This window comes from Papaver somniferum, chromosome 7, assembly GCF_003573695.1.
Source record: "Papaver somniferum cultivar HN1 chromosome 7, ASM357369v1, whole genome shotgun sequence".
Taxonomy (NCBI): domain Eukaryota; kingdom Viridiplantae; phylum Streptophyta; class Magnoliopsida; order Ranunculales; family Papaveraceae; genus Papaver; species Papaver somniferum.
The window spans coordinates 25162670-25234758 of NC_039364.1; the positions used below are offsets into that span (position 1 = coordinate 25162670).

Consider the following 72089-nt stretch of genomic DNA (forward strand, 5'->3'; position numbering starts at 1 on the left):
AAATCAGATTTGTGTGAGAGAGTTAGGGTTTTTGAGAGGAAGAACAAGAAGTGAAAAAAAAACTTGGTTTTTGAGATTAGAAGTGACCAAAATGCGTGATTCAAATCAGATTCACAAGTATACTTGTAGAAGATGTTTAATTAGGTTGAATTTTAAAAATAAATGAATTTTAATTTATAAACTTTTTCGGATGTTCGGTTATAGAATTATTAACCGAATCTTGTTGGGAAGAACCGTTCGGATGATATTTCTAAAAGCGAACCTAAGTATATGAAAACATTAATTAATTGATGTTCGGCTTATTCAGACGACAATCTTTGTTGGCCGAACTTGTACTTTGTAGTTTAGTTTTTTTTAAGTTGCGACTTACAGAGTCATGTTCGGCTTATTATGATACCGTCGAACCTGGTAGTGTAAAAACACAAGTTATAGGGCTATACAACTGCATTTCTGATACAAGCCGAACCTTACAAGTTAAAGGTTCGATTTGCAGTATCGATATAGTATTAGCCGAACCTTGCCTTGATGGAACATTGTAATCTAGCTTTGCGAACTAGCCGAACATGGATTTTATCCGAAATAAACAAGGTTCGAGTGGAAATAATATCTTGATAATCAACCGAACCTAAAGGTCTTTTTCATTATCAACTGGGTTCGGCTGAAAATGTGATATTTTAATATCATCCGAACTGTTCTTCTGAAACAAAACAAAAATGAAAAATAATGATATGGGTTCGAACACACAGATCTAAATCTCTCGTGCAACGCTCTGCACGACTCATTTTATACTTTTGGTTTTAATCAAAGATTTTTACGAATCAACAATTAATCACCCAGGAAAAATAAGATCAAAACGGCTTGATAATAATTAGATTATATTAGGAATGAAAATTAATTTTTATTTTAATTAATTTAGATTTATATTTTAAAGTTAGGTAAAATATATTTAAGTATGAGGGAGGATCCATGGACACTCTTAGATGGACAAGGTCAGACAAGATTTACGTCATTTTCTCTGCAAAACCTAAACGACAATGAATTCAAGTGTAATACTTTGATGATATGTTACTCTTATAAGACTTTACATTCCTACAAAAAATGAACACAATTCGCGATGTATAAAACGACAATCTACCCCTATTAGCCGTCCAAATTTAAGGGTTGAAATTAAGATTGGTAGATGGTGAGGTTTGCTATCTCGAATGGCGTTCATTTACCCATTGTTAGGACACCCAAGTAAACCCACGGTCCCATGCTAGATAGGAAAATGATTTTATATGCCGGTTTCGATTGCTTACCTTTATCTTTCATTTTCAACCCCAAAAAAAAAAAGAAAAAAGAAATGCATCCTAAGAGCAAGTCTTATGGTGGAATCCAACCTATTCCAAGTGTGGAAAAACCATGGAATGTCATGTCTAATGGCTTCCAAGTTGGGGTTTTCCACAGAAAATCCAAGCAAGGTTCCACCGTTTCGTGGAAGGGTTCGTGGAATCCATCTGAACGCCAATAAGAATAGCGTTTTTTTTTTTGTCCGTAGAATTAGGATGAGTTGTTGAAATCTAACGGCTGAGAAAAAAACGCTATTCTTAATAGCGTTTTTTTAGCGCTATTAAGAATAGCGTTTTCACTATTCCACCACTACACTTGCATTTCCATCCACGGTTCCAAATACTGAGGTGGCGTGGAAGATGGAAGATGGAACTCTTCCACCATAAGGCTTGCTCTAAGCCTGCTGCCCAATTCATTGATTTAAAGGAAAGATTCCTCCCATAGAAATCACTTTAAAGCTTAATCCCATTTGTTTGGAAAAACGAAAAACAACCAATCATATATAGCCGCCACTAGAAAGCCGAGGCAGCTTTTACTAACATGGTACGAGTGGTAGACTCCACAAGTTGGCCTAACTGTTAAAGTATAATAACTGGCTAAAATAATCAAAATGGATCAAGATTCATGATCATGGGGACTAGCTAGAAAATCATGGCTGCTAGAGGTGTAAATTGGGATGTGCACCACAGCATCCTAAAATTTGACACAGCCCAGCCCAGCACGTGATTTAATCCAGCACGGCACAGCACGTTAATTAAATGGGACGTGTTGGGTTTGACTAATTGGCACAGTAGTCCAGCACAGCACGTGGCACGGATTAGCACGTGGCACGGCACATCACAACACGTTAAGAAAGCATGTCATAATATGTATAAGATACTATAAAATATGGCGCAATATATCACATTTTATGTCTGTTCCACAAAAAAACATTAATTCTAACCAATTATTAACATTTTACTACCGTTATGTTGACTTATTTCCATAACAACACATATAATACCTAAATATTTGGAAAATATATTTCAATATCGTTGTTATAATGTCGTTACCTATATTTTAGAACATTAATTTACATGGTAATGACCCAAATTTATATTTGATGGACTATTTCTTTTTATTGAATAAACTTGTTAATTTTATTTGAAACAATTTCAGATGATATGTTATCTACAGTAAAACCTTCTTAAAATAATACTCGTTAAAATAATAATCTCTCTAAAATAATAAAATTATTTAGTCCCAACTAGGCTTGCACATGTTAGATTTCTTCTCGCTAAAATAATAATCTCTCTTAAATAATAATTTTTCTCGGTCCCAAAACTATTATTTTAAAGAAGTTTTACTGTATTTAAATTCTCGTGATAATGTCCGACTTAATGTATATATCAAGTGATTTCAAATTGTTTATAACACGTGTGCCAGCACAGCACGGCACAACACGTTTATTTGTGTGATGTATTGTGCCTAGCTTTTGACTAGTAAAGCACAGCACGGCACAACACATTTAAATCGTTGGCATGACACAACACGTCACATGGCACGTGAAGCACGCGACTTCGTATGCCGGGATGTGCCGGAGCCGACACGTTTTACACCTCTAATGGCTGCTAACGAGAAGGCCATCGAAATCCGTATAAAACCAGTTAAAAAAATCCTCCGTCTTTATACGAATTGTGGTACCATCTCCACTCGCTCCCGAGTAATCTGGCACCAATTAGCAATTGCCGACAAAAGAGAGAACTAACTTTGCCAACTACAAATCAAAAGGTTTTGTCAATGAACTTCTTTTTCTTATGAATGAGGAGGCACACCCTTGTTCCTGTGCGGACTATGATGTTGTGGTAACATGCTCTCCATCTCAGTAAAAAGATCATCTCTTATTATTTTGCCTGGAAATGTGGCGTTAAGTTGGCAGTGTGGCCAGGTTCACAGCCGCCGTTCAATTAATTCACGAACAAAAAATTCAAAATTTCTCTCGGTTGGTGTAACCTATAACTAGCCAAAATCCATAGCAAAATGATGAAGGCAACCGGCGGACTCATGTTTCAAGGTGAGGTCACACTCTAATTTCTGGGGTGAGGTCATAGTTACACTGTCACTCACATCACTGTCTGGCACTATGATGGATGGGCAGCTGGGTACCTCAAAAGCAGAGCAAGCTTTTGAAACTAAAATTTTAGAATTTTAACGATGTTCTGTGGGTAAGGAATTTGGTATACCCACGAGCAAACTGTTACCCATTAGCATCCTTGATATTTTATTGAGTTTAAAAATATTTTGAGTTTCTTTGACTCGCGTTATTAGGGGCCATCCTAAAAGAATTAGGGGCCACACTAAAAGACAGAAAAGGTCACCCAAGCGTAATAAGTGGTCATCCCTTAATCGAGTAAGCCGTATTGGCGAAACTATCCTTCTACAATCGGAAGTTAAGGACACAAATTAACTTCCGACTGTAGTGGTTCAATCCTCGACGTGCCAAGGCTGGATGATGGTTCGGTGGTGGTTCCACGATGGTCAGTGCATATGGTTTGGAGTTTTTGGCCGATGAACATTCGGAGGTTATATCCTTAACTTATCATCCGATTGTAAAAATTCCAAAAAATACAAATTATGAGTTTTTTCGAAAATTAGAATTTTGGGCCACTCTACATTCGGAGGTTTAGCAAACCAAATATCTCCCGATTATGGTGGTTCCAAGGCTCATGATGGCTCCAGATGCCAAGGCTCGTGGTGGTTCCAAGATAGTCAGTGCATATGGTTTGGAGGTTGTGGCCAATGCTATTCGGAAGTTGGGTATTTTACCTGACTTCCGATTATAACAATTCCAAAACCACCAAACATTAGTTTTTTTCGGAAATCAGAATTTTGGGCCACTCTACATTCGGAGGTTTAGCAAACCAAATATCTCCCAATTATAGTGGTTCCAAGGCTCACGGTGACTCGAAATGTCAGGGCTCGTGGTGGTTCCAAGGTGGCCAATGCATATGGTTTGGAGTTTTTGGCCGATGAACATTCGGAGGTTTAGCAAACCAAATATCTCCCGATTATAGTGGTTCCAAGGCTCACGGTGGCTCGAAATGCCAGGGCTCGTGGTAGTTCCAAGGTGGCCAATGCATATGGTTTGGAGTTTTTGGCCGATGAACATTCAGAGGTTATATCCTTAACTTATCATCCGATTTTAAGAATTCCAAAAAATACAAATTATGTTTTTTCGAAAATCAGAATTTTGGGCCACTCTACATTCGGAGGTTTAGCAAACCAAATATCTCCCGATTATGGTGGTTCCAAGGCTCATGATGGCTCCAGATGCCAAGGCTCGTGGTGGTTCCAAGGTAGTCAGTGCATATGGTTTGGAGGTTGTGGCCAATGCATATTCGGAAGTTGGGTATTTTACCTGACTTCCGATTATAACAATTCCAAAACCACCAAACATTAGTTTTTTTCGAAAATCAGAATTTTGGGCCACTCTACATTCGGAGGTTTAGCAAACCAAATATCTCCCGATTATAGTGGTTCCAAGGCTCACGGTGGCTCTAAATGCCAGGGCTCTTGGTGGTTCCAAGGTGGCCAATGCATATGGTTTGGAGTTTTTGGCCGATGAACATTCGGAGGTTTAGCAAACCAAATATCTCCCAATTATAGTGGTTCCAAGGCTCACGGTGGCTCGAAATGCCAGGGCTCGTGGTGTTTCCAAGGTGGCCAATGCATATGGTTTGGAGTTTTTGGCCGATGAACATTCGGAGGTTATATCCTTAACTTATCATCCAATTGTAAAAATTCCTAAAAATACGAATTATGCGTTTTTTCGAAAATCAGAATTTTGGACCACTCTACATTCGGAGGTTTAGCAAACCACATATATCCCGATTATGGTGGTTCCAAGGCTCATGATGGCTCGAAATGACAAGGCTCGTGGTGGTTCCAAGGTGGCTAATGCATATGGTTTGGAATTTGTGTCCAAGGAATATTCGGGAGTAAAAGCTTTTACTTAGCTTCCGAATGTAACAATTCCAAAACAACCAATCATTAGTTTTTTTCGAAAATCAGAATTTTGGGCCATACACATTCGGAATTTTTTCAAGCCAAATATCTCCCGATTGTTATAATCGGAAGCTAAGTAAAAGCTCTTGATCCCGAATGTAAAGTGGCCACAAAATCCAAGCCATTAGGCTTTGCCTCCTTGCACCCACCTTGGAACCACCAAGAGCCTTGGAAATTCGAGTCTTGCACGCACTATAATCGGGAGTAAAAGCTTTTACTTAGCTTCCGAATGTAACAATTACAAAATCTCCAAAGATTAGTGGTTTCGAAATTCAGAATTTTGGGCCAATATACATTCGGGAGTTTGTCAAGCCAAATATCTCCCGATTGTTACACTCGGAAGATAAGTAAAAGCTCTTACTCCCGAATGTAAAGTGGCCACAAAATCAAAATCATATGCATTGACTACCATGGAACCACCAATGAACCACCGTGGAGCCTTGGCACGTCGAGGCTTGAACCACTACAATCGAAAGTTAAATTATGTCCTTAGCTCCCGAATGTTCATCGGCCAAAAACACCAACCCATATGCACTGACCACCATGGAACCACCATTGAACCACCATGGAGTCTTGGAACGTCGAGGATTGAACCACTACAATCGGAAGTTAATTTATGTCCTTAACTTCCGATTGTAGAAGGGTAGTTCCGCCAATACGGTTTACTCGGTTAAGAGATGACCACTTATTGTGCTTGGGTGACCTTTTTGTCTTTTAGTGTGGCCCCTAATTCTTTTCGAGTGGCCCCTAATGACGCGAGGTTTCTTTGCCTCGGAATACTGAGAAATTAAATAACAAGGTGGCTTGCATGACTATTATTTACTCTCTCTTTTTTTTCCCGATGCGAGACTATTATTTTATTTTATTTTTATTTTGATGCGAGACTATTATTTGAACAAAAAATGGGGTCCGTGGCAAGTAATTGGGGGCCTCCCACTAGAGGACAAAAAAGGTCACCCAATCCTAATTTGGGTTACCCCTTATCCAAATATTTTGGTAATCCCTAATCTACCCTTATCTAATTAGTGATAATCTCACTTAATTAGTGGTAATCTCATTTAATTAGTGCAAAATTTTAAAATCAAAAGTTTCAGATTTGTATGAAAATTCGTCATGAAATTTTTTAAAAATTAACGACCCTCAAGAGTCGACATTGTTTCAGTGACGACTTTAAACAGTCGTTATTGTTCCAAAAACGACCCTCAAGAGTTGTCATTGTTTTAGTGACGACTCTAAACAGTCGTTATTGCTTATAAAAGGGCGCTAATTAGGGTTTCGGCGTGTTAAACCCTAAACCGCAAGCGCTTGCCTTGCAAACGTTTCCCTTCCAAAGCGCTTCCCTTCCAAGCCGCCACACGCGTCGTTGGCACATGCCAAGCAACGCTTGCAACCTAGCATGCCAAGCCGTGCAAGCCTAGGGCCAAGCCGCCACACGCGTCATCGGCACATGCCAAGCGACGCTTGCGACCTAGCGTGCCAAGCCGTGCAAGCCTAGGGCCAAGCCGCCACACGCACCATTGGCACATACCAAGCGACGCTTGCGATCTAGGATGCCAAGCCGTACAAACCTAGGGCCAAGCTGCCACACGCTCCATTGGCACATGCCAAGCGACGCTTGCGGCCTAGCATGCCAAGCCGTGCAAACCTAGGGCCAAGCCTCCACACGCGCCATTGGCACATGCCAACCGACGCTTGCAACCTAGCATGCCAAGTCGTGCAAACCTAGTGCCAAGCCGCCACACGCGCCATTGGCACATGCCAAGCGACCCTTGCAACCTAGCATGCTAAGTCGTGCAAACCTAGTGCCAAAGCCGCTACGCGCGCCATTGGCACATGCCATGATACACTTGCATTTTGGCATTACCACTTGCACCCGATGTGCAACCTACATCCAAAGCATTCCGCACAACCATTGGCACATGCCGTGCAACCCTTGCACTTTGGCATGTCGCGCCAGCCACGATTTCTCTTAAGATGTAAAATCTCGACCGTCAAAGGTCGCCACTGAGCCGGCACATCTCTCAAGCTCAACTTATCAAACACCAGCGACATGCTACATGTTTTCCACGAAAACACTCGAGACATCAATACATGTCACAAACTGGGGGATGCTCTTTAGGGTTTTGGTTTGGCGGTTTACAGCGTGCGACATACACAAATGCCCGTTTCAAGACAGTGTATTAAGAATAAAACGGTTAGTAAATGCAGGAAGTAATGGCTCTTTCATTATGGAACATCAATTCCATCAAATTCCATCAATACCAGGCGTTACCACCTCTTCCCATTTAACTCATCCGTTTCTTTTTCTTACGAGGCCAGAGTACGTGTCACTTAGACTTGTATAAATAGGTCTTACCTATTTCCACCAAGACAACAAGTTTTTGGTCAAGAGAAATACAATACTCAGAAAGGCAACTTTGCTAGCTTTCCCAAAAGCTTTCACCTTCTGATACAAGTCAAGTAATACTCTTCCAGAACTGTTCTGGTCTCAACACTCTCTTCGCTTCCCTCCCTAAACCAGCCCTTCTCCTCCTCTTTGTGACCGAAGCAAATCCGGAAAGGCCATTTCTTGGTTTAGGCCGGAGTTGTACAGATTGATCTCTTGAATCTAAAGTATTCCTGTGCAGTACATTTGTTTAGGGTTTAGATCTGTTTCTCACTCACTTAACGGAATTACCAAAATCGTCAGAAACGATTTTCACCCATAAACAAGTGGAACACAATTTAGAATCACATATTCGTTTCAATTGTCATAATTGTGACAAAGAAAGATCATCAAGATCGAAAGCACAAAACAAAAACACTTTAATTATCATCTCATCACATCTTCTGAATTGAGTAAAAAGTACCAAGTGTGGCTTATGCATGCTTACTGACTGTTTCTTCAGCTACCACTTCTTCGGAATAGGAAAAAGACTTTCGAAGTATGCCGAGGATATAAATCTAATTCCCCTCTCGTGTCTAATTACAGGAATTGAGGAGTGGAGCTCAATGGTTTCCTCCTCCTTGGAAGTCATGCTTTTCCAGTTGTATGAATGAAGGGAGAGAAACGGAATCCTCGTCGTTCCTTGGTAATATACTCCAGGTTTTTCATAGCTTTCCATGAGAATTTCCTCCGTTCCTGGGATTGGTAGAAACTCGACCCACCGTGCAATATCCCATTGAAAAGGTAAGTTTATAGTTAGCTCAGTCCATGTCTGGATACAACTCCCAATGCCGCCAGTACCATCAAGTAACCATAGCTTGACAGTACTACGATCACGTTGTCTACATAACAGAGCTAAACGATCATTCACTTCTAATAGAACAACAGACGGATAAGACCACCAGCCCGTATGCAAATCACAGTCAAGCGTGGCGGATTTCGGGACAATGACTTTTCTGAACTTCTCATGTCCAACATCAAATGCCACTATGACTTTCTCTTCTTCACTGTTATGGCTATTCAAAAACTCCGCAGTGATCCAATATACAGAACCATTCGCATAGACAGATGCTTCTTCGACAATATGATAATTATCAGGTACCCGATCATCAATAATTCTCCAGGTGCTATTTTCACCTACAGTCAATACCTCGCCACCCACACAAGCGGAACCTTGCTTTTCTTTATTGTATAAAGTCCATATGCAAATCACTTTGTGTTCCTTAGTGGCAGGGTCGAATCCAAATTGATAGACTGGAAAACTGCGATGGTCTGTGTTTTTTTCTTTAGCGAATATGGAACTGATCAGCGGAGTTGTCTGTCGAGTGCTGATATTGTGCATTCTAATGCCAGAGAATTGAATGATGCCTAGCAAACCGTTTACAGGTTTTAAATATCGAACATAAAAACAGGGATCAAATCCCACCACCCTCGTCTGACTAAAGATCCTAGGTACGACGCTTCTTCCCTTTGTGCGATACCTGGAGCTGTCAGAATTCGGTGGTATTGGCATCGCGAAAAGGAAGCATGGGAGTGATTTTGATCATGTAAATCAATAAAGTATGAATCATGCTGAATTAAAGATAACCACTGCTTGCTTACGCACTTGAATCGCAGCAGAGTTTTCACCGGGAGTCTGCTTAGTATGTCGCATACCATCTCCACTCCGATGGAAACATGACGGTGGCGGCTCTTATTCTTCTGCTTCCTCCTCTTCACTGTCATCATCTTGAAGATGAATTGGGTGAATTTTGAAGCAAAGTTGAAGCTGTTTTAGTGTAGTTGAATCAACAGCCTCCAACTAAAACCCTAGAGAAATTTTGACGGGATTCATGTCTCAATGGCTAGCTTATTTTTTCGTTGACCTGATGTTTAAACTAGCGCTAACTTCTATGTGACTGCGAGAAGGTCGTGTAAGTTTAGCATACATGGAAAAAAAATAAAAATAAAATTGCGTATCATTTAAAAGTATTACTGATTACCGTAAAAAAAAAAAATACTCCACTTCCCTTTTGGTTTTTAAATTTTGAAAAGATCATGATAAAATTTTAAGTATTTGCCACAGAAAAGTGGTGCATCCTTATCGAGGGCATAGTTCACTGACTGAAGTTTCATTCACGCTCCACTTCGCTGCTTCACCGTGACATAAAGGCAACTTGGGCTCCGTATGCCTAGTACTAGCAGAAAAAAATGCAGGTGCTGAAGGTAATTCGTGATTCGTTGCAGAGTAGCTGTTGAGCATTAAGACAACCGTGGGCATTGAGGGTCTATCTGTAACATTTTCTTGAACACATAATAATGCAGCATGGATGCATTTCACCACTTCATTTCTGGAGCATGTGTCTTTCAAAGTTGAGTCTAATATTTCTATTGCAGATTCATTATTCCAATGTCTCCATGCCTGCACCAGTTTCTCCTCAGTTTTATTATCCATCCCGCGCGTAAACATAAGTAGAGAAGATTAGATGCAAAAAAAAAATATGTTATTTGATACTCACATAGCTTAGAAGGTCCCGTGCAATATCTGATTTATGAAAACTGCTGTTCCTCTGTCCGGAAAGTATCTCTAAAACTAAGACACCGAAACTGAAAACGTCTGATTTCACAGAGAATTCGCCATGCATTATATACTCTGGAGCCATGTAGCCACTGCAAAACCCAACACCCAAACGAAATAGGAATATAACAGTCTGTTCTGATACAGTTATGAAGGATTACATGTTCAATGATTCGAAGTTTATACTTACTATGTTCCAACTATTCTGTTTGTACTAGCTTGAGTTTGTTCCAGCACAAAAAGCCTAGCCATGCCAAAATCTGCAATTTTAGGATTCATGTCCTTATCTAATAATATATTGCTAGCTTTGAGATCCCGATGGACGATTTTAAGTCGAGACTCCTCATGGAGATAGAGAAGTCCTTTTGCTACTCCGACTATTATCTTGTATCGTGTTTCCCAATCCAGTTGTGTGCGTTTAATCGGATCTACACAAATATTAAACCGCCATTTCAATCTAGTAGAAGTTCCTCTATATCAAATTATGCTGATTGAATAAGAATAAACAGACACAGAAGAGGATACGAACCGAATAGGAATTGGTCAAGGCTTGCGTTTGGCATGAATTCATAGATGAGTAGTTTTTCTTCGCCAGCTAGACTGAAACCAACAAGCTTCACAAGATTCCTGTGTTGAAGTTTAGCTACTAAGGTAACTTCATTCTTGAATTCTAATTCACCTTGTCCGGAATTTTTCGACAGCCTCTTCACGGCTATTTCTTGCCTGTCAGGAAGTGTACCCTGAGGACATCAATCGAAAACAAAAAAGGAAGTTCCATTACAAATTATATTGTACGTTTCAATTTACAAGGAATTTGTACTAATTTTAGTACCTTATAAACAGAACCAAATCCACCTTGTCCAAGTTTATTAGCTTCAGCAAATTTGTCTGTTGCAGCACTTATAGCACTGAAGTTGAATTGCAAGGATTCTGTGCTTATTATCTCATCATCGACATCTTCATGAGGTAAACAACAATATGAAGCAGCATATATATATCCTGAAGTGTCATGTTTAAGGGATAGCTAGCTACTTACAATCAAACTTCTTTGTCTTCGTTTTCTTTCTCCAGAAAAAACAACAGCCAATGGCGGAAAGCACTGCAATAGCCAATGGAAAGGCTATACTGATAGCAAGCTTGGACGAGTTCCCTTTTGCTTTGAGAGTTCGAGCTTCGAGAAAATGAAAAGAAATTCGTTTTGTGCAAGGAATAATGTGTTTTTGAGTTCATTATTCACAAGAAGTTACACTTCTATTTCTGTTAGGCTAAAGTGATAAAACGAAGATTATCAGATAACAAGGAGTACTACTTACAGTTTGGTTTAACTGTATTTGTTGACGATGTTGGTGATACAAGAGGAGCAGGAGAAGATAACTGAGGTGGTGGAGAAGTAATGATAGCAAAAGGATACAATTCATATCTCCAATTACAACTAGGTCTAATAACTCTTCCACCTCGTTTCCCATCCCAAAAATTAAAATTTGGTATTTCAGATATAGCTCCAAAAAGACATTTATAACAACCACCTGAGGGTATATCTCCTGTACACTGTACTACTCCGTATACTCTTCGATAATCATCTAAACTTTCATCTCCAGCAGCAAAACCATGATTAGTCCTAGCTTCTTCAGCTATGCCAACCAGTAAATTAAGTCTAAACTGATCTGCATCAGTAGTAGCGTTAATAAGGTTCGATAAGTAAATTCCTGGACTGTCTTGCATAGTACCAAAGTAATATTGATTAGAATACCTTAACATACATACATCATACCAAATAATTGCTTCTTTAGAAATTGGACATCTCTCATCTGTAATAATATCTTTAGCTGCTGTTTTTTGACACACTCTTAACAATCTTCTGATGAAGTATCACCTCTGCACTGTAAAGATCCATATACGATATCCCGGTTTCGCCCAACTGTGTTGTTGTAGAATCCATAATTGATAACTGAAGTACTGGCTGAGGAAAGTGAAGGAAGAAGAAGGTTGAGATTAGTTTGAAAAGTACTGTTAGTGGTGTAATTAGCTCCCAAGCAAAAATGATAAACATACACTGGTTGTGCAGTGGTGTATTGTACGGTGATCAGTAAGCTAGAAAGAGAAAACAAGTAGATGAAGATGATAATTACTAGATTAAAACAACCCATGTTTTTGTTTCTGATGATCATGTTTTTCTATTTTATTCTCTAATAACACCTCATAAATCTTCAAGAATGCATGGGCTGTTTGGCTTTAAAGTCTATGAAGACTGGAGAAATCATTTTAATCTACTAGTTTGAAGATTACGCTCAAGTCTTGGTGGACTAGTCATATTAGTGCAAAAAACTCGTGGGTCAATTTGAAGATTATACTCCGTATTCTGTTTATCTGTTCGACTATTCTGGCCAGTTTCGTTGAACTGCTTGTGATGTTCATTTCGAATTTTTCGACCATGTTTTCCGAAAATGGTCCCCACAAACAGTGAGAATAAACTCAATTAGTCTCTGTGCGTTATCCCCACGGACGGTGATGGAAGTGTGACAGTGAGTGGTTATGTGGCACGTGAACGATCTACCGGATCGTGGGGCTAATAGCTGCATCTTGCTGAACACATAGTAAACGTATTCGGGAGCTTCTAATCACTTTACTCGGCGGATGGATGATATTTCTTAGTGTTGCATCTAACAGGAAATGGCTCTAACATACCATCCATAGGAACTCAATTATTCAGACATGGTTAGAACTGGAAACCGTTAATGCAATTGAATCTGCAATACAGTACCTGCAGAAGCGTGACAAAACTGGTTTGAGACTTTGAGTTAGTCAAATCAGAAAGCACATACCATTCTTCTGAAATTAGATATTTTAGGTTACAGTTCTATGTACATTGGTATACTCAAAATAGAATCAAGCTGAGATATCCTCAGCTATGTCCGGAAAAGTGCAACAACAAAGATAATGTGATAGGATTTGAGAATGGCAACTTCAGATGTCGTTAGCCACCGAAGACATTTTGGAATCTCCCAGTGCACCACCAGCAGTAAGCAATATTAATATACTTGACCAAAGTGGGAATGCAACATTAACTTTCTTAGCCCTGGGTTCACTGCAGCAGTGAGCCAGATTTATACTCACAGGAACACTCAATTTGCATATAATATCATCATTGAAGTTTCTCATTCTCACTGCCAAAAAATGAGATGTCACCAAGTATTAGTAGAAGAGTACATCACAAGCATTACCAAGCATCTGTAGATTGATAGGAGCATTATGAGTGGAGTTCAGCACGCATCTGATGGACAAGTATTTCCTCAATTGCATCAGCAAAGTCTGGCAAATTCTGCCTTCTTTTTACATCGAGGGAGTTCACCAAATCCTAACGAGTCAAGAATTCAGCGATAGAATTTGAGTAGAAAGGAAAAAAAGAAGACATAACATGCAAAACGGTTTCTTCTAAGAATGAGCATCAACCAATACGACCACGAACGGAGACTATTGAGTAATAACAAACTACAAACACAACTCACCTGGACCTTGCAGAGAAAGCTCAATGAAATCCCCGTGGAATGATTGTCTGAGGCCTTCAGAGATATCAGCTTCAATGGGGAATTCATTGTTGGCCAACCTTCAGGTATCCTTATGAACGCAGCAATTCCCCCAGGCACCTGAGCTACTACCGTCTCATCTTTGTCTGAGTACTCAAATGAGTATCTGCAGATTAACAGAAACCAGTACTAGTTTAGCATGGCATAGTTGGGGTTGGATATTCTAGTCAAGAAACTATAAATGATGTCATGAAGCAAGGAAGTTGAGAATCGTTTGACTGCCAAAGATCATTAGCATATAACTGTGATACCCTGATTTGGATGATGGGATCTAGAGGGATACAAGAGTCCTGACGGGAAAACGAGATGAACTATGTTATCTGATCACTTTCAGAAATCCAACAACGCAACATTAATCGAGTCTTATGTAAATAATCTAAGTTATTGAATCTACGGCCGGAAAGATCTTTGCATCACAACCAATAAACCTGTTCATTTGTAAGGTCGATGTCAACCGGGAATTACCATCTCTACAGAAGAAGATGGATATGGTGAACATCTCTGTCCAACTTCTAGTATTTCTTTATCTTTTTTATGAATGTCAACCTCTAGTATATTAGCGTGGTGTCTTAAGGAATTTCTCAGCTAATATAACAAGTTGAGCAAACCCGAGTATACCCCATTATTAATAAGAAACGTGATAATTAGGGAAGCAGTCAATCAAAAGTCTAATGAGTAATTCAAACAGAACCCCAAGTAAAAAAAGAACAAAATCATTAACTTCATTACTAAGATGACCCATCCCATCTACAGGGACTGGCAAAAGTTCTTCATTTTGGTTTTCTTAAAGCCTTATATTATATAACATCCATACCTTGATTTACTAGCTTCCTCCACTAGCAATTTCCTTAGACTGCAAAAGATGATCCGAGTCTGCACTTTTCGAATAAACCATTCCAGAGAGGACCTATTCTTTGAAACCGGCAATGAAAAAGGCATCCTGCAAAATTTGAAGTGGTTAAATAATCATGAAGCTCGAACCATGACTCTCTTTGTTTCTTGAGTTAAAGTCTACGTTTGTTTTGAAGAAGCAAAATACTGTGTAATATAATTCCATGACTAGCACAAACAATCCAAGAAGACACGCTAAGTTGAGAAACAAAATTAAAAAAAGTGGCTGGTCATGACTGGTCTCTGTTACTAATAAAAGGTAGAAGGAAGAAAGAATTTAAAATGTGTCCGGAATAGTCCCATGTGGTTAATTAGAGACTAGTGAACCCAAAACACAATTATCTGGCTCATTTTAGCTCATAGCAAGTTAGTTTTGAGTTGGATGGCCTCATGGCCACAAACTTAACACAATTGAAGCTTAATCCCCAAGACCCAAAGAAAAACTTTGCCTTGAAATATTATTCTGCATGCTGACACAGATAAGTAATAGGACTTTCAATCTAGCCTCTAATATGGCAAACATTCACTCTCTTAGTCTTTAACGTCCCACTCTGTCTCTACCTAGTAACAGAAATAAAAAGATGTAACACAAAGTAGTAACAAAATTTTAGATGAGCAGAGTGAAGTTACAATACGGATGTCTACTTTCATGTTCAAAAGTTTAAATAAAGTCTGGCAAAACCTGCCTATTTACATGGATCTACACATGATGCATTATCCCCGTTATGGCTAAGTTGAAAACCAGGATGACTGATTTCAATAACTTTACAAATAAACTGGATCCTTGGGTGAATGCCATAAATTCGTTCTAAACGCCACACTGATCAATACAATACTCTGACTTGATAAGCATTAAAACCATCTCAAAATACGACACTGGAATGGAGATGTAAAAGGAAAGATCTTGCTGCCAGGCCTAGCATTTGAAGAAAAGCATAACCATTTATGCCTAAGGTATGATAAATAGCAGCTCGACAGCAAAGGCATGACATACATGACTACGTCAATGGACCAAAAAATAAAGTCGGAATGGCTAGTAGGATCATAGACATCATCTGATCAATGAATGCCCATACCACACTAAGTCCAGTCAGGTATAGAAGCCCATTGATCATCCGTCCACTTGAATCACATAATCCATAGATATTACGTATTTTTATGACCTAGGAATTTACTTAAAGAATCGAAACTAAGTAGGAGACAACATACCTTGAACACTTTACAGCTTCAACTACTTCGCCTATGAATACATCATTTGGGGAAATCTGGGCATGTGAAAATGGGTACACAGTGACAAACGAAATGAAAAAATAAGTAAATGATAAAGGTAAGAAAATGTAAACTCAATAAATACAACAGGCATATTAACACATAAAGTAAAGTATTTTGCAGTGACAATTGGATCCTGATTAGCAATTTGGTCCAATGGAGTACTACAATTGGAAGAAAGGAACTTGGGCAAGGGATTCTTTCCTTCTGTAGGCAATATTTATGAATCACTACCTATTGTGGATATTTGAGAAGCGGAGGCTTTTCCAAATGCTAGGTAGGTGTTACAAGTACAAGAAAGCTGGGGAAAAATAGACCACCTACTGTTTACCACTTCTTAGGTTCACTTACTTGGAATTACTTTTCATTAGATAAGCAATTGCTTGGGTAAAATAATTTGGATTGACAAGAGCGAAACTCCAATTGACGAAACCCCTAGGCAGGAATTGATGGTACAAGTCAAACTGCAACCATTTTTCTAAGAGAGAGGAAGGTTGCTCATAATAATATAAGATGTTGTGTATATATCTAGGTACTGTTCACTTTCAGATATTTTCAATGTCAGACACAGGGATCGTGTGTCTGAAAATCATGGACAGTACAAAGGTACTTGCACATAATAATATTTGTGTTGTTGTGTATATATCTTTGCGACCCATAGTAATGTCTGCAAACAATATATAATTACTATCTAATGACTTGCCTGCATATGCAACAGAATTATTATTTTATTTTTGTTCATTAAGAAGAAAGGAATTGGTTTAGGTGTAAAGAACAAAGAAAAACAAGATTTTATGAGCCAGCTTAAAAAGGAAATTTTGGGAAAACAAGAAGATTCTTGAGCAAGGTTTTAAAAAGCGAAAGCATGGGGCGAAGCGCTGCGAAAGCGTAAAGCGAAAGCGATCTTTTTGAAATATATAATAATATATATAAATAAGAAGTTATCAACCTAATAAAAGAAAACTACGAAGTTCAGACATAATGAAAGGAACAATTAGACTAACTAAGCATATGTCATACTGATATTGCATATTCTACCCAAGAGCTATTTAAATATACTAGCCACGAATGTCTGCATCATTCATATCATCATGTAGATAGTCGTTGTCATCATGATCATCATGCCCTATAAATTAGGTTTATTAGTATTTAGTTAGAAAATGTGAAACAGGCCCTACTGGGCTTCAAAGGCCGACTTTTCACTTTCTAATATAAACCAATTCGTAAAGCGGCGCTCTAGAAGCGCCTAGGACCTCAAGCGCAAAAAAGCGCCTTAAAGCGCGCCCCACAAACGCCTTTTTAAACCATGTTCTTGAGAAATGAAACTAAAAAGGAGCACCCTAGTTCTAAAATACAGCAAAGACTAATGGTACATTCCAGCCTAGTCGCATTTTCTCAAAATGAATTGCAAGATGGGACTAAGGGCACGCCTAAGTATCATGGTAGGAAGAGATCATAACGATTAACATTTCTTATTCGGTGGTGATGGCTATGTAGAACAACATACCTCTGCCTTCTTTAACTCCACAGTCCCATCCATTAGTTCTATTAGCAACTCATGGTTTGTGATAGATGATTCTGTAGTGTATTCAGGGGTCTGTCTATACAAAATTCCCTCCAGGTTTGGAACGAATGTCTTCACTGACAACCTGATGCAGTTCCCTTCAAATTCAATGACTTTAAGACCAGATAGCATGTCCTCAATCTGTACAGTAGCTTCAAGCCTGAAATTCATGAAAAGTTGTAAGCTATTGAACCAAACCAAGAAGGACGTTTAAAAAGTGACACCCTAAAGATAATTACCTTTTATTTATACAATCACAATCCTGAAGAGAGCTTAATGTAGCTTTTGTCTTCTGTAACTGATTATCAAGATCCCAAACCTGAAGATGATATAACATTGGTTACAAATCCTAATTCAAAAGGAACCATAAACAAACAAAGTCAAGGTTCTACTAAACAACTACCCTTCTCTTGGACACTCAGCTTTCTCACTACTAGATGCAAAATATAGTTGGTTTACAGAACTTGTCATTATCTGTCTCACAAAACATGTCTGTTCATGCTTTCAGTAGAGAGCGGGAAATAGTTATTCAAAAGTAAAAAACAGTTCATGGCTTGGTTACTTTAGTATAGTTAAACTCTGCATGACATGTTCAACTCTATACTCTATAGTGGTTTGAGCATCATAAGACAATTGCAGTTCCAGAACTATGCAAAGGACTTCCTGATGCAAATGTAAACTTCTGGTGTAGAAGTCACAGTTTGGCGGTTTTATACGAGTTAGTTTTATCAATGTGGCTCTACAAGCAGTCAGTCAGAGTTTTATTGGAAAAAAAAGAGGTACTTCGACGAAGCAAACAGCAACATACATATTAAGATAAAAATGGACCTCAAATGAATAGTCTTCATGTGTATTCATGCGACTCCCTTGATTTTCTGTTAATATGGTATATTCGCCATGTGATTCATCAATCCCCTAAAACACATACATAATGCATCAGGTCAGAAAACCAAAATTTATTCATCAATGAAATATAGTTTGTTCTAGAATACGTTGAATGCTGACAACTACATCATTGGGTGTTGAACACGCAGATTTCTACTCTTGATCAAGTTTTAGAGAATAGACAATTGTGGCTGTGCATATTGTCTCCAAGCCTTAAACCCTACCACTGGACCAACTGGCACAGGCAGAGAAACCCTCCTTAAGCACAATGTTGCAAACTAGCAGCACAAGTCTTAATTTTCCTACAAGTCAGACGACCTATGTGGTCTAAAGAACAATCATAGGTGCATCTTGCACAACCTTCTCAACTCTAAGGGAAAAGGTTGATTTCATAACAAGAGTACCGATTTTAAAAACTTATCTCTAGTTGCTAACTTGAAAGACACAGAAATCAAACAAAAATTTTACTTTGATCTTAAAAGATTAAGAGCACTCATGACTCATCATCTCATAGGGAATAAGCTTCTGCAAATCAGCCAAGTGTTTTCTGTCGTATTCTGAGTGCTAAAATTTTATACCTCATTACAGAAGGTCGCCTTTGGCTTTACCATACACTGAGGTTCAAAAGTATTGAAACACTAACCTGTAATTCAGTACGATACAAAGAATGTTTCAACTCTTCAAGACCCGTCGCAAATTTTTCAGAATAATCTGCAGATACAAAGTAGCTAAGTTACCACTACAACACAATCTAAAATTCAACTCTAATGACAATCCATAATCTAACCTTCTCTAATCGATTGCTCGAGATCGTCGTTTTCCTCAGAAATCTTTAGGATTTCAGCATCAACCAAGTTCAGCTCCTTCTTTGCATGTTCAACATATGCATCTACATTTAAGCATTTCACTATTCTAAGCTAATAAAACCATAACATGAATCTAATGTCATGTGAAAACACCGGGAAACAATGAAATACAATTTCTTTGTTTCTTTCTTTTCAAAATTACACAGTATTAACATAAACCCTAAACCCTAAAATTACTGAAATCAAAAGAACTCAAACAAAACTCTGGAGAGAGAGAGAGAGTTAACCTAAATCTTGGAGCGCTAAAGAGGTAAAATCCAAAAACTCCAAAGTGGTTGGTTTGATTTTGCTCTGCAAAACAAATATAAGTAGTCATAAATCAATACAGATAATGAGATGAAGAATCAATGAAGTGAGAAAATAAAGAGAATGAAACTTACTTCGAATTCGAAAATGAAATCGTTTATTAGTTTCTTCTCAGACTCAGAAGTGGATTGCACTTCAGATACGTCGTTGAAACTTCTCTCAAATTCCGATAACTCGTTTATTCGACAACGAATGGACTGAAGATCTAGATGTTGGGACGACGGGACGAGCGTTTGCAGTTGATTATCATCCCCCATGTTGAAGAATAACCTTTTTTCAGCTAAAAAAATGAATTTTGAATAAAAAAAAGTGGGAAGCAATAGATCTCTCTACAACCGTTTTGACTTCTTATCGGTTTCTATTGACCGCTACAACCGTTTTGACTTCTTATCGGTTTCGCGCTGTGAAAAGGGGGAAAAAACTGTATTCTGATTGATCTAGAAGTTAGAACAGGGTAACACGGCCGTTACAACTGCTTTTTATCACATGCAAGGTGTGGGACTTGCGGTCTTGGTACCTACAACTGCAGCTATGGGTGTAAATAATACCCGAAAATACTCGGTCTACCTGTACCCGTCCGAGCCCGCCTGTACCGAAGTAGCCCAAAGCCTGTTATGGCCCGTCATGGGCCACCAGGCCTGGCCTGGATTAATTTATTGGGCGGTCTCGGGCTTTGCGATTAATTATGATGTCCGGCCTGATACCCGGCCTGGTGCCCGGCCTGAAAGCCTTCTATGTGCCATTAATCATTTAATATCCTCTTAAAAAGACTTAAAAGTTACCATTTTATAATTGTCAATTTTGTGTCAAGAAAAATAAAATATATAATTGTTTTTTTACTTATAATTAACCTTTTCAAAACATTAATGGTAATATATTTTCTTATTAGAAAGTTTATTGTACTCTAATTAATTAGTTACTATAGGCTAAAATTAAAAATTTGTCAGTGTAATTTAAATATAAAATAATACTATCACTTACGATATGCGATGTTGGAAAGGAAAGGATATCGTATTTAATACCGTTCATTTGAAAATTTAAACTTAAAAAAAAAATAATCAAAATAGTGGCCTGTCCGGCCCGATCTGGCCTGCCCGTATAAAAAGCGGGCTTTGGGCGGTCTTTGGGTAACAAATTATCTACTTGTGCCCGGCCTGTCCGGCCTGAATTTGTTTACGGGCTCACAAATATTAAGCCTGGCCTGCCCGGCCTGTCTTAGTTTTTGGGTCGGGCGGCCCGGCCTGCCCGAATTTACACCCCTGACTGCAGCCACGATTAAGCTGTTGTATAGAAAGAAAAATGTGGAAATGGCAGGTTTTCTTTTTTTCCGGAAAATGGTCTCGGTTAGGGCTAAATTTTCATCAATGAAACTGCGTAATGTTTTCTAGAAGAGTCCATTGAGCTCGCGCTTCAAACTCCTATCGTTGAGAAAATCATTTTAACGAGTCCAGGAGTAGTAACCCCCATTGCATTATTTTGAGGAAAATGAACTAATAAGCTAGGCAAAGTTCTTATCTAAATGCCTTCATTGCTTTTAGAAGTCGCATCTTTAGCAAGTCTCTCACCAACATTATTATTAGCTTCTCTATATCTTTGGGAAAACTTCAGACGTTTGAAATAGCCTTTAAAAGTGTTGGTTTCACTGACGAGACCCCAAGTATTTCAATGCGGTTAGGAAATCCCTTTGCAAAGCTGAATTGCATATTATAAATCATTCTTCACCTTCAAGTCAAGTATACCTAGGTTCATAGCCAAACGAAGCCCATTTCTAATTGTTAAATTTGTGCAATATTATTTGTGTTCTTGAAAATATATTTACCGTAAAAAGCAACAAAATCTCCTCCTCCGCTATTGATAATCCCTCCAATATCTGCAAAATCATCACCATTAGCGAATCCATTAGTATTTAGTTTGTATAAACCAGTACTAGGGACATTCCAAGCAATATGTATCTCATGTTTTTACTCTCAAGCAATATGTATTTACTTTCTTGCTTCACTCTCTTGTTTGCATGATGATACTCTCTAGCACTTTGCAGTGATTTAACAAGGACCCAGGGAGCATGAAATTTAGCATTTTCAAACAAGAACTTATTCTTGTGTATCCAAATACTCTATAGGATAAAAGGACAAACATCCTTCAATTTAATACCTCCAATTTTAACATCAATGGAACATTTTGTTTTTTTTTTTGATAAAGTCAGGAGAAAGGGGTTCAAGATCAAAGTGAAAACCAATTATGTCCTTGAGCTTTCTCCAAATGGGCCAAGTACAGGCACATCCAAAGAACAAAAACACAAGTTTCAATGTCCTTATTACACAACATCGAACTTGGATGGTTACCAACACCTTTACGATATAAAGACTCATTCACCTTGAGCGTATCATGGCATAACTGCTAAAGAAAGAACTTACATTTAAAAGGGCATCTCAGTGCCCAAAAGAATCTCCAATCTCTATTAAGAGTTTGAGAATCAGTATTACTTACATGAACATGCTTATAAACATCTTTTATAGTGACACCCTAAGGGCTACTTCAAGTCCATATAAGATTATACTGAAAATTAGAAACATCACTTATAGGAATGGTTTTACCTAAATCATTATGTTGCCGAAAAATTTGCTAGCAAGTTTGTCAGTATCCCAATCATGTCTCGCTGAATCAATGAACTCACTAACAGTTTTCCTGGAAGATAGTTTACATCTATTTGAGACATAGAAGCAATCGATCAACTAGTGACCCAAGGATCCTTCCAGAAATCGACATTAACAAAACTTCTTATATTCCACCTCAGATTATACTTTATGGCATTCCTTCCTTTGACTATACTCCTATAGCAAAGAGGGGAGCTAGACTTACCATCAGGGTCCAAGAAGTCCTAATTTCTAAAATACTTAGCCTCCGACAGCTTAGTCCTATAACAATCAGGAATAGAGAAGACTTTCCAAGCCATTTTAGCAGGGAAAGCTAGGTTATTCAACTCTAAATCTTTAATACCTATAGTTCCAAGATCCCTAGTCTTACAAACAGTTGGCCTATTGATATTATGCATGCTTCTATTTTCTTTATCACCTCCTCGAAAGAATTTTCTTATATATTTAGCAATTTTTCTAATCAGGTCGTTAGGAAGTTTAACAACAGACATGACATGATAAGTCAAATGATCAATATTAGAGCAAATTTTAGTGAATCTACCAGCAAGATTAAGATTTCTGGACTTCCATCCCTGCGTTTTATTCCTACTTTTTTAGCAATCTTACTAAAAGTTATTCCATTAATTATACCCCAGTGCAAAGGGATATTAAGGTACTTACCAGGATTCATAGAGACTTGCATCCTTAGAGCATTAGTCATGCCTCTAGTAAAGCTTTTTCCCAAGTTTGAGGAGGTAAGTAAAGTGGACTTACTGTTTTGATTTATGTCCAGTCCAAGAGCATAAGTCATCTAACAACAATCTAAGATTCACTTCATTTTTGTAAGAAGCCTTCAAAAAAATGATACAATCATCGACAAACAAATAATGAATAGCAATATTATATTTGCAGTTTGGTTTTTGACAATGAAAATCGATAAATTGATTACATGTACAATAATTGCATTGATGGTCTCACTAAGTGGCCAGCTTCACTCTTATAATTTTCAAGATTTAATGGTGATAAACAACGAGGAATATTGATTCAAAGTCATTTTCAATTTCTAAATTAAATTATCTTTAATTTATTACTTGTGTTGCAACTTGTTTTGAGTAAGTTTTTTATCTTGTGCATTTATATTGTATACACTATTGAGAAACTTGAGGTATCACTCGTGAAATTCTAAGAGCATCACAACACTATTTTCTTACTTTGGAAACAACGTTGAGGTTGAAAATTATTTTAATAAGGATGAAGAGATGAAACCAAACAAAGAGCTTTACCAACTTAAGCCAAGTCATGGTAGTAGTAACTAGACGTGGACTATACCCTATGTTATCATCAGGTGTGGTATGTGTGTCTATAAATCGATTATGGACATGTTTAATGACTAGAGTTTGTTAGATATAACATCAGTTATCAGTTATCTTATGTGTGCCTTAACAAAAACACCTTATATCTGTTGTCAAAAAAAAAAGAAAAAAAAGAGAGAGACTTATAACTTGTTGTATGTTTGTTGGCTATTACATTGAGTTGTTAATTAGCTCGGTACGATTTTTATTCAAAAATTAATAATTTATTAAGACAAAAATATCAAATTGGTTATTCTTACCCACTCAATTTGTAAAGTCAGTACGGAAGTTGTTAGCTTGGTGTTTTAACAATGTGGAATACTTGTTAAAAATTGAAGGCAAAGAGGATGTAATACACACAAAAATGATAATCATTAGACACGGACTACTTTCTCTAGTGAGCATCAGATCCCAGTAATGACGTTTGCAATATGACTACTGGATGCTCTGTGCATCCTGTCACATCTAAAATATCGTCTTGGCCACAATAATGTTGCATATAAACCATGCCAGCTGAATCGAAGGCTAACACACTACACACTAATTCTGTTTCTGCAAAAATGTTACTATAGTAGGATTAACATTTACGTAGGTGAGTTACCCCAACACTTTTTACAGTTGTTTTTGTAGAAGTTTTTCTTGGTGCTGGCATGTAATTGATTAGGTTTGGTGATGTAAGACTATTGGAACAAAATAGTCAATAGGAGCCAATGGTATGTGATGTACAATCAGCCATCTTATTCCATTTTGAAGTATTGCAAGTTTTCCCATTTTTGACTCCAAAAGAGAAGTCTTTGAATAAAATGCTAAGAACTATTATAGTCTACAAGTAGTGAGCACGTGCGATGCACGTCGGAGACATTACTTTTTCTTTTTTTCCTTCTGTTTCTTAAAAATCGGTACTTTCATTTTATTTTCAAATTTTGCTTATTATTAGGTAAAAATGAAAAGTGTAAATATCACTTTTAATGAAACTGAGGTAATCACTTGTATTCCAAACTATAATCTATAGATTCTTCTAAGTAATTTTATAGTGTATCTAGTGAAATATTTGATTTGAGTATCATATAGGTAACATATAAAAGTTACATAGGCTTTTTTATAGTGACTCCCTAAGGGGTACTTCTAGTCCATATAAGATTATACTGAAAATTAGCAACATCACTTATAGGAATGGTTTTACCCAAATCCATTATGTTGCCGAAAAATTTGCTAGCAAGTTTGTCAGTATCCCAATCATGTCTCGCTGAATCAATGAACTCACTAACAGTTTTCCTGGAAGATAGTTTACATCTATTTGAGACATAGAAGCAATCGATCAACTAGTGACCCAAGGATCCTTCCAGAAATCGACATTAACACAACTTCTTATATTCCACCTCAGACTATCCTTTATGGCATTCCTTCCTTTGACTATACTCCTATAGCAAAGAGGGGAGCTAGACTTACCATCAGTGTCCAAGAAGTCCTAATTTCTAAAATACTTAGCCTCCAACAGCTTAGTCCTATAACAATCAGGAATAGAGAAGACTTTCCAAGCCATTTTAGCAGGGAAAGCTAGGTTATTCAACTCTAAATATTTAACACCTATAGTTCCAAGATCCCTAGTCTTACAAACAGTTGGCCTCTTGATATTATGCATGCTTATATTTTCTTTATCACTTCCTCGAAAGAATTTTCTTACATATTTAGCAATTTTTCTAATCAGGTCGTTAGGGAGTTTAACAACAGACATGACATGATAAGTCAAATGATCAATATTAGAGCAAATTTTAGTGAATCTACCAGCAAGATTAAGATTTCTGGACTTCCATCCCTGCGTTTTATTCCTACTTTTTTAACAATCTTACTAAAAGTTATTCCATTAATTATACCCCACTGCAAAGGGATATTAAGGTACTTACCAGGATTCATAGAGACTTGCATCCTTAGAGCATTAGTCATGCCTCTAGTAAAGCTTTTTCCCAAGTTTGAGGAGGTAAGTAAAGTGGACTTACTGTTTTGATTTATGTCCATTCCAAGAGCATAAGTCATCTAACAACAATCTAAGATTCACTTCATTTTTGTAAAAAGCCTTTAAAAAAATGATACAATCATCGACAAACAAATAATGAATATCAATCTTACATTTGCAGTTTGGTTTTTGACAATGAAAATCGATAAATTGATAACATGTACAAATAATAGCATTGATGGTCTCACTAAGTGGCCAGCTTCACTCTTATAATTTTCAAGATTTAATGGTGATAAACAACGAGGAATATTGATTCAAAGTAATTTTCTATTTCTAAATTAAATTATCTTTAATTTATTACTTGTGTTGCTACTTGTTTTGAGTAAGGTTTTTATCTTGTGCATTTATATTGTATACACTATTGAGAAACTTGAGGTACCACTTGTGAAATTCTAAGAGCATCACAACGCTATTTTCTTACTTTGAAAACAACGTTGAAGTTGAAAATTATTTTAATAAGGATGAAGAGATGAAACCAAACAAAGAGCTTTACCAACATAAGCCAAGTCATGGTAGTGGTAACTAGACGTGGACTGTACCCTATGTTATCATCAGGTGTGGTATGTGTCTCTATAAATCGATTATGGACATGTTTAATGACTAGAGTTTATTAGATATAACATCATTTATCAGTTATGTTATGTGTGCCTTAACAAAAAAGCACCTTATATCTGTTGTCAAAAAAAACAAAAGAGAGAGAGACTTATAACTTGTTGTATGTTTGCTGGCTATTACATTGAGTTGTTAATTAACTCGGTACGATTTTTATTCAAAAATTAATTTTATTAAAACAAAAATATCAAATTGGTTATTCTTACCCACCCAATTTGTAAAGTCAGTACGGAGGTTGTTAGCTTGGTGTTTTAACAATGTGGAATACTTGTTAAAAATTGAGGGCAAAGAGGATGTAATACACACAAAAATGATAATCATTAGACGCGGAATACTTTCTCTAATGAGCATCACATCCCAGTAATGACGTGTGCAATATGACTACTGGATGCTATGTGCATCATGTCACATCTAAAATATCGTCTTGGCCACAATAATGTTGCATATGAACCATGCCAGCTGAATCAGAGGCTAACACACTACATACTAACTCTGTTTCTGCAAAAATGTTACTATATTAGGATTAACATTTACGTAGATGAGTTACCCCAACACTTTTTACAGTTGTTTTTGTAGAAGTTTTTCTTGGTGCTGGCATGTTATTGATTAGGTTTGGTGATGTAAGACTATTGGAACAAAATAGTCAATGGGATCCAATGGTATGTGTTGTATAATTAGCCATCTTATTCCATTTTGAAGTATTGCAAGTTTTCCCGTTTTTGACTCCAAAAGAGAGGTCTTTGAATAAAATGCTAAGAATTATTATAGTCTATTTTGAAGTATATGTTTAACATTAATAAGTATTTAAGGTCCGTTTGGCACACAAAATTTTGGTACTACACGTAGTTGCAACTACAAGTAATTGGATTACACGACATTGCAATCATATGTAATGGGATTTTGCTGTTTTCCACGTTTATGAGGAAGTCTAACACATCCTATCAAATCTTCATCTTCATCCTTCAGAAAAATCAAAGTAAAGCTTGATTCAACTATATCTTGTTTCCATAGATTTAATGGAAACTATATATGAAACCAAAATCTATACTCTCAAAAACCGTATCACAATTCATGTCAAATATCGAAATAAGTATGATGGATCTTGATATCCAAATCTTTCATAAACATGAAATCAATTCTTAAGGTTTCTGACTTTTGGTTTAAGGCTTTATAAATTCAAATCTATCTCTTTCTAGTGTAGCACAATATATAGCAGAAAGAACTGGGAGAGACATAGAGAGAGGTGGAGAGATCTTTGATGAAATCCTAACATGGTAGTTTCATTTAATGATGAGAATGATGTTTACGATGAAAACCCAAGTTTCATCTATCAATAATTAGATCCAGTACTGATGTTGATGATTTTCATTTTGTAACTCGTGAAAACTTGAGAAAAATTAGTTAATCTTCAGAAGAAGAAAAATGGAAGACGAAGAACATGAAAATAGGGATGAATAAAAAGATGGTCAAAATTAGTCAAAGGGCGTAGTTAAAGAGTGTAGTAGAGGGCGTTATTGAAAACCCATGTCTAGAGGCCTGCATTGAAAGTAGCCTACTGGAGGTAGTCCGACTACGAGGGTAGTTCCTATGTCGTGTATTTGGGACATGCCAAACACTGAACTTCCTAATGCAGTCTCCTATATATTACACCCATTGACTGCACTCCCTCCTCCAACTACGCCATGCCAAACGGACCCTAAGATGTTAAAGTTCTCCAAATATTATAGACATTGGATTTCCTTTGAAAAATATGAAGAAAAAAAATAAACGAGATTATTTTTAAGTTACCAACCACGAAGACACTAACATTATTATCGTTAGATATTATCATTTATCAAAAAAAATCCTATATATAATAAGAGAAAACTGATTATTTTTTAGATTAAATAACTAGGTTTTACTGTTTGATTGTCTCTTGGAACATCCAATTCAGTATCACCTTATCATTTGAATCATGACAACAAAACTACTTAGAAAAAAAAATTTAAAAAAAAAACATGTCAACAAAACTTTTTTACCATATAATTGAACTTCTCACAAGTGTGGAGTCTTAAATACACCGATAAAATCAATAAGAATGATACATTGACATAATTAGAATAATATTATTTTAATACTTTAGCGGCATTTTTCTTATAAAACTCAAACAACAATGAATTTGAAACTTATATTTTCTTTTGACATATTCCTCTTGTAAATATCTATATTCCTACTAAAAATGAGGGCATCCCGAGATATGAAACTTCACCATCCACAAAGTTCGATTTTAACCGTTATTCTTCAGCGATTGATTTTCAACGTGGTAGATGGTGATCTTCTACATCTCAGAATGTGCTCATTTTTAGTATGAATGTATATCTTTATAAGAGGAATGTTTCATTAAAATATTAGCTTCAACTTCATCGTCGTTTGATTTTTATAAGAAAAATGACGCAAAAACATCACGACAACATCATTCTAATTATGTCTTTGGATCCTTACCCATTATCTTACAAATTTATCATGTAAAATATACACCAATATAAACATCTTTTTCTAATTTTTTCTCTTATTCGTAAAAATCAAATCTTATACTATGGACTAAAAACTATTTCCTTATGTGACAACTTTTTTTTTATATTAAAAAGATTTTACCGATAAGATGGGGCTAAAGACTTTTTTTTTTAAAGGAGAAAGGTCAAAATTCATAGATCATAAAAAAAAAAAAAGAATACCATAAAAGAGCGCCTAAAAGTATCTCACGGGAAGGCCTAAGCCAACACCATAACAAGAAAAGAAACCAAGGGAGGGCTAAGGCAACTCCGAATACAAATAAAATTAGTTCTACTATGGAAAAACAAACCATCGATGAAGCATAAAAGAAAAACAAAAGCCACGGCAAGCAGTTTTTTGCGGTCTGTTCCATTTCATTGCTTCTTTTATTGGGGATTCGTCTATTCCATTTTAGCTTTGAGAGTTATTTATTCGTTTTCTTAATAAACTTATCCTCATAAGACATGAAATGATAATTTTTGACTGAATCCACATCTGAAAACTCTTCACTGTCCCCCTTACAATCTTCGATAATAACTTTTTTACGGTTTGTTGGCCAATGAAAACATCTTTGTTGACACTACCTTCCTTAAAATCACTCAACATGATAAAGGGGTTATGAGTACCTACCTTCTCAATTGTTCCGCATCTAACAGGAGAGCTCTTGCTACTTGTTCTCAAATCCCCACCGTTATCACAAACATCATTTTCTATCTTTTCTGAAATGTTCCTAGACAAATTTTTCTTTATATCTGTTAGAGCATTGCTCGGTCGACCACGCATGTGTTGCTATCTCAAGCATGTTTGTCAATGTTTGTGATCAAAACTATGAGTCTTGATTTCTAGTCTACATAGCTAAGTCTCGGACTAGGATATAAAAGTGTAGTTGAGCTCAAGGACTTCATGGCGACTCATCATACAACGACGAAGATCTACTCAAGGAACCGTGGAACTTCATCAACAAAAAGGTATGTGGAGACTTGAACTTATCTATCACTCAAAAGTCTATCTATTCTATCTCCTACTTCTTATGAGACAAAAAGTCGTATGCTATATAGACTGGATCATACACATTTGACATTTCGAGCTGAGTATTCACTACTTATCTTTTTCTCGAAATCGTGTGTTGGTAAAGCGTTTCGCTTTGATCAAGTTTATCTTCACCTAGTGACGAAAGTCATGAAAAGTTTCAATTACTTTGAGAATTGCTCTGACGTGAAACGGTCTGTGAATAACGGCTATATAACGTCCTCTGAGAATGTCTCAATGATTAGAATAAGATTTTAGATTACATAACCATGTATTCCATAATCCGAAGTTTTCAAACTTTGTTGATTGAGAGAAACCGGAGGAATTGGCTTTTCCAAGTCCGCGAACTGACGGAAGTTCTCTTGCCGAGAATTTCTGCTAGGATTTTTCAAAAACTCGTTTGCATGTTTAGTCCGCGAACTGGCGGAAGTCTCTTTGCCGAGATTTTTTGCTGAGTTTGGAAAACTCTTTTGGTTGCTTTAAGTCCGCGAACTTGTTTGTGAGCTTAAGTGGTTATGATCTAAAGATGTGCTCTGAACATGAAACTTAAATTACTAAGGAATGCTTTATACAAACCGTGGCTATAAAGTTCATGAGCCGATTCATCGAATCAAATCATCTTTGTTTCAATTGTGTCTTCTGTAGTTACATAAGATCTCATAGCAATTGAACAACTCTCTAACTAGTTCATTTGAGTCAATTGAACTAGTTATGGTGAAGAAGAACTAGGTTAATATAAATTGCTCATATGGTTAACCTTTTGGGTTACTATGTTGAACCAACATACACGTACACGTTTGGGCACGGTTTTCACAAACCCAGTAAACGTATATCTCAAGTGTGTGTGAGAAGCTAAGTTTTCGATCTAACGGTTGAGAAATATTAACTTGAATCTAAATCAGGTTTTCATCTAACAGTGAATATTGATTGCTTTGTAACTAAGGCAAAACCCTGTTTTGAAGACTATATATAAGAGACATCTAGCATTGGGAAAAAATAATCCCCACACGTTCGTGTGATACTAGTGCGCTCGCTAGAGTCGATTCTCCTTTAACCTTTGGTTTTCTTCTCTAAAACCAGGTTAACGACTTAAAGACTTCATTGGGATTGTGAAGCCAGACCGATACTACTTTTATCGTAGTTGTGTGATCTGATCTTGCATCTTCTATCGTACGAGTACAATCCTTGATTGGATTGAGATCGAGAGAGTTCTCCTATAGACAAGATAAAGAAGTCACAAACATCTTCGTCTCACTGTTTGTGATTCCTCGACAAACCGCTTGTGTAGTCAAGAAGGATTGTTGAGAGGTGATTGATTAATCTAGGTTGTTTTTCGGGAATATAAGACCGGATTATCAATTGGTTCCTGTTCACCTTGATTTTATATCTGAAGACGGAACAAAACCTAGGGTTTTTCTGTGGGAGACATATTTATCCTTTGATAGACTTTTTCGTGTGAGACAAATTTATTTATTATCAAGTCTACGATTTTGGGTTGCAGCAAATCTTGGTTGTGGGTGAGATCAACTAAGGGAATCAAGTGCGTAGTATCCTGCTGGTATTAGAGGCGTAGGAGTACAACTGTACCTTGAATTAGTGGGAGACTGATTGGGGTTCAACTATAGTCCAGTCCGAAGTTAGCTTGGAGTAGGCTAGTGTCTGTAGCGACTTAATACAGTGTGTATTCAATCTGGACTAGGTCCCGGGGTTTTTCTGCATTTGCGGTTTCCTCGTTAACAAAACTTCTGGTGTCTGTGTTTTTTCTTTTCCGCATTATATTTTTTTATATAATTGAAATAATACAGGTTGTGTGTTAAAGATCATCAATTGGAAATCCGACCTTTGGTTGTTGATTGATATTGATTGATCCTTGGACATTGGTCTTTGGTACCGTCCAAGTATTCCTTGTGTTTGATTAGGACTCGTTGATTTCTATTAGGTTGAGTAATATCAAAAACAAGAGAGAGATATTAACTCCTTGAGATACTTTTATCTAGATTGAGTCTGACTGTCTAGTTGATTCTCTAGCAAAGTATTTCGGAGTTAGTCCATACAGATTGCTAATCGAAATATTGGGTGGTGTTGTTAGACCCCCGCTTTTTCAATATCTATATAAATTGGTAAGGAAAGTCACTTACCATAGGAAAGGGTTATGCTTGTTTCTTTTCACTATGGCCTCCACCCCAACTGATCCTATCTTCTTATGACCCTCATTAGTAATCTTAATTGGACTCATTGCAGCCTTAACTGGACTCTTAGCAGGTGAACCTTGTTTCTTAAAAGGTGAAGTTTTTTGTTTGACCATGTGGCAACCTTTGTTTACATTTTTATGTAAGACAGTAAAATCAGTAGACCTCTTCACTGCTCTATTAAGATCGTGATCCATGTTAGAAGCAACCGCTCTTGTATCATAAATTCATTCATTGATCCATATGTTCACCCCCATTACTTCTTAATTCTGCTCAACTTCTCTAGTTGTGTCTTTTGTTTCAGCTGCATCGGTGATACCTATCAATTCATTAACTTCCACTGTTGAGCCTTTGTCTCCATTCATATCCCCTGTCTTCCCTTGTGAGGTGTTAAAGATTACATAGTCTTGTTCTAACCATTTTTTAACATCCCTCCATTCCATTTTAGATGATGTTTTTGGAGTTTCCACGCGAATTAAAAAATGGAGAGAGATACGAAGATTTTCCATCTACACCCTTAAGAAAAGTCTTCAAACATTAATTGCTATTAGTGCATTAAAAAGAAAAACTTATAGTTCCAAGAAAAAAAGTTAGGGTGTTATTGGTAGTTTTGTGGAAAAATATGAAAACTTTAAAGTATTGTGAAACAAAAAAAATAACCCTAAAACATCATCTAAAATGGAACGGAGGGAATATTATCTTCTGCTCCAGTTTTCTTTTTCTAATGCACAAGCCATATTGTTTCCCAATCTATTAAACAACTTACAAAACCATTTATAATTTCCTTGTGCGACAACCCTTTTTTTTTTTTTTTTGAATAAAGCGTTTCATTGAAAGAGTTAAGACTCATAATGAGTCTGAATTACATCAATAGTATATCCATCTAATATGGAGATATGGGGAAGGTCTCTCCAGATATCAGATTTATCTACTGATAGTTTGTGCTGAGTACATTGCGGGGGTGTATCATCCTAGGTCATGACTGAACTTAGAGACTTTGAAAAATCAGTTGAAAAGTCTGCTACCGCATTTCCTAATTTAGAAACGAAATGAAAACCCAAAAAGTTTGAACAATTCCTTGTTACTTTGTTAGCTTCTTCCAAAAGAAATTTACTATTCCATGTAAGCTTTCACAATATCCCTCTATACTGAAATCTCTGAAGTTCTTTTCTCGAACCTAAGATGCTACTTGAAGAATTCCTCCCGCCTTAGCTTCTTGAGGATTTGTACTGATAAAGTGTTTTGCTCTTCCTCCTTCAAAAGTTCTTGCATCATCTCTCAAAATTAACGCAAAACTTGCATGCAAATTAGGTAATATCCATCCTGCATCTACATTAATTTTATGGTTATGTCTATCTGGAGCAATCCAAACAGGTTTAGTTTTCTTTACCGTGTTATGTTTGTCTTTCTGATGTATTTGCTTACAAGACCAATGTAGAACATCTCTCTGCACCTCATGAGATTATTGAGATGTTGTTTTGGATTTATTCAGGAAGACTGTGTTACATCAATGAAGTAAAATATGTTCGGATGTCTCAGTTTATACAACACACATAGTATAATGAGGATCTATATCCTTGAATTTCCCATAGAGCTTGGCATTTGTAGATAGTGCATTCTGTAAACACTTCCAGATGAACACTTTTAATCTCTGAGGGACATTAAGTTTCGATAGTGCTTTCCAGAAAGACTTAGGTAAAGATAAGCCGACTGTATCAATTCCTACTTCATTTAATTTATCATACATAAATTTGACTATGTAATTTCCTGATTTAGTTAGTATCCATCTAAGCTGATCTTGTTTTTGTTGCAGAGACCTATCTAAGAAGAGATGGATGTTATTAATTTTCTTTGCTATGTTTTCGGGAAAGATGAAGTGAATAAGAGAAACATTCCATTTCTTAGTGCGAGGATCAATTAAATCTGCTACCAAATAAGATGGTTGTTTGATGAGTTTTTATATGACAAAAAATTTGAATTAAGCCCTGGTATCCAATTATCTTCCCAAATATTAATGTTGAGGCCATTTTCCACTTCCAAAATGTTGAATTGCTCAATTAGTTCTAGACCATGACATATACATTTCCAAATCCAATAATTTTCATCAGGTGGCTTGACTTTTAGAGGGTATTTATATCTAAAGTATTTAGATCCCATTATTTTGACCCATAAAGAGTCTGGTTCTTTAATCAGTCTAACGTTGCTAAATTGAATTTATGAGCATCTCTTAATCTTAAGCCACCTCTGTGCATTGATTCACAGAGGCTTGACCAACCTTTTGGGTAATAACCTTTAGCCTGAATGTCTTCCTCACCAAAAATCTCTTTATCATTAGTCTTGTTTGTTATCTTTTTTTTGGGAGAATGAAACATGCCCATTTGAAAAATTGGGATATTAGCTAACACTGCTTTATTAAAATCATTATGCTGGTTTAGGATAAGACTATCCCTTTCGTATCCAATATTGACTCAGGTTTTTATCTTTGATCTATCCACGAAGAGAGGTGCAACTAAATACGGGTTCAGGATTCGGGATGCAGAAATACACCTAAATAACCTAGTTTAATTGGGGGTCATAACTTCTAATTGGGGGCCATGAAATTTTGTTTGCCCACAAATTTTTCAGGGGTGTAAAAATAGGAAGATGAATATACTATTTTACCCTTGATTAATATTTTTCTTTTTCAAGTAACGACCATCATTAACGACCCTTCACCGACATTAACGACAGTTTAGGGTCGTCATATACATCATGATCAAAACAATAACGACTCTAAACTGTCATACACTAACGACTCTTTTTAGAGATTAACGACAGTCTATAACGACATTTTTAAAACATTAACGATTGTTTAAGTCGTCAAATGCGTAACCAAAACAGCAACGACCCTTGCAAAGGGTCGTCAGGAAATTGATCATTTTTATGACGACCCAAAACTGTCGTACATTTCCGCCATTAATGAATCTTCGACAGTTTAGAGTCGTCACTTAAACAGTCTAAACATTAACGACTGTTGAGGGTCGCCAATGAAATTTTTTAATACCTTGACGATTTTTTATACTATCTGGGCAAAAAAAAAAAGTTAGACTAAAAATTGCAGATAAAAAATCTGGAAAAAAAAATTAAACTCTAATTAAGTAAGATTATCACTAATTAATTAAAATTATCACTAATTAATTAAATTTTAACACTAATCATTTAGGGGCATTTTAGCCATTTAAAAATATTTTTATAAGGGGTGACCCAAATTAGATTCTGATAACCTTTTTTGTCCTCCAATGCATGCCCCCAATTAATTCCGATGGCCCCCAATTAAGCTAATCTAAATAAGAGTCTTTAACGTTTATATACTTAATTTGTAGGAGCTTTGACATGATTCCATAAGGTCCAACCTTTCCAACCTTGTGCGGCAACTTGAAGTCCAGAGAACATGGAAAAATAAAAATGTTTACAAAATGCAAAAATAAATAAAAAATTGCAGAACTAAAGACAAGACAGTCACAGCAGGCAACATCAAACAGACTGTCAATTTGTAAGTGTTAAAATCAGTTCGGAACCAACCAGTGACATTTTCCCACTTCCCTCTTCTCCCTCCACCTCGTTTCCATCGCCGCAACCTCCCCAAATATATCTCCACTATATAAAATACTATTATTTCCCCAGAGAGAAAAACAAACAAAAACAGATTCAATTTTGATTTTTGTGGTGAAGAAAACAGAGAAAGAAAGAAAAAAAAATGATGTTGAAAGGATGCAATGCAGATCTATTACAAACCCTAGCTCATTCTAGATTCTTACCCAAAACTAAAACCCCTTTCAGAGGAATTTCTGTTGTTTCATGTTCTTCTTCATCTAAAACATCAACAACAACAACTACAGCTTCTGATCTTGTTATTAACGATACTAAGAATTCTTCTTCTGCTGCTGTTTCTGGTTCTAATTCAGCATTTAGTTTAGCGGATAGGCTGCGTTTAGGTAGTTTGCTTGAAGATGGTTTATCTTATAAAGAGAATTTCATTGTTAGATGTTATGAAGTTGGGATTAATAAAACTGCTACTGTTGAAACCATGGCTAATCTGTTACAGGTATTTATTGAATCTTATCTTCTTTTAAAGTTTTGATTTTTAATGCCTAATTTTGAAATCTATGGTTTAATTAATTCTGGGTCATTTTTATTTTTGTCAAATTCTTTCTTCCTGTGATTTCAATCCTGAATTACTAAAATGGGTTGCTAAAAGGATTGAGATTTCTGATTTTAAGCTGGTTGAATTTGAGTTGAATGTACCAAGAGGGTCCGCTTTTTTCTCACGAGATTTGTTCTTGTGAAATGTTGTTTGATTGCGTGTGGGTGATGTATTTGATGCAGGAAGTTGCATGCAATCATGCACAGAGTGTTGGGTTTTCAACTGATGGATTTGCAACAACTCCTACCATGAGGAAAATGGATCTCATATGGGTCACTTCCCGCATGCACATTGAGATTTACAAATACCCAGCTTGGTGGGTTCTTTTACCTCTTTTTAGATCTTTGCAATTCTGGTTTTGAGATGCCTGAGTTACTGAGTATGTTTTTTTTTTTTTAATGTGTATGGATAGGGGTGATGTGGTTGAGATCGAAACATGGTGTCAAAGTGAAGGGAGAATTGGTACTAGGCGTGACTGGATTCTTAAAGATTTTGCTACTGGTGTAGTTATTGGGAGAGCTACCAGGTTGTTAATCGTACACAATCTCTTGTTTTAGTTTTTTTCCTCTCTTGGCTCAAATGTTATTGGGTCTTGCTACTAGTCCAATTCTACAGTGTCTGTGAAGCACAGTCTTTCTCAATATTAGCAGAGTCAATTTTAATCACAATTAGTTTATTTGCTAGAGGAGAGTATTCTTCTTATGCAATGAATTCATCCCGAAATGAATCCAAATTGAATGTATGAAAGCAACGCTCTTCAGAATGTTAACTAGTGAGTGAACATAACTACATTATGAGCTAGGTGGCGTAGCATGTGTCCTTGGCCAAGTGTTCATGCTAATTGAGTGGTTCTCAGTTAAAGCCTATGAGAATGCTTCAAATTGGTTCCTTCGCTGCCCTGGAAATCTCTTATGATGCGCTTGTTTGTTTGGTATTCATCCCAATGTATGCATGCCATATTAAAGTTGAACAATACCAGTATAGATGCTGTAAATGTGCTACAGGTTCTCCTGATTGTGAAGTTGCATACTATGTCTTGTCTTTGTTATCTTTTCCTAATTTAAAGAAACTACTTATTCTAAACACTTCATGTCTACCTATATTTGCCTGCAGCAAGTGGGTGATGATGAATCAGAACACAAGAAGACTTCAAAAAGTCAATGACGATGTGCGGGATGAATATTTGGTTTTCTGCCCACGGACACCTCGGTACATTTCCTTCTCGTTTGGATGTCCTGTTTATTGTCCTTGATTGTGCATTGATGATTTCTCATTCAAGCTCTTCCAAAATCACGAAGTAGCTTCCCTTCCCTAAATAAAGATTCTTCCTCTCTTTTGGATACACAGTAGAACCTCTCTATAGTAATACTCACGATTTAATAATATAAAGCTTTGATCCCAACTTGGCTTAATCTTTGTAAGTACAACCTCTCTACAATAGTAGCCACTTTAAATTAATGATTTTGGGTTTGCCCAAGAGTATTAATATGGGAAATGATACACCTATCATGGGTTTATCCCGAGGATAATCCCGACTGAAACAGATTTCTGCACCAGGAGAAAACAGGGGGACTGTTAAAGGGTAGAGCCCACACCCTTTTTTGTTTCAGTCGGGATTATTCCCTGGATAATCCAGGGGTAAATGTATCATTTTCCTATTAATATAGAGAGGTTTGACTGTACTAGATTTTTCAAGTGCTGACTCTAGCCACCTTAACTCAATTAAATAGTGCTAGTCAAACTGGTATAGCTCAAGTCCAGAGTCTTGAATAAAAGATTCTCAATTGCTACTTGTCAACAGGTGATCTCCCTTTATCACCATCAATTTATTGTAGTTGTGGCTTTTCTCCAATTGAGTGGTAAACCAACAGTCAAATTTTATAGCTAACTGTCTTTACAAATCATGGCCCTTAGCCTTATGTTCCCATTCTCTTTTGTGGTTCAAAATTTCAGATGTTTCATTCTGAATTTAGTCTTCAATGTATCATATAAACAGTGTATCATATGCTCAGCAAATTTTGGTATTTCAAATAATCTAATCATTCAATTAAACGCGATTCAAGCCCTGATTAGTTTAACCTCTGTAATTTGGACGCTCACCACACACTACCTGAGAGTTTTGACTCAATGTCATTAATTTATAGCATTTTAAGCTTACCAAGTGGCTATTTAAGTATTTCTAAAGACGACACTACAGCTGCCTGAACTAAAGCAGCTAAACATTGACTATGCTCCCTAAACTTGCAAGTTCATTCCGTTGTTCTGACCTTTAATATTTCATTGTTTGGTAATATGAAGAAGTAATTTCAACCATTGTTTATGTTCTTTAGATTATCATTTCCTGAGGAAAATAACAGCAGTTTGAAGAAAATTCCCAAGCTTGAAGATCCTGCACAATATTCCAAACTACGCCTAGTGGTAAGTTCTCTAAGCTTGTTTGGTCTTGGACTCCACAACTTTATTTGATATGCTCCAGTTTTGTGTAAATGGTCTTCTTAAGTGCTAAATTTTCTGTTGCAGCCAAGAAGAGCTGATCTGGACATGAACCAGCATGTCAACAATGTCACTTACATTGGATGGGTTCTTGAGGTCAGTTGAAATGCCTCTCCAACTCATGCTTTTGCTTAAAACCTCTGTTTGAGAACCCACATGTGAAACTTTTGTTGAGTTTTCTGCTTGTAACCTATATTAGGATTGTTGTTTTACCCTGCTTATCTAGAAATTGAATTGAAGGGTGATTATCCAGCTTCAAATACATGTAAGTTTGCTACTGGATCCTTTAGTATGTAACAGACCTTGCTCTGATCACTATGATATCAGATGTAACTGAGTCTTAAGACCAGAACCAGGTTCCTGAATCCCTGATGCTTCACCAGTCTACTTAAGTTTTGTTTCCACCTATTTGAGGACCAGAATCAGAACTGACTTATAAAATAACATCTGATATTCCCTTGGTAACTGAATAAGCAAGAACCAATCTTTCCACAGTCATGCCTAATAGCTATAACATCTGATTATCATTTGATGCTCTATCTTTATATAAGAACTGTTTTATAGATTTGTGATTTATAACATTTGCTATTGAACAGAGCATTCCTCAAGAGATCATTGACACTCACGAGTTGCAAAAGATCACATTAGACTATCGACGAGAGTGCCAGCACGACAACACTGTTGATTCTCTCACTAGCCCAGAGATGACTGATGATGTAGATAAGCTTCAAGAGACAAATGGATCTGTCACAGGGAGAAGGCACGAAATGGATACTTGTCAATTTTTGCATTTCTTGAGACTATCAGGCGAAGGGCTTGAATTAAACCGAGGAAGAACCGAATGGAGAAAGAAACTTGCAAGATGAAAAGGCGTCAAATTCAGTTTATTCTTTTTTGTTGTTTCAGTTTGTAAGCTTTTTTCTTTTCTTTTCGTTTCTGGTTAATTAGCTAAGCCAAGTATCATTAGAATTAAAGAACGTTATGCTTTTCGAGTGCTAAGAGTGTATGATGTTGATGTTGAAGTACCCAGTTTGAACTTCGTGAAACAAGACGGATATTTGTTCATCATGAGCTTGTAATTTTATGTTCGCTGTTATTTGAATCGATGATGAATGCCAGTTTTAACCAACTTTTTGGACTCCTGAGATAATTTCTGTAGGTGAGTTGCAATAAAATTTCATCGAGTCCAATTCGACGTAAACACAAGATTTATTGTTGCACATTTTTGGCTCTCTGTCAGGACCATTGATGCATTTGAAACACAGGATTTTATTGTGGCAGCTTCTGATGCCACTGTAAATACTTTGAACCATTTGCATACAGTAGCAAAATAGAGAGGAAAAATCAAACAAAAGGAAACATAGAATGTAAAGAGATTTTCTTCCTGTCTGATCTAAACATATCCGCCATTAACACGAATAACCTGTCCATTAACCCACTCACTAGCATCCCCAGCCAAAAACCCAACAACAGGAGCAACATCTTTAGTTTCACCGAGTCGACTCAATGGACTTTCAGCAATCACATTCTTGATTTGCACTTCCCCTTTCCCTGCATAAAACATATCAGTTGCAATAGGTCCAGGCGCAACACAATTAGCTGTAATTCCAGTCCCTTTCAATTCTTTCGCAAGAATTCTCATCATCGTCTCCACCGCCGCCTTCGACGCAGCATAAGCACCGAACCCAGGTTTCAATCCACCAACCATAGACGACGAAATCAATATAATCCGCCTACCACCACCGCGAACCAACCGGTTAGCAGCTTCTCTGGCGCATAAGAACGCTCCTTTAGTGTTTATGTTGAATATGTGATCAAAATCTTCGATGTTGGTGTTGGAGATTGTTGGGTATTTCGGGTCTAATACTCCAGCCGAGTTAACTAAGATATGTGGCTGTGAATTGAAAACCTTCTCGGCGTGATCGAATAACGATTTGACTTGGAACTTGTTTGTTTGCAGCTGACTCGGCATCTGAATCTGAGTCAACCCCTGACTCGGACCGAGTCAGCAGTCAGACCGTTTGTTTTCCATTTTGAGTCAGATCTGACTCGACCTCTGACTCAGACATAACCCCTGACTCGGACTCATTTGAGTCAGGTAACAAAATACCCCTGACTCATGGGACCAAACCACTGACTCATTTATTTCCGAGTCAGACGAGTCAGATCTGACTCAAAACAAACATATCGACTCAGATTCAGATGAGTCGGGTGATTTCACTCAGATCCAGATGATTCAGATCCAGACGACTCAGATGAGTCAGGAGTAAACAAACATGGTGTTGGTCTGGATCTGAAACATTGGCTTTGATTGATATTGCTTTTGGCTGTGATGATGATGATGAGTTGTTGAGTTCAGTGGCAAGGAGATCAGTTTGGGTTGAGTTACTGGAGTAACTGAGGACTAATTTTGCACCGAGAGAGGCAAGGTGACGAGCGATTGCGCCACCGATTCCACCTGATGCACCTGTGATTATCGCCACCCGGTTTTCCAGTGGGAGTGAGGAAGAAGAAGGGATTGCGTTCGCATTATCCAGCGCCATGACAAAAGATGAAACCTAAGATGAGGAAAAGCAAAGTAAAGCTTTGTTCCTGTATTTGGTTGTTTTTGTACTAGATATTTGGATTTACGGGATAAGGGCAGTTCCCAGGAGATTTGCCGATTTTGTGTTCACTGGGTGGGCAGAGTTATAGCCCGTTTTGGATAGCAGATGAGTAGTAGTTTTTCGACTTCTAAAAGTAGAATAGTCAGAAGTCAATTTGGGTGTCAAATTTCAAAATGATTTTTTAGAAACTGAAAATTAACTTTTTGTTTGATTCTGATTTCTGCTTCTGACTTTTACTTCTGGAGAAGCAGAAGTCAGAAGTAGATTTATATCCAAACACACTATTAGAATTTGAGGACTTTCCCACAATATCAAAAGAAGAGATGTGTGGTTCATCTGTAAGTGACAACGTTATAAATTGTTTCGCGCGGTTGGAGTAAAGATGTTGTCGACTTATTCCGTGTCTTGCGGCGCATTTTAAATCGCCCAATGACAACATAAAGCGGCTCTTAGAATTCTATATAAACACTAATTTATCACCTCATATCAAATTACATCTGTTCAAAACCTCAAATATCACTCAAGTCTCTTTGAATTTCAATTTCATTTTTTTGAAAGATGTCTCGATACTTGTTATTTTGTCGTGTTCGGTATGCTGAATAAAAAGATTTGTACGCTTGAAGAAACTATGTGTTATAAACTCAGCTTACTGCAACCCAAACACCGAGTGTGTATTTCTGCGAGAGCATCTACTAAAACGACCTACAATTTTTTTTTAATAAACTAAACAACATGCAATGGCATCCATAACCCGAGTCTTCATGTTATATGTGACTTACAATTTCGTTTTGAGACAACTAACAAAGAAATAATTGAATTTGTAGCTTTAACCTTTCAAATCAATCGATTAAGAGAGAGGGATAAAACTGATGCTAAGTTGGTAAGAAGATATGTAAAGGAATGGTAAAGACGGAAAATGATAGTCTTCTGTTTAAAATGTAAGGTGTTGAACAAATTCAATCACTCTCAATGAAGACGTCAATTGAGTAGTAAATTAATGCTAATTAGTATATAACGGTTATTTAAATTGAATGGTTGTTTTCAATCAGAAGTAAACGTATTGCTTAACTTAACCCATATATAATTTGATATCAACATCAAAATTAATTTTCATTAATTAAAACTAGAAGGCGGTGACAAAATACAACCCATGCTAAGATTAAATGTAACCCTCTATAAATATTAAAAACCTTATTCACGTGGGTAAACAAAAAATATTTTGATTCATCTTCTCCCTCCATCCTCGTAGTCGCATAGTCGCACCATCAATTTTCCTCGCAGTCGCACCGTCAATTTTGACGGAGACACAAACCGCCATTGATCACAAAGCCCGTCGACTTACCAAACTACAATAATTGCAGTGAGAAGTTTGGCCTGAAAAACAGCATGGTATCATTAGGATTAATATGCGACCATATGTATTCTAGAAGACATGTATATTAATCATTAATCAATCACTTATCCCAAATTCATTAATCAGTCGTTAATCTGATTCGATCTTTAAGGCGCATTACCAAGAATGAAGAAAAAAAGAAAATGATGAACCATTCGTCACTTCTACAAAATTAACAATCTTGTTGATCAAGGATAAACTGAATTCCTCATTAATTTCATTTGATTCCCCTACAAACTAACAAGTAACAAATGCTTATCCACTTACTCTTACAGAGAACTAATACGAAGAAATCTCGAGTGCAAATATTGTTGGGGAATTAAGTTTATGATTTACTATTTAAGACTACCAGAGAGAATCAATTTTGAGGTTCTCAATATCCAGGGAAAAACATAATGAAAATTAGGAAAATAATAAATGTGAGTTTTGTTTACCCATATTAATATGGTTAATAATTTTACTAAAGGATTGTATTTAACTTTAATATGATTTTCTTTAGTAACCGCCAATTAGAATTACATTAAGTAACAAAAATTAAAGTGATAAGTCTTCTGATTGTGCTGATCACTTTTTTTTAGCGTTTTGATTCCAGGCTTCAAGACCCGGAATACTTCCACTAGCCAACAAATTAAAGAATGTTCTTACATATCCATACAGTTGAAAAACATAAGTGGTTAGTTGTAAATCAGATGGTAGAAACGTAGAATAGGTTGGTTGTGGTGCAGTAGGACAATAAGCTTCATTCTGGTTCCAGGTCGGAGATGATGCATAAAGCGTCTCGGATTTGGTTGAATTACTTGATGTTGTGTCGCACGAACAGTTTCTACTTTACTATATATCACTCGTGTGTCTTCCAAATTCTCGTGCCATGACACATTGTGGCTAGAAGTACTGCCAGAATCTTCACGTCCATCAAGATTTAAAATTGAACTCAATCCAAATAGGATGATATCCACATGCCATTTCCGAACTGCGTCCAAGTGGAAAGCAACCATTTGTTGGTTTATCCACCGCAAATTGTTACACTTTATGATAGACGCATTTATGTGTCTAATATAGCTCATTTGTATATATTGTTAGTGCTCGATATCGTACTTATTTGGTTATTTTATTTATTTGTAGGTGTTTTTGGAAGAATAAGGCTTTGTGGCGAAATTGGCTAAAAATGCGGCATTTGGACCTCCGTTGATAACGTGCCGGAAGCGCCCCAGAATTGTACCGGAAGTACCCCAGGAATATCCCGGAGGAACCCCGAAAAAGTGCGGAAAATGTCCCAGAGAAATCACTATACGGACCCTCGATTTTGGATAAGGGGTAACCTAATTACTAAGGGGTGACCTATTTCCAGACAGCTGCTAAAGGGAGAACATCACAGGATAAGGGCACCCACCTTCTTCACGTTTTGAATTGGAAAATTGGCGGGAAGTTCACTGGCAGATTGATAATCGAATTTTGATGGAGTTTTAACGAGATTCAATCGCCGAAATCAGTTGGGCTGGACTTGTATGGACTAAACAGGCCTAGTACAATCGATCGGAACCAACCAATTGGGCTGGAATGGCCGAGAGAGGGTTTCAAAGTTTCCAACAGAGAGACGTGTTCTCTGTTGGGTTTTTAGAATATTTTTGAGAGATTTCTGGAGGACTTTGACGCTGGATTAACATGTACATGGTCCTATTCAAGATTATGGAAGAGCTTGGTAGCTATTTTATAGCCAACAGCACGTGAAAAATCTCAACAGAAGCGATTATCGTTTCAACTGCATGAGAAGAAGAAAAAGAATAATCGCATATTTAGTCGAGATTTATGGATCTGTTGGGCTATATAAGTGTTGGTTTACATCAAAGAAAAGTTTGGAAAACCTTAGGAGAGAGTTTAGAGTCGATGAGAGCCTAGGAGAAGCAATTATAGAGGAGACAGCGCTGCTGCTGCTGCTGCCATTAAAGCTTCTGAAGAACACGAAGAACAGACTCGCAGAGTCCGTCGTTCTTCAGCAAACTTATTTTCAATACCACTGTTGTTGTTTCACAGCAGTAGATAGTTATCGTTTACAACAGTCTTAAATTACCATACTCTTTTGTAACAGTGACCCCTTTGTAACGGTGACGCTGTAACACTTTCACAGCGTTACAATTTCCTGTTTCATCTTATACATCAAAAAACACCTATTTTAGCCATGAATTTATCTTGTGAGTGTGTTTTTGGGATGAGGAGCTAAACCCCTTAGCCAAGGCGACGGAGGAAGCCATTGGTCCTTATTTATGGTATAATTCTAACTTTATTATTTATTTGCAATATTATTACATGATTATTTGCATGGAATTTTTATTGGAAAATTGATTTTTATTGAATAATTGTGATTCATTTTGATGGAGCATGCTTAGTTTAAGACTCTTGATGTTTCATGCTTGGTGTTTACATTTATTACTTCAAAAATCTACAAAAGGCATAATATTAGAATCACTCTAAAAGAAAAATTGCATGAATATTAATTATTAGAATTTATCAAATAATGGATCAATGGTGGAATCCAAGTCTTGGTGTTTTTCTCTAAAGGTTTGAACTATTTTATTTATTTGCGTGTTTAATTTAAATCTAGAAAAATTGTTTTCTTCACAAGTCTGATACGAATCCGTTTTACCACTTCAACTACAATCACTTTTGATAAACCATCAATTTTTGGCGCCGCCGACGCGGACCTGTGTTTAGTTAGCATTTTTTTTAGATTTTTTTATTTTTATTATTTTTGTTCTTCTTTACGTTTTTTGGTTTTTTTGTTTCCTTGCAGATTTTTGAAGATTGGAGCGAAAGACAATTTTGCCAAAGCTTGTGGTGATTTACTTAAAGTTTGGGAGCGAAAAGCAAAGCTAAAGGAGCGAAAGAAGAAGATTTTCTTTATTTTGTAAAAGAGAGAAAAAAAAAGAGAGACATTTTTATTTTTGTAATTTTTTTTTTAGACTTTCTTTTCTTTTGTATTTTTTTTATGGACTTTGGACATTAATTTTGGGACATTTTTTTTTATTTTTAAACCCTACGGAAGGGTACCCTTAAATATAAACTGTTTGCAGGGAAGGACGACGATTACAATATCGTCTCGGCCCCTCGGGTTCGCACACGGCATAGGAGTCGTGGCCCGAGTCGACTACAGCGGTTCTTCGCCCGTCTGGTACGGGAGGTAAGTCCAATCGAAACACTCGCGAATCCCCTGCAAGCGAGTTACTGTACTCCTTAAGGTGCTAATTGTTTGAGGACGAACCGGACTGTCTTTATTTTCCTAGTAAAGGGCAAGGCCTGGCCTAAACAAGATAAGGGTTCGGATTTCATCACCGCTCCCTTCTTGCCCGCCTTAGGAAAACGAAACCTAAAGCGAACCTAAGCCTAAAATTTGGACTAGAAAGAGACCTATAGGGTATCGAGCTTAACAGGACAATCATTCGAAAAATATTGGTTACTCTTTTAAGCACACCTCGAAGTTCTTGACGGTTTCTGCGAGTTGAATGCGTGACTGCGCCGCATAGGATCGGTGAGGTTTTGGGTATCAAAGCTCCACTGAGCTTCCCTCGCCTCGATTCAACTTGCTTTAACTTGGATTGATTCCAGAGGGGTTTGCTCAAATTGTAACGAATTCCCTTTCGAAGGATTAGAAGCTGGTCTAGAAACAATCTAAGTGGAGCCATCATGCTTGTTGTTTGCTAGAAATCTTTAGGTTTGCTGTGGTAAAGTCGAGTCAGCCTGCTGTGTGATTGCTAGAACCTTCCTGTTAGGATTTTTTATTTCTTTTTGAATTCTTTTTAGTGTATGCCCGATTTTGTTAATAGGGCTTGGAAAAGAGATACTCTAGGTCGATTGATTAGCGAAAAACCTAGTAGTTCTTCTGATTTAAGCAGGGAGCTCGAAGACTCTTCTTTTGAGAGCCCTGTTTTTGGAAACTTCAGTTTTGAGAATTTATCTCTGAGTGATAAAAGTACCCCTAGTACTTCTGTTGTGCCAGCGATGGCAACTTTGAAAGATTACATGTTCCCAACTAGGACCAACCGAGCTTCATGCATTAAATTGCCAGCCACTACGGCTAATTTCGAGATAAAACCTAGTATTCTTCAGATGATCCCTATATTCTTAGGAAAAGATGATGAGAACCCTTATTTTCATATTAGGGACTTTGAGGAAATCTGTGGGACAATTAGGATAAAGGACCTTACCGATGAAGTCTTGAAACTTAAGATGTTTCCCTTTTCTTTGAGAGACAAAGCCAAGACCTGGCTGAACAACCTACCGTCTGAATCCATAGAAACATGGCAGGAACTTATCGCTGCCTTCTATATGAAATTCTACCCTAAGCATAAAACTGCAGCTGTTAGGCAGAAAATTAGTGCTAGTGTGCAACAAGAGGGAGAGTCTCTTTATAGGTTTTTAGAGCGATTCAATGATCTCCTATCTCAGTGTCCTCACCATGGATTTGATAATATGAAACTCGTACAGATTATTTATGATGGTTTAGACTATTCGACCAAAGCCATGGTTGAGTCTATGTGCGCTGGTGAGTTCACTAGTAAAAATGCTGATGATGCTTTTACCTTCTTAGGAGCTATCGCTGAAAAATCCCAACAGTGGGAATCTTGTGTTGAACCCCCTAAAAGACTCTTAGTCAATAGAAGTAGCACCAATGTGGTAGATACAAGTTTTGGTTCAGATGCTAAGTTTGCTGCTTTATCTAGAAGGTTAGAAGCTTTGGAAATGGGCCAGTCTAAAAATAGGTCCCTTGTTGAACCTAATAGAGCCTCTCAAGTCTCTAGTTGTGGAATAGAGCCCGATAATTCATTATGGGAAGGTCAGGTTAGTGAAGAACAAGCCCATGCTGTCTATAACAATGCTAGGTTTGAGAACCGTCAGAAGTTTGACCCATACTCAGAAACCTACAACCCTGGTTGGAGAAACCATCCTAATTTCTCTTGGTCTAAGGGCCAGAGTCAAGGCCAGTCTAGCAATTCTCAGCCTCCCCCAGGTTTTGGTTTTAAGAACTCTTCAGGTCAAACCCAGTTTCAGAACACTTCCGAGAAAAAGATCTCTACCTTAGAGGAAGCTATCACTATGTTAGTAAGTAACCATGACATGCTATCAAAGAACCACATGAGCTTTCAACAAGAAACTAGGCAGGAATTGAAGAATACTTCCCAGAGTCTTGCCAAGTTAGAACTTCAAGTAGGACAAATAGCTAAGTTTATAAGTGAGAGAGAAGATGGAAGGTTCCCTAGTCATACTGATCCTAACCCTAGAGGAGGAAATCGTACAATCATGTGAATGCTGTCACGACCCTTAGGAGTGGAAAGAAAGTTGATAATAAGGTCGACATACCTGAAAGTGAACATGCTGTAGTTCACCCTTATGAGCCAGAAAATGAGGAGACTGATAGAGTCTCTAAAGAGACCAATGAGGGTCCTGTTGAGCCTGGTTTTGTCCCCAGAGCCCCATTTCCCCGGTTATTGGCACCAACAAAAAATGAATCAAACTTTAATGACATAATGGAGGTTTTTAAGAAAGTTACCATAAACCTTCCGTTACTAGAAGCAATTAGGCAACTACCATCTTATTCCAAGTTCCTTAAGGATCTTTGTACACGAAAACGTAAGCTTAATGTCCATAAGAAAGCCTTTTTAGCTGGTCAAGTAAGTTCAATTCTTCTGAACCAAACACTCCCTAAGTACAAGGACCCTGGATGCCCTACCATATCTTGTGCAATTGGTAATCACATGGTCGATAAGGCATTACTTGACTTAGGAGCTAGTGTTAACTTACTCCCGTATCATGTATACACCCAGCTAGGTCTTGGTAAGCTGAAACCGACCAACATGACACTACAATTAGCTGATAGGTCTGTCAAAGTCCCTCGTGGTGTCATAGAGGATGTTCTAATTGAGGTTGATAAGTTTGTTTATCCAGTTGATTTTGTTGTTCTAGACACCCAGCCAGTTCAGGACCCAAGTGCTCACGTCCCGGTGATTTTAGGTCGCCCATTCTTAGCCACATCTAATGCTATCATCAATTGTAGGACTGGACTCATGAACATATCCTTTGGTAATATGACCACTGAACTGAATGTTTTTAATGTTACTAGACAACCTTCCAATGATTTAGAGGAAGTGAATATGATTAGCACTTTAGTTCAAATTCAGGATAATTGGGATGACACTTTATTTAATGATTGTGTGGATGCATTTGATGAGACAATCTTACTAAGACAGATAGGTGAACCTACTGTAGAACTACAAGAAGCTCTTGAGCATTTCAAGGACTCCGAAGATTCGGAAATCCAAGCAATAATTAAAGGTTTGACTGAGAGTAGTGAAAACCCTATGTTTGGAGGTAGTAATGATTCTTGTGATAGTCAAGTATCCCCATTGGAAGTCCCTAACTTGGGACTCGAGCCTAGTGAGGTATTCCCTGAGTCTATTCAGACTCCACAACCCGATCCTCCTGATACTGTCCAGGAGAAAATCCATATGTTAGAGGCCCGTTTTTCGGATGAATATGTTTCCCGAGACACTCATATGAAGCCCAATTGGGCACTCCAGATAAATCCAATTGTCTTGCGAGAAACTTTAGATCAGGTTGTGCTCTTTCTGCTCATTTTTCTGTTCTTGACTATTTGTCTCCTATTAGTGGCAGTTCTATTTGGTCTTATGGACCCACAATTGTTTCGACTATTGGTATACGACTTTGGAAGGTGAAAATTCTTTTTGAGGTATTTGATGTCTAGCTAATGACTATAAATTTAGCATTTACTGGGAGGCTCCCGCGTTCTTGTGATACGGTAATATCCTTCCTTATTTCTTTTCCCTCCAGTGGTAACATTTTCTCCTTGTATGTGCTTTAATTTCATAAGTAGAAACATTGAGGACAATGTTAGATTTAAGTTTGGGGGTGGGGAAGAAACACTTTTTGGCTTTTAGTTGCAATAAATAAACTCCAGAGCTTAGAAATTATGCCTATTGAGGATTGCACTAACTAATCTAAGTGGATGGAAGCATTTTGATTGTAGGAGTTTGAGAACCAATCTGATTAGATGGAAACATCTAAAGAGTCTATTCATAAAAGCACAGAGCTCAGGTGTTAGAAATAACATGATAGTTTCACCATATCTCGTTGAGTCCTTTTCACTTCTATTTTTATTTTATTTTGTTTTTAAATTATGTTTCTCTAAGTGATAGGTGGGGCCCACGATTCAAGTTGTTACCAATGCTAGGGTGAATTAGAGTGATTGAGATACCATGAAAAAAAAAAGTTGAAAAAGAAAAAGAGATGAAAAAAAAAAGATGAAAAAAAAATGGTAGTTACCAAAAAGTAGAAAAAAAAAAAAAAAGAAAGAAATTGAGACCAGACCATTTGACCAAAAGGAATAAATTCAATAAAGTCGACCATTGGTATCCTTGTATATGCCAGTTGTGTTGACCTAGAGTTAGGTTATCGACCACTGGTACCCTTGTATATGCCAGTGTGTTGATATTAGTCAGACTAGTATCTCAATCCATTAGGATAGGTTCATTTTGGCGGAGGCCTTCAGACAGATATGGGAAACGTCGTTCACTTAGTAAACATCAAAACCATCTATGTTTTCTATATCCATCTTCTTGATCTATCCATGTGATTAGTTTTGACTCCGAATATGATGTCCATAGTGCAACTATCTGAGTAGAGCTCTGTCACTTTATATGAATTTTAGTATGCTTGAGTGCAAACTCGTGTACATCAATTGGAATTTCGCATCAGGGTGCTTCTTCCTGTAGTCAATAAGTATGCCAACCAAGGAGATTCTTTAGTGCCTTCCAAGGTTCTGCGTAGATAGCTAAGCTCTGGAGTATTAAGGTTTTGTGGGTACACCTCTGGTAAACCCTCCGGAGACAACACTCCGCCACTAGGGCCACCTAGTGGTTTAACAGCTTACTGCACGTGCTAAGTGTAGTCATTTTATTTTAGATTAGATTTGCTCGAGGACTAGCAAATAATAAGTTTGGGGGTATTTGATAGACGCATTTATGTGTCTAATATAGCTCATTTGTATATATTTTTAGTGCTCGATATCGTACTTATTTGGTTATTTTATTTATTTGTAGGTGTTTTTGGAAGAATAAGGCTTTGTGGCGAAATTGGCTAAAAATGCGGCATTTGGACCTCCGTTGATAACGTGCCGGAAGCGCCCCAGAATTGTACCGGAAGTACTCCAGGAATATCCCGGAGGAACCCCGAAAAAAGTACGGAAAATGTCCCAGAGAAATCACTATACGGACCCTCGATTTTGGATAAGGGGTAACCTAATTACTAAGGGGTGACCTATTTCCAGGCAGCTGCTAAAGGGAGAACAGCACAGGATAAGGGCACCCACCTTCTTCACGTTTTGAATTGGAAAATTGGCGGGAAGTTCACTGGCAGATTGATAATCGAATTTTGATGGAGTTTTAACGAGATTCAATCGCCGAAATCAGTTGGGATGGACTTGTATGGACTAAACAGGCCTAGTACAATCGATTGGAACCAACCAATTGGGCTGGAATGGCCGAGAGAGGGTTTCAAAGTTTCCAACAGAGAGACGTGTTCTCTGTTGGGTTTTTAGAATATTTTTGAGAGACTTCTGGAGGACTTTGACGCTGGATTAACATGTACATGGTCCTATTCAAGATTATGGAAGAGCTTGGTAGCTATTTTATAGCCAACAGCACGTGAAAAATCTCAACAGAAGCGATTATCGTTTCAACTGCATGAGAAGAAGAAAAAGAATAATCGCATATTTAGTCGAGATTTATGGATCTGTTGGGCTATATAAGTGTTGGTTTACATCAAAGAAAAGTTTGGAAAACCTTAGGAGAGAGTTTAGAGTCGATGAGAGCCTAGGAGAAGCAATTATAGAGGAGACAGCGCTGCTGCTGCTGCTGCCATTAAAGCTTCTGAAGAACACGAAGAACAGACTCGCAGAGTCCGTCGTTCTTCAGCAAACTTATTTTCAATACCACTGTTGTTGTTTCACAGCAGTAGATAGTTATCGTTTACAACAGTCTTAAATTACCATACTCTTTTGTAACAGTGACCCCTTTGTAACGGTGACGCTGTAACACTTTCACAGCGCTACAATTTCCTGTTTCATCTTATACATCAATAAAAACACCTATTTTAGCCATGAATTTATCTTGTGAGTGTGTTTTTGGGATGAGGAGCTAAACCCCTTAGCCAAGGCGACGGAGGAAGCCATTGGTCCTTATTTATGGTATAATTCTAACTTTATTATTTATTTTCAATATTATTACATGATTATTTGCATGGAATTTTTATTGGAAAATTGATTTTTATTGAATAATTGTGATTCATTTTGATGGAGCATGCTTAGTTTAAGACTCTTGATGTTTCATGCTTGGTGTTTACATTTATTACTTCAAAAATCTACAAAAGGCATAATATTAGAATCACTCTAAAAGAAAAATTGCATGAATATTAATTATTAGAATTTATCAAATAATGGATCAATGGTGGAATCCAAGTCTTGGTGTTTTTCTCTAAAGGTTTGAACTATTTTATTTATTTGCGTGTTTAATTTAAATCTAGAAAAATTGTTTTCTTCACAAGTCTGATACGAATCCGTTTTACCACTTCAACTACAATCACTTTTGATAAACCATCACTTTATCCTCAATAGATCTTCAGTGGTATTTACATCGTAATAAGGATAATTATGTTTCACAGTTGTTGGAACTATTGCGATCGTGGTTGGATCCTCTTGTGAATTTGTACTTGGAAACCCCCAATTTACTTCAGAAATATTTTATGAAGATGATCCATCTGTAGGATACGTCAATAAGCATGATTCTTTTGGAGATGGATAGGTTAGACTGACTGACTTATCACGACCCATGTGAGCTAACGCCGGCATATCAAACCCATAGTTATGCATGTTGTTAACACCGTTTATTTGCATTGTGATTTTCTAGTATCATTTGAGATACTTTTTTTCAGTAATATTCGTTTGTACATTTTCACATATCGTTCATATGGTCTTTGTTGCAACCTATCAAAATTTGATGCAGAGACATGAGTCTGTCTCGAAAGGGTTAATGGCCCCTGCAAAAAATACTTTGTAAGTAGAAAAGAATTTTTTCTCCAAAATACCAAATACCGCAGTTTGATACTGAACTGAATATAGCAACTCTACATAGTGAATAATCCAGTATAGTTTTCACCTCATGATCTGCAAACTCATCAAAACCATTAGAGGGATGAAACAAAGTTGTTGAGATTTTTGAGCAAAAAAGGAAAGCATTACACCATCACAATATTTCTTATCCCAGTTGCTCTTGAAGTATATGTTCATAATTTGAACTCTTTGGGTGTTTCCAATAAGAGTTGGCTTACCAATACAGAAGTGGGTATACCTCCAATACAAATGGATTACAAAAAGTTGAAAGAAGGTGGAATGCGCTGTTAAGAATTGAATCTTTTCGTACAGTCCAAGGAGAAATAGATATTTGAGAAATAGAGCTGTTGGCAACACTTGTTCAGCCACCCGCAACACGTATTCAACTGTCAGCGACTCTTGTTTTACCATGCATCCAGACCTGCGCCCCACGTCGCTTCTGCCATAACGGATTAAGTTATCCCATATTGGTCGAACGTGTTTGTTCATCCACGTGGTCAGGAAAAAAAAACATTTTTTGGAAATTCCCATTGCGACTGTCATAATATCATTTACTTTCTTCAGTAATATGTATTAAAAATAATAAATAAATAAATAAAAATTCTTGTTCCATTTAAGTTACTTTCTCTCCTAATAATGATAATAATAAAAAGTTAGTTGCTTGTCAAAGTGATAAAAAGCCATGTTGCCTGATGAGGATGTCAGAATCTTGATCTAGGATGTTGAAAGGGGTTTAAATGCCAAGTACAAACTTTCTTAGCTTTATCACCTGTTCTAGATTACTTTAGATTTTTAGTTGTCCTTGCATAAGATCTTGGGTCTTCTAGAAATATTGCTTCATTGCTCCTCCGTGTGTTGAGAGCCTAACTCCAAACCTCCAACTTCAGATTCCTTCCCGTTTTCCAAGAGTGTAGATGTATGCATCATAATGAGTTTGCAAGGGATTTCTTTGGAACCCACTTAGTCTTCCATTTTGGTGTATTGCTAGAAATGCACTTAGCACTTGAATAACCAAAACTTTTACAATGAGAGCATCGCATAGCTTCCATATATATTCTGCTTTCACTTCAAACCTCTTAGTGTCAATTTGATAAGGGAGAACAACATGAAAAGAACAATTTGCATCCACTTCCACACACACCTAGCATACGACATCCTAGCTTCCAAAGCAGTTGTAGGTCAATCATTATAGGGTTATGTTAGAGCATTGCTCGGTCGAACTCGCATGCGTTTTTATCTCAAGCATGTTTGTCAATGTTAGTGATCAAAACTATATGTCTTGATTTCTAGTTTACTTATGACTAAGTCTCAGTCTAGGATAGTTAGGAATAGTTGAGCTCCAGACTCCATGGCGATTATCTTACGAAGACGAAGAACTACTCAAGGAAATAGTGGAACTTCATCCGACCAAAATGTATGTGGATACTTGAACTCATCTGTCACTCAAAAGTCTATGTACTCTATCTCCTACTCTTGAGACAAAAGTCGTATACGTATGATAGTTTTCATACATACATATTTGCTATTTCGAGTCGAGTTTACTCGCCTATATTTTTCTCGAAATATGTGTTGGTAAGCTTTTGCTTTAACCATTTTCATCTTTACCCGTGACGAAAGTCATGATGACGTTTCAATCTTGAAAATAGCTTTGATGACGATAGTCGATTCTTTATGTCTAACGACTATTATAACATTATAGAAGAATGTTTCAATGATTGAAATGTAGAGTTGAGATTACGAAACCAACTATGAATATAAGCATATATAGTGTGTTCGCACATTAGTATATAAATCCATGTGCCAGAAACCAAGTGTGTGCATATGTGTGCATGCGGTATTGGTGAAGGAGATAGGTTGGGTACGCGTACCCGTACACGCACTGGCGGAACTTTTCCTCCTGGAAAATTCTGTTGAGTTTGGAGTTTACGAACTCATAAACCAGTCACCTTAGGTACGCGTACTGGCGAAACTTTTCTACCCGAAAAGTTCTGTTGAGTTTGGAAATCAAAAACTAACTCAAATCCGGTAGCTAAGGTACGCATACCCGTACGCGTACCCAAGCTGGTTATATTTCTCAAATCGGTAGTTTCATGAATTTAAACAATAAATCAATAAGGAATGCAATCTTTGCAAATCGTGGCTATATTTTTCATGAATTGATTCAAGTGAATCAAACCGATTTTGTTTCAATTGTGTCTATGTATAAAGATCTAAGAAATTGAACAACTCTTGAACTAGTTCTTATGAGTCATTTGAACTAGTTATAAGAAAGATGAATACAGTTAATATGAAAGTGCTCATATGGATAACCATTGGTTAACTATTTGTGAACCAACTAAGTGTACACGTTTAGGTACGGTTACTCAAACTTAAATGAATACATTTCATTTGTGTGTGTGACAAGCTAAGTTTCGATCTAACGGTTGAAAGATATTAGCTTGGATTAATCAGGTTTTTCATCTAACGGTGAATATTGAATGCTTTGTTACCAAGGTAACTTGGATTGCAAACCCTGATTTGAAAACTATATAAAGGAGACATCTAGCAACTGGAAAAACTAATCCCCACACCTCATGTGTGATACTGGTTGGTTTTCCTAGAGTCGATTCTCCTTTAACCGTAGGTTTCTTCTCGAGACCCTGTCGGTTAGCGACTTAAAGACTTCATTGGGATTGTGAAGCCATACGAAACTACTTCTCTTGTAGTTGAGCGATCTGATCTTTCCATTTTCTATCGTACGAGTTCAATTGTAAGATTGGCTTGAGATTATGTCTCTGATAGGGCAAGGATAAAAAGAAATCGTAAACATCTTTGTCTCATCGTTTGTGATTCCGCAATATCTAGTTTCGCTACCATACGATTTAGATTATTGTGAGGTGATTGATAATATTAGGCTGTTCTTCGGGAATATAAGTCCGGTTTATTAATTGGTTCCTGTTCACCTTGATTTTATCAAAAGACGGAACAAAACTTGTAGGTTTACCAGTGGGAGACAGATTTGTCTATTATCGTAGACTTTTCTGTGTGATACAGATTTGTTTATTAAAGTGTTCGACTTTGGGTCGTAGCAACTCTTGGTTGTGTGTGGGATCAGGTAAGGGAATCAAGTGCGTAGTATCTTGCTGGGATCAGAGACATAAGGAGCGCAACTGTATCTCGAATCAGTGTAATATTGATTAGGGTTCAACTACAGTCCAGACCGAAGTTAGTTTGTAGTAGGCTAGTGTCTGTAGCGGCTTAATACAGTGTGGTGTTCAATCTAGACTAGGTCCCAAGGTTTTTCTGCATTTGTAGTTTCCTCGTTAACAAAATTTCTGGTATCTGTGTTATTTCTATTTCGCATTATATTTTGTTATATAATTGAAATATCACAGGTTGTGCGTTGTATCGATCTATAGTGAAATCCAACCTTTGGTTGTTGATTGGATATTGATTGATCCTTGGATATTGGTCTTTGGTACCATCCAAGTTTATTATCCTTGTATTTGATAAAGACTCGCAAATTCTTATTTGCTTGAGTAAAGATCAAATCAAGTGAGAGAGATATTAACTCCTCGATATACTTTTCTTTAGATTGACTCTGACTGTCTAGTTAATTCTCTGGAAAGTATATTGATGTTAGTCCATACAGATTGCTAATCGAAATATTGGGTGTGGTTTTTAGATCCCCGCTTTTTCAATTGGTATCAGAGCAGGAAAACACGTTCAAGACCTTACAAGTCTGTGTTTGTAGCGATCTGACTCTATGGACAAGAGTACCATCTCTGATAAACGCATCACCAGAAATAAAAGTTCTATCTCGTCTATTTCTATTAAAGAGAAAGATTATTCAATCTCAAGTATATATGAACCGTGTTTTCAAACTAGACAGACGGGCGCCAACATATGTTGTCCCGATTACCTTTCAAAAGAGTCTATCTCTCTAATGAATGGGAAACAACTGAAGAGAGTAAATTGATTCTAAATCTTGTTAGAATTCAAGCTGATAGATTTAATCGGTTGAAACATCATGTTGATGTTCTCCTTGGTGAAGTAAAAGATTACTATTCCAAAAATACTGGAGCTGAGCCTTCATTTATCCATCTTAAGGAAATCCTTGAAAAGGATATACTGGAATTTGAACACCGCTTAAATAAACTCTCGATTCAAGGATGTTTCAAAAAGTCCTCTAGATCACCTTCATCAATTACCTCCGTAACAGATGTTCCAGAAGTAAAATTTGTATTCCCTTCTAGTGGAAAAGATGTGCCTTTTGCCTCTCTTATTCAAGAATGTTGCACATCACATGAAAGGAAGAAATCTCCTTATATTGATAAGACGATATCCTCTAGAGAATGTCCCTTTTGTGTTTCAGAAGGGTCTCTCAAGCAAAATAGAAACTCTAGGTTGAGTAACAATTTCATTTGTCAAACTCAACACGCCTTAGACTTAACCTTCAAAGGTGTAACTGACATTAGTATGACTAAACCAATTGGTCTTCATACTTGCCCTGTGAATGCTACCAGGAAAGTCAGTTCTATGAGTTCCTCAAATGGGTTGATGCTAAACAAACGTCTTAACGGTCTAAGAGAAGGTCCGAATTTTCTACCTTCAAAAAGGGAATTAATGATACATTTAAGGAGAACAAAGTATCAGGAGAAGAGGACAAAAATTATGATAACCTAAAAAATTTAATTAAAGATTACAAAGAAATCGTCAACATGTTGTCAACTTCCTTCAACCGAAATTCCTCAGGTAAGAATCAAGACTATGAGTTATATATTGATAACAATAATGTTTATGACAACTGTTCATATCATAATGTTTTTTCTCTAAAGTCTCAAAGAAAGAAGGATAACCAAAGGAAGTGTTCATTTAATGAGTCGAAGGCTCATACTTGTGTAAATTAATCACAAGGTTGAAATATCACTGACAGAAAATCCTAGTTAAGTGAGACTTGAATAGGTGTACTCTTGGAAAAGTGTCTCTGATGATCTACCTAATTTCTTATCATTCTTAGATGGATTGTCTATCACAAACGCTTTTACATGAGTATTTCTTTTATGCGTGTTCTTTCGTTGTCCTTTGGTTGCTCTTTTTGATGTTCTTTATCTTTTTTTCGGATCTTAAAGCCAAGATGCTTGGAGTTTGTGCATACCTTCTTCACAAAAAGCCTTCTCGAGTAGGTTTTCGTAAACCCTCCCTACTTTGGGTACACGTACGGTCCTTTAGTGTCCTCACAAACCATGCATGTAAACCCTAAGTCTTTTCGAAATCGTTTATATACCCTTCCTATTGAGTTGAGATATCTCACTCTAGGTCCTCTATTATCAATGGCGTCTTCTTCTTGCTCTTGGGATTTACCTGAAGACTTCGTCGATAATGCGGTATATTTCGAGTTCGATAAAGAGAAGGGAACCTTTGTTGATGTTGAAAAGTCTTTTCCTCAATCTCCTGATTCCTATTCAGATATTGAGGACGCTGAAGAGATTACAGATGATGTGGTTGTTGATTTTCTCAAAAACTTTGAGAATGCAAAACAACAACTTGTTGATACAATGAAGAGTCTTGATATAGTAAGAACTGAGTTGAAAAAGGTTAATGATGACCTTGTTCTCATGAAAAATCATGCAAAGGAACTTCTCAACAAGGATATCCACTCTAAAGTTGCAGAGGATGCTATCAATCACAAGCTCAAAGACCTCAAGACTCATGATGATAGTGAACCGTCTATTTGACTTCAGTTCGTGTTCCGCCTTGGCATAAGAGTCTGTTTTTTCTGTTAGCTTGTTGATTTTTTTTTTGTTTATTTGTATAGTAAATCTTCTATTTTCTTGTTTTGTTTAAAAGAATAACTAGATTTTTGAATAGCCATTATTGTGAGTACACAAAGCTATGTCCAACGTTTTCATCTTCATGTTTTTAGATTTATTTATTTAAATTCTAAAGTTGTTTTGGAAGATGATGATTGCAATTTTAATCTTTATGGTTTTATATATTGCAATATGTTATGGGATATGTGTGTTTGCGTCCGTGAACTATTATTGTCCCATACGATGTCAAAAGTTATCTCTTTTATATGTCGATATGCAAGTATTGATACAAGATCGGTGAACTTTTGACAAACAAAAGTTAAGCATATTATGTCAATTTATTGATGGAAGATAGGTTAAAATATTTTGTTTGCAAATATTATGTCTATTATATGTCGTTATACAAATAGTGATGAAAATAGAATGAATCTTTGTATATGTCGCAGTATTGATCTTTCTCTGATCCATATCTTATGTGTATACTGCAATGCTCCATAAGGTTTTTTTGTGTTGAGCATAAAACGATTGAGTTAATCATTCTTGTATGGTTAACATAGTCGTAGCTCCGTAAGTTCTCTTATATCGAGCATGTTCAATTAAATTAATCACTTTTGTGTTTAATTTGATTGTGTATTCCGATTAAATTTTTTTTGACGAAAAAAGGGCAAATTATATTAAAAAGTAAGATGTCACAAAGGAGTGATGTCTTACAAAAAAAAAAAAAGAAGTAATCAGCAATTGCCAATCACAGCATCCCAGTTACAAATTAGGGTACTCAAAGAGTAGCCATCAAAAATCTTAGTAGGCAGTGGCCAATTAAAAAGAGTGCACTTTACAGAAATTATAAGTTGATTAATATTTCTTCTTCTATTCTCGTAAAGCCTTGCATTTCTTTCTTGCCAGATTGTCCACCAAATGGCAAAAGGAATAAGACCCCACAACTTCTTCTTCATATTCATACTATTCTTGATAGGCCATTCCCAAAGAGTAGATTTAACATTATCAGCAAAAACCCAATCATACCCAAAAGAATTCAAAAAATAATTTCAGATCTTAGAAGTTTCAGAACAATGAAGGAAAAGATGCATATTAGTCTCCTGTTCAGTACTACAGAAAAGGCATCTGTCTGTATTTGATTTACCCTCATTGAAAAGAATATCTAAAGTATGAGCTCCTTTATAACACAAAGTCCATACTAGAAAAGATACTTTTAAAGGAACCCGAGAATTCCATAACTGTTTGTGAGGGAAAATGAGATAACCATCAACATCTAAAGATTCATAGCAATTTGCAACACTGAAATCACCCCCTGCATCCCACTGTCTAGTATCATCCAAATCTGAATCACCCACAATATCAGCCGGGTCTCCAAGAGTTTGTAGTAAACAAACCACTTCACCCAATTCATTCTCATTTAAGTTCCTTTTGAAATCCAAATCCCAGGGATAAACAGAAGAAATGCATTCTCTTATTGTGGCAGTTTTCTTTTTGGAAAGATTATAAAGAGATGGAAAAGCAAGTTGCAAATTGTTATTTCCTAGCCATCTGTCTTTCCAAAAAAGAATACTACAACCATTGTTCAAATGAAATCTAGTGTTTTGAATAATATGATTCCTAGATTTCAAAATACCATCCCATAAGCTATGACCCATAGATGTAGATGAAGAGTTAGGAACAAAAGAGTTAGGATTACCTCCAAATTTTTGATACACTATTTGCCTCCATAGTGCTTTCTTCTCAGCTCTGTATCTCCAAATCCACTTGCAATGCAAGGCTTTATTTACAAGCTTCAACTTTTTAATACCAATACCATCTATGTTTTTTGGGAGATTAGCTTTATCCCAATTAACCCAACTCCTATTCTTTGAAGTAGCCGACGACCCCAAAGAAAGTCTCTAACAATTCTCTCTATTTCTTTCACAACCGAGATCGGCATTTGAAACATAGAAAGATAGTATATAGGCAAGCTTGCCAGTACACTATTAATCAACAATAACCTCTTCCCTTTAGAAAGATATTTCCCTTTCCAAGTTGACAATCTCTTTAAAATTCTCTGAATAACAGCATCCCATATTGGTTTGCTTTTTGATTTACTACCTAGGGGAATACCATATTCCGATTAAATTGATCATGGGTTTACTTGTAATTAGTTTAATTGAGAATTTTGGATATAGAAAATCATTTCATTATGGTTTTTGGTGTCCAATAAAATCCTTCTTTTCTTGTAAAAGTAAGTTCGCTCTTGTTGTTCTCTCGTGAATGACATCAAATGGGGGAGAGTTCTTTTGAACTTGCGCTTAATTTCCATATCTTTGTGGGGAGTGCGGCTGTGGAATTATTTAGGGGTTATCTTGTATCTTTATAAACTCCTTGATGAATGCATTTAGCTTCGGCTTTATGATTGCATCTAAATAAGTTGATATATACTTTTCTTTGGTCTTGAAGCGTCTTCGTGGAAATTTCATTAGGATCCCGTTTTCGTACCTTTGCCAATTTTATTGACAAAAAGGGGGAGAATTGATATGTAGTTCACACTACAAATACATATGATCATTATATAAGGGGGAGTGGTTTTCATGTTGAGACGAAAGTATTGACTAAGGGGGAGTGATACATATCACCATAGTATTGTTGTCGAAGTTGTGATATAAGAACTTTGATGTTATGTAATAATACTATGACACTGTATAACAATGATCAAGAGTTTTTGTTTTCTCATTGTTATGGCTACGGAACTTCAACAACTATTATGATGAATTGAACATCTATGGAATCATGGGAGTACTTGGAAAAGACGAAGTTTTTGAGTAATGTTGAAGCACCAAGGAGATCAAGCATGTGGACGAGAAGCTACAAAGTTTTATCTATTTTGTAATCCATATGTATTGATAGTTTTATCACTAAAATTGACAAAGGGGGAGATTGTTAGAACAGTGCTCGGTCGAACTCGCATGCGTAAAATTTCTCTAGCATGTTTGTAAATATTAGTGATCAAAACTATATGTCTTGATTTCTAGTTTACTTATGACTAAGTCTCGGTCTAGGATAGTTAGGAATAGTTGAGCTCCAGACTCCATGGCGATTATCTTACGAAGACGAAGAACTACTCAAGGAACCAGTGGAACTTCATCCGACCAAAATGTATGTAGAGACTTGAACTCATCTGCCACTCAAAAGTCTATCTACTATATCTCCTACTCTTGAGACAAAAGTCGTATAAGTATGATAGTTTTCATACATACACATTTGCTATTTCGAGCCGAGTTTACTCGCCTATCTTTTTCTCGAAATATGTGTTGGTAAGATTTTGCTTTAACCATTTTCATTTATACCCATGACGAAAGTCATGATGACGTTTCAATCTTGAAAATAGCTTTGATGACGATAGTCGATTCTTTATGTCTAACGACTATTATAACATTATAGAAGAATATTTCAATAATTGAAATGTAGAGTTGAGATTACGTAACCAATTATGGATATAAGCATATATAGTGTGTTCGCACATTAGTGTATAAATCCATGTGCCGGAAACCAAGTGCGTGCATATGTGTGCATGCGGTATTGGTGTAGGACATAAAAGATTTAATGGGTGAGCACCCGGCTTGTTAGCCAATATTATTAGTCCTTGTAGTGATTATATTAATCTTTATTTTTCTTTTGATAAAGAAATTTTCCGTAATTTCATTCTAAATCAATATCTCGTTTGTCGTTGAGGTCACGAAATTATTGAAGATTTATTTGAATATGTTTAATGCTTTTGGTTTTGACATATCATTTTTATTTTATTTTATTTTTGTGCCAAAAGGAATCCATGGTTGATGGTAAATATGTATGTCTATTAAGACAACATTTTTTTTTATGACGAAAGACATATTTCCTAAAGAGTATATGTCTCTAATTAACCTAATAATACTTTAGAAACTTGAAGTTTTCGTACGAGATGAAAAACTTATTTCCACCATATAGGGGGGAGACTATACACTACCAGATGTTGGTGTTCGTTAACTTAAAAGTTTTATCAATTTCTCTCCCATCATGATCAAATCGAAAATGGCTGCCATTAAATAATAGGTGTGAAATTATCTCATTTAAATTTTACATAAGATAATGTAGTTTGAAAATGCAAATTCAATCACTTTTAGCAAGAATGTAGCGTTTTCCTATATGCTACAGATAGTGCTCCGATAGAGTCTATCATAATATGATTCGTATTCTCAAAATTAACATCTCCTCATTTGAAGAGGAGGAGATTATACCTCCCGCAGGAACTGGTACCAGCAAAATTTGAATTTTTCAAAGTGTGCATACACCAGAGAATTGTGTTGGGTCATAATAAACTAATGATTGTCGAATATTCGCTCACAGTAGCTACTAAAATAAATCATGGTGGTTGTGGACCCCTTTGCTGAGGAATATCGACATACATGATTGGTTTGCATACAATCCAATTAGATTGGATTAATTTCTCAGTTAACACAATTTTGGATCCAAGTCTTAACACCTTAAAATTGCCAAACATATTACTTAGTTGGTGTAGTCATAATGTGTTTGTATGAAAAATATGTTTGTTGTGAAAAAGTTTTGAGGGTTCTATTTTTCTAAGATCCTAGGATTGATTCCATAATACTCTTTTCTCCTTGAACTATGCATTTGGGGTGGTAGTCTTTTAATGACTCGTATTGCATTCGGGGAATATGTTCTGATTTGTAATCCTTGTTAGCTTCAAATTATATTCATGCAACCACCTAACTCGTTTATATCAGGTTTACAATCCTTTAAGTGTTTTTTTTGTAAAAATTATTGCAAAGTACCAAAATCCGAATTAGTTGATGCTATCAACTTTATTGGTCTCTTGAAGAGTCCTCAAAAACACCAAAATCCAAGCTTTAGAAGCATAGATTCTATTTTCTTTGTATCTTTCTTTCTTAAATCTGCAGTTAGAATTATGGTAGCTTAAACTCGTCTTTGAGATAGACTAGAGTTATTATTTTGATGCTTGTTTTCTATAATACTTATATAGTTGAGTTAACATCGATATTTACGTCAAAAGTTGTACTTTTTTCTTTCGTTTCAGGTTATGTCCCACATGGTTTTCCTGACAGGGTTTTGAGGAGGAAACATCTCGTTGGCATTTAATTTTCTTTCAAAATGTTGATATTTGTGCTCTTTTTTCTTCGTCCAACTTTTTTCTTATTAGGTTTTACTGGCAAGGTTTTAATGAGGCAATATAATTCAAAATGGTGGCATCCAAGGGGGAGTTGTATCAATTTCGATTATTTGGTGGGTTCCCTCCATTAAATAGGTCATTTTGTTAGACCAAATCAACATTACAAGCCCTTTGGGAATTTGGACGCCATTTCGGTCATAAAGTATGTCAAAAAATACAGTTTTTTTCAGTTATGTGATGTATCCACATCTTGGCCCTTTTGTTGAAGAAAACATATCAACTACTTCTGCAAATCTTCTCCGAGAAACTAGCAATCCAAGACACAAGTCATGAAGGTATTTATAGAAGCAAGAAGACTCGAGAACATTACTATTAGAAGACTAACAAAAAAGAAGATTTTATCAACTAGCAATTTTCTTCACAAAAGCACAACAATCATCCGCATTCAAGAAATCGTTCATCGAAATTTGGAAGTCTCGACTCAAAGATTTGCAAGCCAAGATTTAATTGAAGTACTTATCAGGGGAGCATCATAGTGAAAGATATTTTACTGGACTATAACGTAGTACCTTTTTTTTTCTTCGTGAAAATTTTGTCTCACTGGGTTTTCCTTGTCAAGGTTTAGACGAGGCAACATATGCATGTCCAACTTCGTTCTAGGTTTTCTCATAATTGTACTCTTTTCCCTTCAATCAGATTTTGTCCCTTCAGATTTTCCTGATAAGGTTTTAATGAGGCAATAAGCTTAGTTACAATGGTCATCTAGGGAGAGTGTTATAAATGGCAGTTTATCACGTAGAGGCCCACTTCAATGGGACCCTATTACTTGGGCACCAAGTATGTAAACTCCATAAATAGAGTCCTAAAACTTTGTATTTTATACACTGATTAATAAAAATCTCCCTCCCTCTCTCTCTGTCTCTCTCTCTCTCCCTCTACTTTTTTTTTAATAGACGAAGGCCTTCAACAAGGCTAATGATCCCCCTCAACAACTGGCATGATCCAGATAGGAGCAACATAATTACAAGATCTAGGTTGAAAGGTAAAAATACAAGCTTCTAACTTTGAAGAAAATAGTTGAATGTCTTTAAAAATAACATATGTCCTACTATCACCATCAAACTACCCAGAGGAGAAAAGTTTGATAAGATCCTGAGCATCACTTTCAATAATGATATGAGTAAGTTTTTGCTCCACTGTTTTCTTTAACACTGCCCAAATTCCCTAACTTCAGCTTTAACAGCAGACTGGACTTCAAAAACCACAGCAACACAAAAAAAAACTTTACTTGTTAAGTCTCTCATCACATAGCCTGCTCCATTGTCTAAAGAGATATCATCAAAGACACCATCAATATCAAATTTTATCCAACCAAGAGGAGGAGGCATCCCAACAGACCAATAGAAATAGAGGTGTTAATGTTAAGCTTAAGTTTCCTAGTCAGAAGCATGGCTCTAGCTCTATTCAGAATTGTTAAACGGGATTCCTTAGTGTTTTGAAAAACTAAATTGTTTCTGCTACTCCAAAGAGATCAAAGGATAGTAACAAACAAACATTGGGAGTCATCAGGAAACTCAGAACCAGGATCAATTAACCAGAATATCAACCAGTCACTGAAAGTTTTATTACTAAAGGCATGAGTATTAACACATAGAGAAGAGAGAAACCAAACACGACTAGCAAAAGGACATAAAACCAAAGCATGATAACAGATTCATTAGGGTGACAACATATAGTATAGTCAACGACATTCATAGGCATTCTAATATTGAGAACAATCCTAGTAGGTATTGCATTCTTAGCAGCTTTCCGAATAAAAATCTTTATTTTATGGGGAACTCTAAGTTTCCAAATATGCTTCCAAAGATTACTACAAGGGGAGGACCTAAATCCTCTAATTCCCATGTAGGCAGATTTAGAGGTAAATTTGTCATTCTTTGTGCCCTCCTATCAGGAGTGCACAACTGACTTAAGGGAATGGTGATGATCTTCTTAACAAAGGCATCATCAAAGTGGGTATTGAATCTACTAATATCCCGAGACCTATAGGTAATTAACAAAATAAGAAACTTTAATGCTACGGTCAGGAGGGACCAGGGGGTTGGGTGTGACAGATCCTAAAGTTAGAATCCATTTATTACACCAAGGGTATATAAAATGACCATTTCCAACAATCCGGGAAATAAAAGGTGTAATGATTTATTTGATAGCATGTAGCATTTCCAGGTCCAATAATAGGTAGCAGGACACTTAGCATTCAAAAAATCAATACTAGGGAAGTACTTAGCTTTAAGAATATGAGCTAAAAGACAGTCAAGATTTTCAATATTTTCCAAACATTTCTAGCAAGCATAGCCAAATTGTTTAACTCAGCCTTCCTAAACCCTAAACCCCCCTCAGACTTAGGGGAGGAGAGAATATCCCACCATAGAAGATGCAATTTTCTATCCTTAGAGTCTAGGATTTCTCCCCACCAGAACTTACATTAGTGATAATCAATTTTCCCACAAAGATATTTAGGGATAAAAAAGGCACCCATATGATAGACCTGGATAGGCTGGCCAACATGTTTTATTAAAGTGGATCTAGCAACCCGAGATAAAAGTTTATGAAACCATATAGAGATTTTAGCATCGAAATCCTGTAAGATACTCATATGAGTTTGAATTTTAGAGGATTAAAAAACAGTAGGAGTTCCCAAGAATTTTTTGCCTAAGTCTCTAGTATGAATATCAAGAATGTTAGACAAACGACATTTTAAAGATTCCGGATTTTTTTTTTACTAAACATGATATCAGACTTATCAAAATTAATCTACTAACCAGAGGCTAAGCAGTACTTTTGGAAATAATCCTTAATTGTTTCAAAATCTTTTATAGTGGCTTTAGAGAACAACAGAGAATCATCAACAAACATGAGGTGAGTATAGGGGGCATCTTTACATACTTTAATGCCTAGGCCTCTCCTAGAAAGAGCATCAATATAGGCAGACAATGCCTCATAGCATATGATATACAAGTAAAGAGAGAGAGGGTCTCTTTGTCTCAGACCTCTCTCAGGTTTTATAAGACCAGTAAGACTACCATTCAGACGAACATAATAAGAAACAGAAGATAAGCATTAATTTATAAGTTTAACCAATGGTCAGATACACCCATTTTTTGTAAAAGCTTTTCAAGAAAAGGCCATTCAATCTTAACATAAGTTTTAGACATGTCAAGTTTTATAGCTGCAATACCATCAGAACTCTTATGATGATTTATAACATAAATAGCCTCATTATCAAGAAGGATATTATCAGAGATACTTCTTGGGAACAAAAGCACTTTGGTTTTGAGAAATAAAGTTGTTCATAACAGGTTTGAGTTTATTAGCTAGAGTCTTAGATAAAATATTGTAAATGAAGTTACAAAGACCAATAAATCTAAATTGGGATACTAGCTCAGCTAGAGGAACCTTAGGAATAAGAGCTATAATGGTATGGTTGAAAAATTTAGCAATATGCCCAGTACGAAAACAAGTTTGGGTCATGTCAACAACAGCCTCACCAACAATATCTCAATGTTTCTGGTAAAAAAACCTCGTAAAACCATCAGGTCCAGGGGCTTTTTTCCCTCCCATTTGAAAAACAACATTTTAATTTCCTCTGTGGAGAGGGGAGAGTTTAGATGGGAGTTATCCTCATCATAGAATTTCACAGGAAGATGTTGGAGGATACCATCCCGAAATTTTTGGGGATGGGAAGAATATAAGGTTTTGAAATAGTATACAAAAAAAGTAGCAATAATATCTCTATCAGTGGGAATAGTTCCAGAATTGTTCTTTATCCAACTGATGGCATTTGTTTTTCTTCTGAAAAGAGTGACTCTATGGAAATAGGGAGATTTTATATCTTCTTCCATAAGCCACACTTCTCTCGATTTATCCTTCCAGTATAACTCATCGAAGTTACACAAGTACTCCAATTTGGATCTAAGTCTAGATATGAAACTAGAGTCAATTGGGTTAGAAGTTTGAATATCTACTAAGTCCCCCTAGTGGTTTTAATATTGGTCTGAATGTTACCGAAAGAGGACTTATTCCAATCACGAAGACCTTTCTTAGTACTAAGTAGTTTAACTTTCAATTTAAAGGCAGATGATCCCACCATATTAACAGACCAAGAATTAGCTATAATGTCTCTATAAGCAGGGTCTTCAATCCACATGTCCATGAAATGAAAAGGTTTAGGCATGCTGATATCATCATAGTTAAAATCAAAATGCATGGGACAATGGTCAGAAGAATCTCTGCGCAAGTTATTAACACGATGTTTAGGAAATAAATGTTCAACAGTTTGATTAATTATACATTTATCCAATTTTTCAAGAATAAGGTCACTACCCTGTTGCATATTAGACCAAGTAAATCTAGGACCAGAAAAACCAGGATCATGTAAATTAAGAGTATTGCAAGAGTTCATAAGGTTCAAAACATCATAGTCTTCTAATTCTAAGCCACCATTCTTATCCTCAGTACCTAAAAGGGCACTAAAATCTCCTACAAAGAAGACGGGTTCATTAGGTTGTGTAGATGGTAACTGGCATTGGTTATCCCAGAAGGCTTGTCTTAAACTACTATTAGGTTCACCATAAATAAAGTGGATATGACAGAGTTTGGAATGGATAATATCATTGGTTGTGACATAGATACCCCTCGAGCTTGAAGATAAAACATTGAGATTAACCTCTTTTTTCCAGGACATCACTAACCCACCACTCCTTCTAATAATTGGAACATTGAAGGTACGCGGAAAACCTATATTTTTCAGTCTTCTAGCATCCAAATCTTTATCCATTTTAGTTTCAGATAGAAAGATAATATCAGGGTTGATATTTCTACAGAGGAGGTCAAGTTCCTTATTAGAAGTTTTTTTTACCAAACCCTCTAACATTCGAACACAGCATGTTAGCATTGTTCACATGGAAAGAATTCATAGGAATAACAGCATTGAGCGGATCATTCAAAGGAGGTGAAGGATTAGAATTTACCTGATTGGTAAAATCAGACCCACCACCAAGCTGAGAATCATTAGAACCACCAATTTAAGAAGCATCTTGGGTAGAATTGAGACTCAGAGTAGCAGTCGCATGAAAAGAATTATTACAGACACCATTGTTGCTTGGGGAATCATCAGCAGATACATTGTAATTACCATAAGGGTCAACCAAGGAATGGGTATTGAGGGTACAATTAGACAAACTGATAGTAGGGAGATCACCCAGTTTGGTATTAGGAGGGCATAACTTTGAATAATCAGGTTCAGAAACATCACTTTGTTCAGGGATAACCACAATACTAGCTAAAGTAGAAGATCTAGCTCTAATACGTTTCCTCAAATCCTATCTTGGGTTAATCTTCCTTTTGAGATTTGACAGAGTATCATGCTCAGCAGCTGAGAAAATAACTTCTTCTCTAGTAATAGCAGGATTTTTAGTCGGAGCAGCCGCAGTTTTAAACCTTAGTTCGAATCGGACCCCGATTTGATGACTTGAGATTAGGAATTGATGCATCAACTGTCACGTTCTGAGTTGTAACTTGGTTGAAGATGACTGGCAAAAAATTGTTTAACTGAGTTGAGCTTTGTTGAATTAGACCAACATCTAAGATTTTTAAGGAAGTTGATCGATTAACAAAATGGCCCATTTGGAGATTACTTTTCAAACCTTTTTGAACAATATTTTCAGCATTTTGAGTAGTATCTTTAGCTTTTCCTTTATCACTAGGATGATCATCAAGGGTCTCATCTTGGGTATCTAGAACAATATCACTTGTAGACATGATAATATCATTCACCACTATATTAGAACTAGAAGCATGACATTGAATAACTGACTTTGGCGGCATCATGAGTCTAGAGATAGCTAGAAGAGAATATCTGATGCTAGATTAGGCTGCTTCTTTCATAGATTTTTGTCTAGTTCTCCAAGCTGGTAAATCAACGTCTTTGTGATCAATGACACGACAGAAAGTACAGAAGTAACACAGAACTTTAAAGTATCTGCACTCGATGAGAAAAGGTTGAGTTCTTCCGCTAGTAAAGAGGGGAATACCAGCAGGTAAAGCCTTTTGAACTGAGACCCTGACACAAACTCTAACATTCTTCTTCAAGTGATGATTTCCATAAGGTTCTTTTGCTTCAATTAATTCACCTGATTTGAAAGTGAGCTTTTGTATATCTTCAAATTCAGTGCATTCCTTTGGGATATTGCATAGGATCAACCACATGAATTCTTCTGCAAAAGAAACTTGATAATTTGTTGGCCATCATGTTGGAGGGACAACTCTAAGAACCATTAAGTAACCATATGCGAACCAATGACGATTCTCATTTACTTTGTTGAAATCATTCTCTGCTAGAAACCTTATAATAACTTTGTTTTTTAAACCACTGAAGGTAGTAAAAGTGGGTGTTTGAGCTAATGGCCATTGATTATAGATACGATGACGAATAGAAGAGGTGGGAACAAGAGTTTCACTACAGACATACCCCACACACACCATTTCCAGTTGTTATCAGATTCAGCTAAGATGACAGTTTTATCATGAAGACTGGTTTAGAAAGAGTAGAGGGTAGTAGAGTTGACTTCTCAGCCATTTGAGATGTGAGGTTTTGAATGTCTAAATTTGCAGAATGAGTATTATCTTGAGAACTTAAGGACTCCATATAACTTATAAAAAGGATGGATATGGAGAAATGGATTTTGGGAAGAGAAACTAGGTTGTGAAATAAAATATATATCTGGATGCAAAAGAATCTAGCTTTGGTACTTATTTGATGATACTGATACAATATCATGATGTGAAGAGAAGGACGGATGTTATCTTCTGTTGAAGACTGAACTTAAAATGTGAATTATTTTGAGAGATGAATATGGTTTGTGGTATGCACAGGGGAAAAAAGATTTGAAAAATATGATAGCTTTGTTGTTTGTATTTTTAAACATAAAACCCTTTGCAGTTGTTTTGTCCACCCCTGTCTCACTTTTCAAAGATACTGAAAATGATTGAAGCTTCATATTCATGTGGGATTGGTAACATAAATACAAAACAACAACTTGCCCGATAATCCAACCCAATTTTTTTCTCATTACGTACATCCTATACGTAAGGATGATGAGAGAAGAAGTTGTTGAACATTTAACAGGTTTGTCTTTTCTGGATTTGATACGAGAATGTTGGCATAACCTGTCAAGTGTAATTAAAGCATTAATCGATGGTAAATAATGTTGATGGTAAATGAAACATGGTTGTCTGATATGGTGATTTTCTGGCTTTGGGTATGGAAGACTAAAGTTTTTCTGGCATGGTGCTTGGCAAGGTTAACCTGGCTGGCTATAGATATAACTCATCTGAATGACGTGTCCCAATAATAACCAATGGTGCATCTCAACAGGTGTTGCCTTCTCTGAATCTGCATAAAACCAAAAGTTTTAACTAAAACCCAAGGAGACTCATCAATATTTGGTAACCTACCAATACACCTGTTAATGACAGTTCCAGATGGTGTAAAGGCTAATGAAGAGTCTAGAATTAGATTTTAAAAATAGGGTTTTACAGAGTAATGATGGTTTTGAAGAGGATGCGCATGGCATTGAAAATGCGTGAATAGCCAAGCGACATGACATTTAACCAAGATCCATAAATGACTATTAATGGCCTTACTAGACTCTCTATAAGAGGAGTTAAAAAGAAATTTGCAAAAAAAAAAGAAGAGATTAAACTAGAAGAAGAAAAGATTAGAGAGAGATAAGTAAAAAATGGCTAATTATGGCGATAATCTTCCCATAAACCCTCCCACTTCTGCATCTTACAATTTAGCCAAAAGTATTGCAGTAACTTGGAGTGATCAAGAGATAGAGAAGTTGAAGAATGATTTGTAGTATGAGATGGGTCGTCGAGTTCGTGAGTTGTCCAGACAGAAAGATAAGGAAGATCATGCCATACAACTTGTTGCCTGGTGAGGGAAGAGACATGCAAGAGATCAGAGGAAGTTTGAAGAGAGATCTGAGAGAAAGAGATGGAAGAGATGTGGGAGTGCCATGAAAAGTGATTCATATCAGTCTGATGAGAGTTTTGAGTATCATGTTGATGAGGTTGATACAAGTGAAGAAGATTCAGATGTTGTACAAGAGAAGAAAAGAATGATGGCATATCA

The 72089-nt window shown here is 36.6% G+C and overlaps 3 protein-coding genes and 1 pseudogene across 4 annotated transcripts; 1 reads left to right on the forward strand and 3 right to left on the reverse strand.

Annotated features, from left to right (window-relative positions):
* Positions 1-9878: 9878 nt before the first annotated feature.
* On the reverse strand, positions 9879-12571 carry LOC113294390 (annotated as a pseudogene).
* A 588-nt stretch (positions 12572-13159) lies between these two features.
* On the reverse strand, positions 13160-19991 carry LOC113296735. Of its 2 annotated transcripts, none has more exons than XM_026545062.1 (11): positions 19795-19991; positions 19642-19705; positions 19336-19437; positions 19192-19259; positions 18492-18578; positions 17903-17982; positions 17607-17823; positions 16040-16095; positions 14754-14879; positions 13862-14045; positions 13160-13681 (listed from the first exon to the last, which is right to left on the reverse strand). In XM_026545062.1, exons 1-11 carry the CDS (start codon positions 19975-19977, stop codon positions 13655-13657), a joined length of 1194 nt encoding a protein of 397 aa, XP_026400847.1. In that variant the 5' UTR covers positions 19978-19991; the 3' UTR covers positions 13160-13654. The 2 variants fall into 2 exon arrangements, with proteins under 2 accessions (XP_026400847.1, XP_026400846.1); XM_026545061.1 differs by having other exon boundaries at positions 13160-13710.
* Positions 19992-35633: 15642 nt separating this feature from the next.
* On the forward strand, positions 35634-39886 carry LOC113296736 (oleoyl-acyl carrier protein thioesterase, chloroplastic-like). Its single transcript, XM_026545063.1, has 7 exons — positions 35634-36165; positions 36447-36580; positions 36677-36790; positions 37378-37473; positions 38595-38682; positions 38785-38853; positions 39354-39886. The coding sequence occupies exons 1-7, from the start codon at positions 35818-35820 to the stop codon at positions 39621-39623; spliced, it is 1119 nt and encodes a 372-aa protein (XP_026400848.1). The 5' UTR covers positions 35634-35817; the 3' UTR covers positions 39624-39886.
* A 249-nt stretch (positions 39887-40135) lies between these two features.
* On the reverse strand, positions 40136-41312 carry LOC113292813 (NADPH-dependent aldehyde reductase-like protein, chloroplastic). Its single transcript, XM_026541659.1, has 2 exons — positions 41034-41312; positions 40136-40702 (listed from the first exon to the last, which is right to left on the reverse strand). Exons 1-2 carry the CDS (start codon positions 41298-41300, stop codon positions 40151-40153), a joined length of 819 nt encoding a protein of 272 aa, XP_026397444.1. The 5' UTR covers positions 41301-41312; the 3' UTR covers positions 40136-40150.
* Positions 41313-72089: the final 30777 nt, after the last annotated feature.

Coding starts and splice junctions, on each gene's coding strand:
- LOC113296735 (XM_026545061.1), bottom strand. CDS start 19,977: ATGGGGGATGATAATCAACTGCAAACGCTCGTCCCGTCGTCCCAACAT. Junction 19,706..19,794: donor ATTTCATTTTCGAATTCGAA/GTAAGTTTCATT, acceptor TTTGTTTTGCAG/AGCAAAATCAAACCAACCAC. Junction 18,579..19,191: donor TGTATCGTACTGAATTACAG/GTTAGTGTTTCA, acceptor TATGTGTTTTAG/GGGATTGATGAATCACATGG.
- LOC113296736 (XM_026545063.1), top strand. CDS start 35,818: ATGATGTTGAAAGGATGCAATGCAGATCTATTACAAACCCTAGCTCAT. Junction 36,166..36,446: donor CCATGGCTAATCTGTTACAG/GTATTTATTGAA, acceptor TATTTGATGCAG/GAAGTTGCATGCAATCATGC. Junction 36,581..36,676: donor ATTTACAAATACCCAGCTTG/GTGGGTTCTTTT, acceptor GTGTATGGATAG/GGGTGATGTGGTTGAGATCG.
- LOC113292813 (XM_026541659.1), bottom strand. CDS start 41,300: ATGGCGCTGGATAATGCGAACGCAATCCCTTCTTCTTCCTCACTCCCA. Junction 40,703..41,033: donor CAGATCCAGACCAACACCAT/GTTTGTTTACTC, acceptor CAAACAAACAAG/TTCCAAGTCAAATCGTTATT.